At 34.7% G+C, this 72,089-nt stretch overlaps 5 protein-coding genes across 16 annotated transcripts in view; 3 read left to right on the forward strand and 2 right to left on the reverse strand.

Annotated features, from left to right (window-relative positions):
- Positions 1 to 2,036: 2,036 nt before the first annotated feature.
- On the reverse strand, positions 2,037 to 6,205 carry LOC105183682 (venom allergen 5). The gene is made up of 4 exons (XM_025300627.1): positions 6,058 to 6,205; positions 4,488 to 4,620; positions 4,222 to 4,299; positions 2,037 to 2,217 (listed from the first exon to the last, which is right to left on the reverse strand). Exons 1-4 carry the CDS (start codon positions 6,203 to 6,205, stop codon positions 2,037 to 2,039), a joined length of 540 nt encoding a protein of 179 aa, XP_025156412.1.
- Positions 6,206 to 14,050: 7,845 nt separating this feature from the next.
- Positions 14,051 to 14,939, reverse strand: LOC105183683 (uncharacterized). The gene is made up of 2 exons (XM_011141978.1): positions 14,910 to 14,939; positions 14,051 to 14,638 (listed from the first exon to the last, which is right to left on the reverse strand). Exons 1-2 carry the CDS (start codon positions 14,937 to 14,939, stop codon positions 14,051 to 14,053), a joined length of 618 nt encoding a protein of 205 aa, XP_011140280.1.
- A 952-nt stretch (positions 14,940 to 15,891) lies between these two features.
- Positions 15,892 to 16,936, forward strand: LOC105183684 (uncharacterized). The gene is made up of 2 exons (XM_011141979.1): positions 15,892 to 16,239; positions 16,523 to 16,936. The coding sequence occupies exons 1-2, from the start codon at positions 15,892 to 15,894 to the stop codon at positions 16,934 to 16,936; spliced, it is 762 nt and encodes a 253-aa protein (XP_011140281.1).
- Positions 16,937 to 25,997: 9,061 nt separating this feature from the next.
- On the forward strand, positions 25,998 to 35,575 carry LOC105183644 (retinol-binding protein pinta). The gene is made up of 6 exons (XM_011141918.1): positions 25,998 to 26,136; positions 26,464 to 26,623; positions 28,766 to 28,946; positions 30,958 to 31,143; positions 31,231 to 31,336; positions 35,412 to 35,575. The coding sequence occupies exons 1-6, from the start codon at positions 25,998 to 26,000 to the stop codon at positions 35,573 to 35,575; spliced, it is 936 nt and encodes a 311-aa protein (XP_011140220.1).
- A 6,156-nt stretch (positions 35,576 to 41,731) lies between these two features.
- The window catches only part of RhoBTB (Rho-related BTB domain containing), a 57,043-nt gene continuing 26,685 nt past the window's right edge, over positions 41,732 to 72,089 (forward strand). For 3 of the 12 annotated variants that reach the window (XM_025300718.1, XM_019841687.2, XM_019841692.2), the window contains exons 1-12: positions 43,768 to 45,092; positions 59,414 to 59,777; positions 59,996 to 60,099; positions 60,163 to 60,360; positions 61,261 to 61,468; positions 62,303 to 62,545; positions 62,625 to 62,710; positions 63,162 to 63,288; positions 68,035 to 68,169; positions 68,628 to 68,651; positions 71,180 to 71,333; positions 71,729 to 71,859. In XM_025300718.1, the coding sequence (XP_025156503.1) occupies positions 59,598 to 59,777; positions 59,996 to 60,099; positions 60,163 to 60,360; positions 61,261 to 61,468; positions 62,303 to 62,545; positions 62,625 to 62,710; positions 63,162 to 63,288; positions 68,035 to 68,169; positions 68,628 to 68,651; positions 71,180 to 71,333; positions 71,729 to 71,859 (1,590 nt within the window). In that variant the 5' untranslated portion in view covers positions 43,768 to 45,092; positions 59,414 to 59,597. Of the gene's footprint in view, positions 41,881 to 43,766; positions 45,093 to 45,778; positions 46,041 to 59,413; positions 59,778 to 59,970; positions 60,100 to 60,162; positions 60,361 to 61,260; positions 61,469 to 62,302; positions 62,566 to 62,624; positions 62,711 to 63,161; positions 63,289 to 68,034; positions 68,170 to 68,627; positions 68,652 to 71,179; positions 71,334 to 71,728; positions 71,860 to 72,089 lie in introns of those variants that run through there. The other 9 variants (XM_019841688.2, XM_025300715.1, XM_011141919.3 and 6 more) reach the window with 9 other exon arrangements.

Below are 72,089 nucleotides of genomic sequence, written 5' to 3' on the forward strand. Positions count from 1 at the left end.
TCGGTGCTCACGGCAGCCGCTTCGTGCGCAGATATTTCTTTGCTGCTCTTATTTTCGTCTTCACAATTTCTCTCCTTCCTTCTCTTTTCTTCCATTCGCGATCCCTATTGAATTGTTCGCTGTCAAGCGGACCTATTGCAGGCGATATTATTGGGGGGTGACTTTGCTTCTATAACCGGGACTAAACGATTCCCTGAACGCACACGGATTACACTGGCCCACCTTAATCTCGGATTACAACAGTGGCTTCTCATCATTAGATCGAATTTTGACATAAAAGGAAACGCCGACAAAACTGCTCTTTTGAAAAGAACCACTTGTACTCGCCTGCAAGATAAATAAATCATTTTGTCTGAAATTTTCCTTCTCGAATTTTGACTTTCCTGTTATCGCTCATGCGAATCGACTAGTAAGCTATTATCGCAGACCAAACTGTTACTATGTTAACACGTGCGTTCCATTATTGTAAAATAAATAAAGCAAAATGAAACATTTACAGGATTAAAAAATAAACAAACGCTTCTCAGCGTGTGGTTAAGCAAAGAAAGTGGCAAAGATCTCAGATGCATTGTTTGTGAAAAATTTTGATTTGCTCTTATAATCATTGGATGATTCAGGTATCGTATATTTACGAAATTACGTTTCACACAGTTACGTTTTGTATGATGGCCAATTTCGGCTATTGTAAATAACATCTATATCGTCATCCGTAACTTTCTAAACGGTCTAGGCCCTAATGGCTACCGGCTTCGAGTTGCCGAGTTCTCACTGTCAACAAATACAAATTCTTTCGCCTTTGCCGTTCATTCATCTTTGCTCCTCGCGCTTCTCGTTTACGCACGTCCATCCAAACATTACCTGCGCTACCGTGCGGCACACAGCATCGTGCATAGCTATACGTCCCTCGCGTAGCAGTACGCCGCGGGTGGGCCTGTATATTCGGATGTTTGTCCGCGTCATTGTTGCACGTCTAACACTCGTCCGATATACCGTTTCTCTAACGTGCGATTTAAAAAGTGTTTAGAGTCACCCTAATAGGTCGCCCGCCACCTTCCCTCCTGTCCTGATGTGAGTCCTGTGCTCTTTCTTGTCTCTTTCTTCTCTTTTTTCTCTTTGAAGCATCTCTCTCGGCAACTCAGGTGTGTTAGGACGAGTATGTTCTCGCGTTTACCGAGATGCCGCGAGCACACCCGTGGCGCCGCTGACTCTCTCGTGTATGGATCGCCTAAATTCGCAGTTCTCTTTCTCAGACGTGACAACGTTGCGCTGCGTCGCACCGCATGATAAATATTCGTGGGGATATTTATCCATATGTTACGAACATCTAAAAAGTGCGCCGTTGTTCCTGCTCAGGATTTCAGGACGAGCTGGGATGAGGCTTACTCTGCGAGAGCGAATAGTTTGTAGACGAGAAGGAAAATGCGACTAGTGTAACGGTAAAATCGGAGAAGTTTCCGAAGCATAGGTCGTGAACATTAAATCGATCGATAAACATTTGGAATGGTATATCATATGTATGGCCGATACATATATCACATCGCTTTTGAGAAAATCATCGCAATGTAAGACCACGAAGGTTATCGACATTATAAAAAAAAAATGATATTTGGATTAGCAATATTGTACCGTTGTAACAATCGCGATTACTTGTACTTATGATTTTCAATTAACAGACTGCACCACAACTTTGTCTCTCTCTCTCTCTCTCTCTCTCTCTCGCTCTCTTTCTCTCTTCCTCCTCTCTCCTCTCTCTCTCTCTCTCTCTCTCTCTCTCTCTCTCTTGCTCTCTTTCTCTCTTCCTCCTCCTCTCTCTCTCTCTCTCTCTCTCTCTCTCTCTCTCTCTCTCTCTCTTTTTCCCTCTCTCTTTGTTTTATTACAACAAATTGATATATTTATGTAACTGCTCATATTTTTATTTTATTGTAAAATGTCTCAAATTATTTAACATAAGAGAAATATATGTAGTAACATGTTTCTACTCGTCTTACATTTTATTACAGTTTTTAAATTGTTTATGAATCATTTGAGTTGCATGGTTATTCCTTAATCATATATACTGGTGCACCAGAATATTTCCACCTGGGCCATAATTGCAAACCAAATAGTATTTCTCCATAGCTATCGTTTGGCTGTTTGTAGAATATTTGTCCACAACCGATTTTCCGCGTATTACCATATACCATTTGAGTGTAATCACCCACTTTAGTGATATTTTTCCTGTAAATCAATTATTTTATCATAAAATGTTACAAAAACGCTTTGATTTTTATATTATATCTTGTAATATATCTTTTTATTATATATATACAGGGTGTTCTAAAAAGATATGTCAAAAATTTAAGGGGATATTCCTCATACTTGAAGGATGAAAAAATGTTATATGGACGTAGCTGCGGAAATGCTTATTTCAGGAGTTATGTTGAAAATACTGTTAGCTGTATTACTTACACAAGGAAAAATTTAGGATTAATTATTGTAGACGACAATCGTTTAATTAAGCTTATTCACATTTGGTTTTGTGACCTTGAGTTAGTTACAATAAATGTTGAAAATGTTCGCCATTCGCCTGAATACAAGCAGTGACACGTCGACGCATTGATTCACGGACACGTTCAAAAATGCCTGGCGTACAGCGGATTATCTCGCAACCTGCAATGATACGGCCACGAAGATCTTGAATATCACGCACTGTTGTAGCATGTACGATTGCCTTTAAATGTCCTCACAAATAAAAGTTTATCGGATTGAGATCCGGGGAACGTGGAAGCCACAAAGCAGGTCCACCTCTTCCTATTCATCGATCATCGTAAGTTTGATTGAGAAAATCACGACTAATACGGCTGAAATGAGGAGGAACTTCATCATGCATAAAGTACATAACATTAAAAGTCAATATTATTCTGATTGGTATTTATAAATAAGGCACAGTTTACCAGAGATCGGTATTTTTGAACGTGTCCGTGAATCAATGCGTCGACGTGTCACTGCTTGTATTCAGGCGAATAGCGAACATTTTCAATATTTATTGTAACTAACTCAAAGTCACATTAAAACCAAATGTAAATAAGCCTAATTAAACGATTGTCGTTTACAATAATTAATCCTAAATAAGCATTTCCGCACCTATGTCCATATAACATTTTTTCATCCTTCAGGTGTGAGGAATATCTCCTTAAATTTTTGACATATCTTTTTAGAACACCCTGGGATACAGTGTATCCCATTTTAAAAAACGCACCTCGATAATTCTTCAACGAAGCATTTTCGATAAAAATGTTTCGGACAAAAGTTATTTGATTTGAAGGGGGACATAAAAGAACTATACTGTTTTGTTTACAAATGACACTACTTTTGAGATATTCACAGATCATTACTTTTCTTAAATGGAAACTCCAACTTTTTATTACACCGTCTTTTTCTACCAATTAATTTAAACAACTTTTGTCTGAAACATTTTTTATTTGCCTAATATTTTTTTAGATATTTAAGGAAAATTTTGATAACTTTTTCAATATTTAATTCATGATATCTCGCTATTTGTCGGAAGAAAAACTGGTATTAGATTTTTTTACTCTACTTAGTCTCAATAATATATTGTTACAATCAAGGTTAGGAAGTAACTCGTTACTTGTAACGAAGTTACAGTTACAGTTACTTTTTTTGGTAACTATAACTTAACTTCGTTCCATTTTTCCATCTGTAACTGTAACTTAACTTGGTTACATTTATTTGGTAACTTATCGACCTTTGGAAATTTCAAAATTATTAAATTAACAAAAGTTAAGGTACTATTATAGTAATATATTCTTGATAGTAAATAAAATAAAAAAGTCTAATACTATTTTTTCTTTCGACAAATAGTTAGTGAGATATCGTAAGTTAAATGTTGAAAAAGTTACCAAGTTTTCCTTAAATATCTCAAAAAATATTAAGCAAATAGAAAAATGTTTCAGACAAAAGTTGTTCAAATTAATTGGTAGAAAAAGATGATATATTAAAAAAGTGGGTTTCCCTTTAAGAACATTGATTATCAGAAAATATCTCGAAAGTGGCGCCATCTATAAACAAAATGCTATTGCTATCTTATGTCTTCTTTCGAGCCACACAACTATTGTCTGAAACATTTTTTGATTTAACGCAGTGAGATTCTGAGATATTTGAGTGGATCCTTTACAATGGGATACCCTATATATGAGTCATTACCAGTGAACTTGTTAAAAAATAATTGCGCAGTTGGTCATTTTTTGTGCGATCGCATCATCCCATTGCATCTTGTGTACCAGTTCGTCAATCTTCTTACTAATAATTCATAATCTTACGTGATTATTTAAAAAAGAGAAGACTTTTCAACTCATTTCAAGCCATTTTATCCACGGGTATGTAATATTAATCTAGCTAATTATTTATATTATACTATGCTTGCATATTTGTAAGTACGTGTGTACAACATATGCGCAACTGTAAAATTTAATATTTGAAGTACTTACGGCAGATGAGAAACAGATGATTTGTTGAAATAATTTACTCCATCTTCCCACTGTTGAACCAATACTTTTACTGTTGAATAGTTGTTACCTGTACTTCCCGTTAGGGCTATGTTCTGACCAACGTATTCCTCTGCTACAATATTTATTATTTTTAAATAAAGCATAATTTGTGGTACTAGGGTAGTCCCAGAAGTACCTGACCTGACGTATAGATGGCGGTTGTTTGAAAAGAATGAGTATGGTAGAAAGTACCAACCTTATAAAGCTTAAGTTTGAAGTTTGACGACGCTACGTTGTTTAGTATTTGTTTGGCAGCCATCAATAGTGAACGCTCTCAGTGAATTTGTAAACATGGAAAAAATTGGTCATCGTTATGTGACACAATACTTTCATTTGAAAGGCCTCAGTCCAACCAATATCAAAGCGGAGCTAGATTCTACTCTGGAGGAGTCTGCTCCTTCGTTTACAACAGTAAAATATTGGGTGACAGAGTTTAAACGAGGCCGTACGAGCTGCCAAGACGAACATCGCGGTGGTCGACCAAATGAGGTGACCACGCCAGAAATGGTGAAGAAAATCCACAAAATGGTATTGGATGACCGTCGACTGAAAGTGCGCGAGTTAGCAGACATGGTAGACATTTCAAAAAGTGCTGTACATTGCATATTGACCGAAAATTTGGACATGAGAAAGCTGTGCGCAAGATGGGTGCCGCGATTGGAACAAAACAGCGTCATGAGGATGTTTCAATTGAGTGTTTGGCGAAGTTTCGCAGCAATAAAGCTGAGTTTTTGCGTCAATTCATAATCATGGATGAAACATGGGTGCGTCACTTCATACCTGAGACGAAGGAACAGTCAAAACAATGGACTGAAAGGGGAGAATCGGCTCCAAAGAAGGCGAAGACAGTTCCATCTGCAGGCAAGGTCATGGCGTCAGTTTATTGAAATGCGCGTGGGATAATTTTCATTGATTATTTTCAAAAAGGAAAAACAATCAACGGCGAGTATTATGCGAACTTATTGCAGCGTTTGAGTGATGAAATCAAGAAAAAACGGCTGCATTTGGCGAAAAAGAAAGTTTTGTTTCATCAAGACGATGCACCAGTTCACACATCCGTTATCGCGATGGCCAAAATCAATGAATTAAAGTTCGAATTGCTTCCTCACGCACCCTATTCGCCACATTTAGCCCCCTCGTATTATTTTCTGTTTCCAAACTTGAGAAAATGGCTCGGTGATAAAAGATTTGCCAACAATGAAGAGGTAGAGTCTGCGGTTGATGACTATTTTGAGGAGCTCGATGATTCCCAGTATAAACAGGGTATCGAAGCTATTGAACATCGCTGGGAAAAGTGTATTGAGCTAAAAGGAGACTATGTAGAGAAATAAAGATATTTTTTCCCAAATTTTTTGTGTTTTCTTTGTTAGGTCGGGTACTTCTGAAACTACCCTCGTACCTATCATTCCGTAACCGTTTTATAACTCTATAGGGACCTCTATATGTCGGAGCTAATTTTCCTGGGCTGCTTTCAAAATTTCTTAACATAACTAAATCGTGAATTTCATACTGCTGGGCTCGCTTTCGCTTTTTATTAACGTAATTTTCATTATATTCTTGAACTTTCCTAATCCGATCACTTGCGATCGTATTTTCTCTAAATCTCTTGGTTCCGTTTCGTGGTCGTTTTCCATATATTCTTTAAATGTGTCCACCATATACCCGCGTTGTCGAACGCCAAATAATAATCGCTTAGGTATCTCACCTGTAGATCGATTTGACGTATTATTTATGGCAAATTCATCCTTACTTAAAGATTTGTGCCAATCTTTCCCATTGTATAATTTTCCTAATCTGGGTCCTAATATTTAATTTACGTGTTCTACTTGCCCGTTCGCTTGAGGGGACCCGGTGGCTACTTTTATATGAATAATATTCATCTCATTCATAAAATCCGCAAATTCGTTCGAAATAAAACACGTAGCCCGGTCTGAGACTAATGTCTTTGGTCGACTATAAACTTGGAAGTAATCGCGTAGGCACCTAATTGATTCACGTAACGTCGAAGATTTTACCGCATAAAATCGGACATACTTAATAAACGCATCTACGCTTAATAATATATATCTTTTCGAAGCATGAGAACGATCAACTGAACCATAGTGGTCAACGTGTATAGTCATAAACGGTTTTGCAAATTCAAGATGGCCGATTCAAAATAGCGGCCGATATTTAAGAATAATAAAAAAATAAAATTGGATCTCGTTTAAGGAGTTTTTGTAATCGTTTCTGAAATCGAATCCGACGTTGGATTTTACAAATTCAAGATGACCGATCCAAAATGGTGCCCGATATTGAGGAATGACCAACAATCGGAGTGTGACCTCGTACGTAACGTAAAATCTCACTCTTCACATTATGAGGGGGGGTAAAAGTATGTGTTTCCAGCCTAAAAAAATTAATTGACCTTGATATGACTGACACATAACCTTAAGTACAAGGTCAAAGTTGGAAACGTCATATCCGAACATGAAATTTTTCAATCTTGACATTTTTAGGTCAAAAGTATGGATTTTCAGTCCTAAAAAATCCAGTTTGATCTTAATAATAATCTTAACTCATGACCTTGAGAATAAGGATAAGGTCACAGCTGAATGTCCCTCGTTGACCTCTATATTCTTATTCTTATGCGTAACATTGCTCCCTAGCAGGTGCATTTTCGAAGATATTCGCGTTTTCAGCCTAAAACAAGCTTAGACCTTTATGTGACTTTCAGAGGTCAAATTTGGCAGTGTTCAAGGTCATATCCGAACGTAAAATTTTCCGCTCTTTTCATTTCTGGGGTCAAAAATATAGGGTCCCGTTTAAAAAATTGATCTGACCTTGAAATGACCTTCAAGGTTATTGTCAAGGTCAAACCCAAGATCACCGTCAGATAGCCAGGAAAAGATCATAAAATCCCAGTACTTCGCATTTTTTCTAGGACTCATATTTTTCGAGTTATTCTGCTCTTCCCGGATTTTTATAACACCCTGTATATATTGTAATAATATTATATTTGACCGATTACATTTTTAGAAAAATGCATTTGAAACTTCGTATTATATATAATACGAAACTTCGTATTTTATATAATACGTAACTTCGTATTATATACCAGGTCTGTAAATATGAAACCGGAATTTGCCCATAAACGGCCGTAGCTGTCAGTGTAGTTACCGTCAAACCGTGTCATTGGCGCCATTTCCATTTGTTGACATCTGACAAAGATTTTCAACTTACAACAATACAAGTTTCATACAACAGCATAGTTTGTAATAGCGTTGAATATGTCGAATTTTGTGCGTGGAAGCTACGATTTGTGGACAGCATTGATTTTCTGTTACCATTTGAAGAAAACTGCTGCAGAATCGCATCGAATGCTTGTCGAAGCTTACGGTGAGCATGCTCTTGGTAAATCACAGTGCTTTGAGTGGTTTAAAAAATTCAAACGTGGCGATTTGGACGTGAGAAACGAAGAACGTGGAAGACCACCGAAAAAGTTTGAAGACAGCGAATTGCAAGCATTGTTGGATGAGGACGACGCTCAAACGCAACAACAACTCGCGGATCAATTAAATGTGACACGAGAAGCCGTCTCCATACGTTTGAAAGCCATGGGAAAGATCCAGAAGATAGGAAAATGGGTTCCACATGAACTGAATGAAAGACAGCAGGAAAACCGAAAAACCACTTGCGAAATGCTGCTCGCCAGGTACAAAAGAAAGTCATTCCTCCATCGAATTGTGACTGGCGATGAAAAGTGGATATATTTTAAGAATCCTAAGCGTAAAAGATCATAGGTAACTCCAGGCGAACCATCGACATCGACTGCAAGGCCAAATCGCTATGGACGGAAGACAATGCTCTGTGTTTGGTGGGATCAGAAGGGTGTGATTTATTATGAGCTGCTAAAACCTGGCGAAACCGTTCATACTGAACGCTACCGACAACAAATGATCGATTTGAATCAAGCTTTGCGTGAAAAACGACCAGAATATCAAAAAAGGCAACACAAAGTGATTTTGCTTCATGATAATGCACTATCACACACAGCAAAACTGGTCAAGGAAACGACTGAGGCGTTTAGTTGGGAAATACTTTCGCATGCGGCTTACTCACCAGACTTGGCTCCGTCCAATTACTACTTATTTGCATCGATAAGACACGCACTTATTGAGCAGCGCTTCACTTCTTACGAAAATGTACGAAAATGGCTCGATGACTGGTTTGCCTCAAAAGAGCAACAGTTTTTTTGGCGTGGCATTCACAAATTGTCAGACAGGTGGGAAAAATGTATAGCTAGCGATGGGCAATACTTCGAATAAAATATTTTTTATCATTTTCATACAATAAACGTGTATTTTCTATACAAAAATTCCGGTTTCATATTTACATACCTGGTATAATACGAAATTTCAAATGCATTTTTCTAAAAATGTAATCGGTCAAATATAATATTATCATATATGGATGAATTTGTCTTTTTAAGCTCTTTAATTTTTATCTTTACAAAAACTTTGAAATTGGCAAAAATTATAATGGAGGAGGGAGGGGTAAATTAAAAAATTTGATATTTTTCGAAAATCTAAATATACCATTACATAGAGCATAAAATACCATTAAACTTTCATCAAATCATTTTTTCATACATCTCATAGTTTAGAACATATTCCCAAAGATGAAAAAAATCCGTTATTTTCGAGGAGTGTTTTCAACCCCTAAACGTCGAGATATGCAAATAAAGAAAAGTATGATCTGATTATTTTTTGCTGTTCTACAACATATCCAAAGCCCATCCAAATCGGTGAGGGACAGTTCCAACGATTTACTTGTTAGTAATCATAGGTAGAAAAATCGACGCTTTTAAAATTAAGAATATTTTTCGGTTTTAGTTTTATAAATTTAATGAATAAATATCTTACCATACTATTACTTTATTAGAAGACGTGACAGATGAAACACCTTTAACATCAAAATAATAATATGGTAAGATATTTTTTATTAAACTTATTAAAAGCGAAAGATATTTCTAACTTTAAAATAGTTGATTTTTCATATACATTTATTAAGCAAATTTTATTTAGTATAATGGTTATTATCTACTCTATAAAATTTGAACCTTTTTTTTAAATACCTTGTATATATGTTCAACTATAAATATATATCAGGTGTAGTAAAAAGAAATCCATTATTTTTCCAATAGATGGCTTTAGTTATCTGTATCTCGCGTTGTATAAGTCCAATCGGGTTCCACTAGATGGCGTTAGAAAGATGAGATTTCGTACTAAAAAAACTTTTCTGACAGTTTTGTGATTAGTTGACTCAGTTTTGTTTGAGCGCGCGTCAAAGATGGACGCTAGCAAAGAGAAAATACGCTTTAGTTTACAGATTTTCTTCGATAAAGGCGAAAACGCAAGCTAGGCGGCTGAAAATGTGAATAGTGTTTATGGTCCTGATACTGTAACAGCCAATCACGCGCAATTTTGGTTTCGTCGATTCCGTTCCGGTAATTTCGATGTCAAAGATGCACCACGCACTGGAAGGCCAATTGTCGAAAATATCGATAAAATCATGGACATTGTCGAGTCCGACCGTCATGTAAGCACTGTTTCGATTGCCCAAGAGCTAAAGATTGCACAAAAAACCGTTTGGAACCATTTGAATAAGGCTAGATACAAAAAGAAGCTCGATGTATGGGTGCCACACGAGTTAACGCAAAAAAACCTCATGGACCGAATTTCCATCTGCGAATCGCTGCTGAATCGCAACAAAATCGACCCATTTCTGAAGCGGTTGGTCACTGGTGATGAAAAGTGGATCACTTACGACAACGTCAAGCGAAAACGGTCGTGGTCGAATCGCGGTGAGCCGGCGGAAACGGTGGCCAAGCCAGGATTGACGGTCAGGAAGGTTTTGCTGTGTGTTTGGTGGGATTGGCAGGGAATTATCTACTATAAGCTGCTCCCCTACGGCAAAACTCTTAACTCGGAACTGTACTGTCAACAATTGGACCGTCTGAAGGAAGCAATCGCCCAGAAGCGGCCAGCTTTGACCAATAGGAGAGGAATTGTGTTCCATCAGGACAACGCCAGGTCACACACATCGATAGTGACTCGCCAGAAGCTCCGGGAGCTTGGTTGGGAGGTTCTTATGCATCCACCTTATAGTCCGGACCTGGTACCAAGTGATTACCGTCTGTTCCTGTCCATGGCGAACAATTTTGCTGGTGAAAAATTCGCTTCAAGAGAGGCTTGTGAAAATCGACTGTCTCAATTTTTTGCCAATAGGGACGAGGGCTTCTATGAGAGAGGCATAATGAAATTACCTTCAAAATGGCAACAAGTTATCGAACAAAACGGCGCATATTTGATCTAAATTGGATCATTCTAACTATGGTAATTAAAGCCTTCAATTTCATGCAAAAATAATGGATTTCTTTTTACTACACCTGATACTATATTAGTACATATTCCTACTTACTTGGTACTTGCACATTGTATGAGTCAATCCGTGCTCCAAGCATGACTTTAAGTTGCAATAATCTGTCGCGATTGTGTTCACAAACGCACCCGCTATGATTACCATAAGAAACAACAAATAACCGGACATTTTTGTCGTAATATATGTATATATGTAGGATTTGACGAATACCCGACAGGTTGGGAAGTAAGCATAAACCTTTTGAAGCGATAGAATAGTATATTAGGATACAATCAAAGAATGAGGTTACACGTTAGCTTCTTGTATGTCTGAACTCGAGGGACGACTTCCTCTGCCTCTTACTCTAACCTTTAGCCAATAAGCCAATGCCCCCACGCGCTAGCTTCCGCGGGGCCCTCTCTCGGCGATCGACTACATTTCTCAGCGCGAGTCGAGGAGAAGCGCGAATCCTACATATATATATATATTTTTTTTAGTACCTTTTATTCTTTAAACTATATTATTGGTAACTTCTTGCTAATTTCTAGAATAGTTCTCATTTATATACCATGTATCCGACGTCATTATCATTTTTATTGGCTTTTCCGTATTGCTTTTTTTATTACTTGCATGTGTTCTTTACCGTATTGCCTTTTTCTGACTTGTATATGTTTTTTTTCATTTATTATCTTCTTAACTGCCGTCGGAAACATAAATGAGCACATGAAATTAATTTGACCTTCGTATGTAAACGTTTCTTAGGTACTAAAAATATAAGTAAAATTACGTCAATAATAAAAATTATGCAATTAATAGCAGAAAAGACCTCGCAGAATCCATATAGGAAATGACTTTCAGCTAAATTTTTTCAAGACCTGCTATATAATAGTGTATGACCTGTAGATTAAAAGTGTCAATGAGCTTAGTTTTGTAATGAACAATTCCGAGCTAAAGCGGCTCAAAATTAGGGTTTTATATAGTATAGAGGTATACATAGAGTTTCTTTTTCTTCTTATTTCTCTGTGTTCTTTATCCATCTATCATTATTATAAGAATAATTATAATACAAATTATTCATATTATTATTATAAATTGAGAAATAATGCATATAACCAAATATTTCGAAAACGATACGGAATAAATGTAAATTTATGATTTTGTATTCACTAACTATTCTGATATATATTCTTTCTTCAAATATGAGAAGATTTATATTTTACGTTAAACATTGCCGATTTAATAAGAGATGTATAGAATAGTGATTATAGAATGATTTGAAAAAGTAAAACAGATTATTAAAATTTAGCCATATTCATTTTGAAATTTATCATTACAACAAAGAAATGAATACGTTTAGATAAATATTTTATATTTGAATTTTAATCGTTAATTGGAGAAGTATTAAGACATCCTTCTTGTTATTTGCGGATAGTTCGTTTTGCTTTGAGTAAGCTTTTTATTTAAATTCAAGTGTTAATAAATCTGAAAGTCGAGAAAAATTTAATTAAAGAACTATTGCGTCGATTGAAAAATCACAATACCTCGGCTAGAATCTTCGGCTTATCATTATACGCGTCAACAGAACAGAAAGCCTGAAGAAAAAACGGTTTGATGTTGGGTTGCGCACTTTACTTAAGAATCATCGTTTTTTTTCCACCCTCTTTCCCATTTTTCCAAGACTATTGGATGTCAAAAAATGGGGCCTTTGGTGGGCGGGTGGTTATCCGGATCACTAAGGAAGATATGAATGGAAGACAGAAGTCCATTCACGAACACACCTGACTCCGTGCATCGAATCGTGAGAATCGATCCTTCGAGATTCTTCCAGATCACTTTTTCTTGTGTGTTCAACTCCGTGGATGCTCTACTTGAATATCTTTGGGAATAAAAAGGAGTGCGTGATATACAGCAATTTTCTCTACGACGCGCGCGACGTTTCTTGGGACACTTAACGCTTTCGATTACGCTTATATCACGATGTAAGATTTTATATGTTGCGTGTGGATCTATGCGAATTATTAACGGATAACACTGAAAAATTAGGTCCTGTTGATACAATGTATTCAATATATTTTGTGCTTAGCAAATTATACATTAAATTCGGCTACAAAATTATAAAAATATTGTGCGAGTACCCGAAACTAAAAATAGTTGTTTGATAGAAAATATAATATTTTGCTATACCAAGAAAAGTATGGTGTAGTCGTGTAATAATAATATTTGAATTTTAGAAACATGCTAAGAGAATAGAACGCCGTAAACTCAATATGTAATATAATTAAAAATAACCTATGAATGAAAGGAATTTATGATTGAGAAAGGGAAAGGGAGGATCGTCCTAAAAACTGTAGAACAAGATTTGCTACCTGTTGTGCTGTGTTTTGTACGAACTTTTATATTCTTCTATTCTGAAGGATGTATACCTGACTCAAAATAAATTAGCCGTATACGTCGAAGGATTCAGAATAGAATAAGATGCTGACTACCGGATTTTCGGCTCCTCATTTTCGTATGTCCGGAAATCCAGTTTGATATGCGTTAATAATCATCCTTTCATTTCATTGATCAAAGCCAGAAAGATTGATTTCGTGAGAATCTTGCGGATCTCATTATATTCCTTCTTGTTATGTATGTAGAAATTAATTACATAACTATTGTCTGTTTTTGCGTCTCTAACAGAATAAAGACTGGAGAAAATTTAGCGTTTGTTTGAGGCTTTGGGCGCGAGTGTTCATCAATTTCAAATACGAGATAAATGTAAATATTGAATTATATGTGTATTTATTAATGTGAAATGACTAAAAGAAAGTTTTCGGTATATTGTTTGAATTTATACTATCAAGTGCAAATAATGGCATAGGAGAAAATTACCCAGACAATATAAGCGTCTAAAATAAGTCTAAAAGACATCTAAAACAAGTAGTTTCTTAGACATCTCTAAGATATTTTCTATATTCGTGCATTGTTTAGATAATTTATCTCAATATAAATATATATTTAAACTTTCTCGTGTATCATGATAAAGAATTCGCACAATTTTTCGTTTATAACACTATAATCTTCATGGTTTCCTTCGTTGGAACTTATTTTACAGTGTTAATTTAATTTTTCTGTGATTGCCAAGGCCGCGGTGCTCGGAATTCAAAATCGACTTTGTGTTTCTTATCGCCACTATCGCACCACTTCTTAATTCTTAGTATGAATATATTTGGATTGTCATTACGTTCAGTAGAATTTTCCACTTTCGCTTTTATATCTTTATCCGCTTCAGGATATAACTTGATTGTGCGACAACTCATTTCCTTTTCAGAGAGGCTCTTGTCCGCCGAAGACGCGTCTTCCTGAGGGATGCGACAGAGTTCCAAATCTCCATTGTTCATTTCGAATGAGACACCGTCGTCGCATTTCTTCAAACTTGACATTGATATTTTCGTAGTTGCGGTTTGGCCGACACATTCACACGGGGGATTATACTCCTCTTGGTTAGGTTCCTTGTGCATCCTGATGATGACATGGTTATCATTAAAGGTAGCTTCAATTTCTTTATAAGGTTGACTCTTTCTAACGATTTCAGATACGATTCTGTTGGATGAAGTTTTCTTCGATTCAAATTTCTTCGATTTCAAACTGCTACTAATATATTGTTCACTAAAATTCGTTTGGGACGAGCAAGTTATTGCAGCTTGTATCTGTCCGGGTAAAGAAATTGAAGACTTGAAAACATCTATTTTTACATTAAACGCATTTACAATATTTAGAATATCGAAAAGTAATTTACGGTAGAGACCAGACACAACAGAAAATCATGACGACGTCAAAATGACGTCAAAATGATGAGGAAAACTCATTTTTTTATCATGATTCAATGATAATTATTTTCTCGTTATTTTGATGTCATTATAATTTTATGTTCTACCTAGGAGGAAGTACACTAAGCTTTAATAAAATTGTAATATTTACTGTGTTAAAATTCATTAATCTTTCTAACATTTCTTATTATATTTGGATATAAAATGCGATATAATGTATAATATATTATATATTAAATTGTCAAAATGACAGATCGGCCGAATAATCAACAATCATGATATGTATGCATATCCAAACATGATTGCGAACAATTAAAAAAACTAATGAGTTTTGGCCTAAAATTTTATCAAAGCTTATATATGATTTTGACAATTTATGTAATAAGATACTTTGTCTCTGGGTACGATTGGACAGATAAATTTCGACTTGTCGATCACGGGCTGCTCGAGTGAATAAAAGCAACAAGGCGAACAAGGTAATATTGACTCGGGCCATTCAGCAATCAATAAAGATTTTCTTGGAATCGGACAGCCGCAATTGTAAGTTGCTGCAATCATTTTTATTGGTTTATTATTTACTTATGGGTCTGAGTAGAGAAATTTATTGAGTAACATGATTTAAGAAAAATGTTGAAAAAAAATTAAAAACTGTAAATTTTGACTGAGTTAACCAAATAGTGACATCTTGATGATTTGTAAGGGACAGTACAACGGAGACAAGAGATAGTTTGCAACGTGAATATACCTTTTAATGCGCAAAGTTATTTAACAATCGATTTATTACTTAAATTGCTCAGATCATAACCACATTTTAAAATAAATTTTAAATAAATATGGAATATTAAATAAATAATAGCTTTATTTTCGAAAACATATTTTTTTAATTTTAAATTGCCGATGAAAATGCAATCCTTTCCCAACGAAGGTAAGACTGAGACTTTGGTGTTCTATTCTTTCAAAGAAAATATTCTTCTCTCTACTATAATATTACATATTTGATAATTACATATTTGATTATTGAGTAAGAATTAACCAAAATTAACCAAAACGAAATATATAAAAATAAATGCTTCGATTCAGATATTAAATTTTTTTCAATAACACATGGTATTCAAAATATTTTATAAATCAAAATGCATGCCTTTTATTTTTCTATAATTCAAGTGCCATGTTCACCGTCATGTCTGCCATTTTTGCCCGTTGGGAACGATTACTCGAAATATTACCAAGAGATAGGAGCGGAAATGATCGGCAATCAATTGCTCATCAGATTGGAGAAAGACAAGAACAGACTAAGAAAGAAACGACATGAATGGAATCCACCTTGCGATTGTGTCGAGATTCAAAGACCGACGAGCAAGAGAGGCCCCAAGATAATCAATGCGAATTACGACGATCGTGTTGTATTCCGCGTTCACTCTTCTTCTCAGTTTGACACACAAGAGGAATTGGCTTATAAATCACAAACTGTCGCCTACATAGTTCGTCCCGTGTTGCTTAAAGTCTTAAGGAACAGACAGTTCTTGATCTGTATATCTTTTAACATCATAAAGTTATATTAAATCCAATTAAATAGTTTGAAGCAAAGTATGGATGAGAACTGTCTATTTTCGATTTTATCAACGACTTCTCAGCCCTTTCGGTAGCTTCTATCAAGTGAAAAACATTATTATTAATAAAAAATAACGAAAGGACGAGAGAATTTTCAATTATGATTTTCATTTCTGCAAGAATAATATATGCAAAAGATTCAAATTTCCATAGATTGAATCGTGCAGAGATGAACAGAATAGCCACCGATGCAAGACCATCACAATATATCCTCAAAAGAGTATTCCAGGATCCCAAGAAGTATATACTAATCACATTACAGAGGAAAATCAAGATATATTTTTATTGCGAATAAAAAAGAAAATGGAATTTCCTGACCAGAAAAATAGAAATGTCGAGCTTGAACTCAGAACACCAAAACAACCAAAACTACTAAAACTTCCAACACCGTCATTTACACAACCTGTAGTTGTACCACTGCAACCAGAAAATATTGCTGATTTGGTTGTGGAAGACATAAAAGAACCGGAAAATTCGAGTAAATTTAAGAATAAATCTAAGAAAAAACCAAAAAAAGCAGCGAAGAAAAGAAAGTACGCAGATGTAACTCAGAAAATAAGAGTATAGGAATAACAAATGACATAATAATAAGAGAATCAAATGTATTTATGTTAAATCGCATACAAAATCGATTAAATAACATAACTAATAATGATCCTGAAATGTTTTCTTATATTTTTTATCTTATATGTTAAATAGAATCTGAAATTATGCATATTTGTAATTATATATTTTTGCATAATTTTCGTATATTCCAGTTTGCCTCATTTTTTGTGAAAAATACGCTGTTACTATGATTATATATTCATCATCAATAGTTACAGTTTTAAGAAAAGGTATTCTTGCGTGGTAAGAGTGAATAGAGTGATTTTCTAATGAACTTAAATAATAACTCAAGATACTCAAAGAATACCATTGTATAAGTGTTTATGTCGGACGGTTCTTGGTAGTCAACGACGATTCAGAGAATATTTAAGGAACTCCGAGCTACACATATTTGCCGCCTTAGCATTGTTACTAATTCACTCAAGGTCGATGGATCACAAATCCTGCGTACATTGTTTTGCTAAACATATGAAAAATATCTATCCCGACATACAACTCAGTAAGCAAATTGACCGCAAATCGCATCTAAATTTGCAGTAAATTCGATCAAAAACTCATATCAAAGATACCATAACCATCTGTGTCTGCATTCAGTTCATGTTTTGGCGTCAAAGCCTGCTGCCGGGTAACTTACAGCAAAAACCGCGCAAACCTTGTTGCGCATAATTTAGCGCTAAATATTATAAGCAGCTAGGTTTGCATGATTTTTGCTGCAAGTGTCCGACAGAAAGGTCTGTTGCATATTTGGCGGCTATTTGGCAATAGAATTTGATAATACAAATCTTGCATCAAATTTGTTATTTATCTGCCATCAAAATTTGATAGCAAACTTTGCTTGAAATTTGCTCGCGCAGGTTTGGCAATCTGGGTAAATTCAAATTCAAAATTTGAATTTTCTCAAAAAATTTAAATTCAAATTTAAATTCAAAACTTAAATTCAAAATTTAAATTTAAAATTCAAATTTAAAATTTAAATTCAAAATTAGAATTCAAAATTTAAATTCAAAATTCAAATTCAAAATTCAAATTCAAAATTAAAATTTAAAATTCAAATTCAAATTATGAAGGAAAGTAGATATTGCGATTATCAATATATACGAAGGAACAAGACTCTGCTTAAGCAGAAAAGGAAAAAGAAAGAAGAAAGGAAAAACGGGGACGCGAGTGTAAGGAAATATGTGGGCGGTTATGTAATCGTGAATGCTATGGGGGATCATAAAGGTGTCGTTCGCATTCTGTGTGGTCGCGTTTAAAGACTGGCAACAATGGCGCTAGCCAATAAATTAGGACGTCACGAGGAAAAGACGTGTACTTATTGAACATGAGAAGACAGCGTGACGAGCACGATTGCGATGGCGAATGAAAAGCTACTCGTTTTTCCCCTGACTCGGAGACTAAAAAAGAGGAGATACCTGCGATCGTTGATGAATGAAATGACAAGTGACTGCGATATTATACGATGCGATAGGACGACTCTCTAGACGAGCAAAGAAAGGAATCTTGACACGTAGGTTCGAAACGTCTTTTAGAATGAAAGAGCTACGATAATTTGTGGACCACTTGAGAAATGTATAAAATCCAGATGTTTTCGCACAATTTAGTATAAACAGAGATTGAATACATATAAAAGAGTTTATAATATTTCGATTAACGAGATTTCTTGTGCAGTAGTCGATTGACGTTATGTTTTTTTTATTTCCAGGAATGTTTATAATCTATTCCTATCTATTTCCATGTAATAAATAAATGTTATAAATAATATTAAATATATTTGATATTAGCATAATATTTAATATATGGAGTAATATCTATTGATTGCTATTCTTATATTAGGTTCTTTAAACATACAATAGTCATGTATTTAGATCGTTATATATGATGAGTCAAGAATAATCGGAAAGTGAGCTAAATCCTATATTAAAATTACTGACGTCATGTGAACAAGACGTTTCTTATGGGAATGATTGTGATTATTGAGTTGAATTGAGTTGAGTTGATTATTGAGTTGAGATTGTAATATGTGATTATCTTGCAATAATTTTAATTCAGCTCGTCGAATCGGTTTGACAAATCTAGATTTGCATTTGATCTTTTTAAGAATGAATTTATTAAAATGAGTTATTAAAATAAAAAAATTATTTAATTTTGACGTAAATATGACATTTATTAATCATATGACAGAATTTTTCTTTTTTTTGTAGAATTTTGTGGCGATTAATCTTTGTAATGTTTGTTATATTTTCTTGTATTACAATTAAATTAATTATAATCAAAAAAGAAAAATTGACGTATTTAAGCTTATACATATGTGTCAATATTCCTGAAGAAGTTAAAATATGAAAAATACATGCCGTAATATTGCGATCACAATCCAAGATCTTTAAGTGAAATAGTTATTGTATTTTTTAACTTGATAGAAATTGCTGATTTTCAAGTCGCGGACTCATTCGCGCTTGTTTTCTGTTTTAATAGGCGCTAATTGTTTTCGATAATGGCCAGGATAAATAAATCAGTGAACACATTCGCCGCAGGTAGTAACGTGCACACGACTGCGTCAGAGGTGGTCCATCGATCTTATGCATTGTGACATCGGAAACCGCGACTGTAGCTATCCCGACTTGTGAACAGTGAACGAAGGGAGAGCGGAGGCCGTAATGTCATCATTATATTATATCACACAGATGCGCGCCGATCGGGAAATCTCGAGGTTTTCGTTGTTATATTGCGGTTACGGCATCACGGTGTCCACAAAAGATCTCAGCTGGATTCCCGCTGAGAGAAGGTATACAATATCGCAAGATTGCTGATTGGCCGGCTTCCCTGTCGACAGTTATGGTAATAATGTGTATGTATTTTCTGTGCGTACTTTCTTTTTCCGCTTCAACTCCATGGCATATCATCACCTGCCAACTCGTGAATACGCCATGAATTCAAGTCAATCTGAGGAATATTGTATAATTGGCTATAATAATATTAATGCTCGTTTAACATATCAACCAAGGGAAAGTCAGTCAGAGGAAAAGTTGCTCCTTATTAAAAAACGCGTTGATTGAGTCTATTTTTATCGAATTCTAAGGCGGAGCCCCTAAACTGGATAATTACCAAAAGAAGAAATAAGGACAAGAAAGTGATAAGGCTATAACTAGTGAATAAATAAAACCGTGAAGAATGATTATGTACATATGCCGATGCAACTGTATTTACTTCGTACTCGTATAATCATACTACTTTGCGACAGGTTTGAAAATATATAAGAAACGTAAATGTATTAAACCTTGAATATTTCGACGAATTTCTCAGATTTCGTAAGGAATGGAAGGTCATTTAATGTACATTTAGTGTACATATTAAGCGTACTCTCAAATAGTATTCATTTTATGCATTTTGACGAGTGTTGCATAATCAATGTGCATCGATGCGCATTGCTTGCTGTAACAAATTTTATGATTGTACGAGCAACGCATAATTTACGACTCTTAAAATATTCTTACATAGACTCGTAATTTTGTAGTCATTTTCACAACCAGGTATTATTGATTACTCTTTAACCGCAAGATGTATATATTTTTAGATACTTGATGAAACTGACAACTGGTAATTTGTATACTGCTTGTGCCAATTACTTTTTTTTATTAATTAGAAAACCTTGACGTGTAAGAATCAGACAACTTTATTTTTATAACAGAATATATAGAATTGCGAATTGCAAAAACTAAATATGCAAACTTCTAGTTCTGATTAAGAACAAATCGATACAAAAGCCTCGTTATTCTCATTACTATATACAGGGTGTCCCATTTTAAAGGACTCACTTTAATATCTCAAAAACACTGCGTTAAATCGAAAAATGTTTCAGACAAAAGTTGTTTGGCTTAAAGAGGGACATAAGACAGCGATAGCATTTCGTCTATAGATGGCTCCACTTTCGAGATATTCACTGATCATCAATTTTCAAAAATAGAAATCCCAATTTTTTATTATATCATCTTTTTTTACCAACTAATTTGAACAACTTTTGTCTGAAATATTTTTTCATCTGCCTAATATTTTTTTAGATATTTAAAGAAAACTTGGTAACTTTTTCAACATTTAACTTACGATATCTTGCTAACTATTCGTCGAAAGGAAAAATGACATTCGTCGAAAGAAATAATGATTACTTTTTTACTTTATTTACTATCAAGAACATGTTACTATAATAGTGCCCTAACTTTTGTTAACTTATCGACCTTTGGAAATTTCAAAATTATTAAATTAACAAAAGTTAAGGTACTTATAATTATAGTAATATATAGTTATAATTATAGTAATTATAGTAATATATTCTTGATAGTAAATAAAATAAAAAAGTCTAATACTATTTTTTCTTTCGACGAATAGTTAGTGAGATATCGTAAGTTAAATGTTGAAAAAGTTATCAAGTTTTCCTTAAATATCTCAAAAAATATTAAGCAAATAGAAAAATGTTTCAGACAAAAGTTGTTAAAATTAATTGGTAGAATTGGTGGAAAAAGATGATATAATAAAAGATTGGGATTTCTATTTAAGAAAGTGAATGATCAGTGAATATCTCGAAAATGGCGCCATCTATAAACAAAATGCTATCGTTGTCTTATGTTCCCCTTCAAGCCAAATAACTTTTGTCTGAAACATTTTTCGGTTTAACGCAGTGTTTCTGAGATATTTGAGTGGGTCCTTTAAAATGGAACACCCTGTATATCCTTCTATATATATTCTTTCTTTTTTTTATATCTGAGAGATATCTTACAAAGTGATAAATAATAAAAAAATAGTGTAATAGAATCAGATTAACTAAAGAATAGCATATAAACTGATAAATTTTTAAAATAGTACAGTGTCACAAAGAGAAGAATAACAAACAAAACAAAGCGGGTACAATTAATTTTTTGACCTTTTCTTTATTATTATATTTTCTTTATTATTATAAATTTATTATAAATACTTTCGAACAAGACCAACGATCGATATCAATCTTTGTCGTAATTCAGTTACGTCGGATAAATTTTGTTACGAAAACGTTATAGACAATAGTCGGTACTTTCTATTTAAGTTCATGCACGTCGGGATATCACGTGCGCGTACATATCATATACCTCTTACGTTATTATATACGGGGATACATGATGCGCCTTTGGTGGGGCACTTGGTTTACTATTAGTTCGAGTAAAAAAAGAATCGTTCTGTTTCAAACAGATAGAGTCCCGTGAACGTGAGAAGAACTGCAGAAGGTGTCTTTACTCGAGCTGTGCTGCACGGGCTACGTGTAATTCTTACAAATATCGCGATATTACTGCGTGATTCTTTCCGTTTAATTTGTCCTATAAGTAACGAGTAAGTATCGTGAAGTGTCTAACAAAGTGGGCCATCAAATAAAATCTTCGTGAAATTCGAAAGTATCCATTTTACAAAATATTCTTGAGTAGCCTGAAGTAAATGTATGAAGTGACCAAAAAATCATGCGTTTCTTGCTATTTATAAATTTACTTCTACAAAATTAGAGTTTATTTCTTTCAAGGAAAGCTTTATTTATTAAGCTAAATGTAGTGATGAAGTTGCTTGATAAATTGTTTGTTTTCCTCTTTTTTTATTTTTTTAGTTCTTATCAAGTTTTTAACAAGACCAGAACTGTGTTACATCATTATTCTTATAGAGAAGAGGACTGGTTTCCTATGAATGATGATGTAACAACTGTATACCTTAGGTTATTAGAGGAGCGATTAAAACAATTCTTGCAGAGAAATAAATATTAATCAACTCTAATGAATTTTTACGCGTAATCCCTGTTCATGCAATACTTTATTTTATCGTTCGTGTTTTATTTCGTCACTTTTCAAATATACACTGCTCAAAAGAATTATGGTACAGATAATTTGTTGCCGAAAATTGGCCAACTTTGACTGGCGATTACTTCGTGAAAAATTATTGTAGACTAATGATTTTTTTTTTCAAAATAAAGCTTGAAATCTCTACTTTAAGAATGTATCTCCATTTTTTACATGCGATACACCTCTACCCCTATAACCCTTGACATCTGAGGGCATGTTTGGTATACTGAAAATTGCAAAGTTTGACGGAATGCACGGACGTGGACAATTTTTTTGTGGGGACGCCGTTTACATCGTCGTAAAGTTCAAATCTTCTCCTTCAATTTGAAAAAAATGGAGTCGCTACAATTTTTGTTCGCAAAGTTACAGCCCTTCAAAAATATCGTTGTTTTTGACCTTCGAGCCAAGTACCAGCCGACAGATTAAATGACTGGAAATCATAGTGGAGCAACGACAAAAGTGTTTGTTAACATACGCACGCAAGCATGCGCGCATGTTTTTCAGCTCCTGGCTCGTATTTTGACCACAGCCAACATTCCTAACATCGGCAAAAAAAACTCTCTCCGTATTCTCCACGGCTCAATATGATTTCTGAAGAGCTGTAACTTTGCGAAAAAAATTGTAGCGACTCCATGTTTTTTTTAATGGAGGAGGAAGATTTTAACTTTATGACGGTGTAAACGGCGTACCCGAAAAACAATTGTCCACGTCCGTGCATTCCGTCAAACTTTGCAATTTTCAGTATATCAAACATGTCCTCAGATGTCAAGGGTTACAGAGTAGGGGTGCATCGCACGCAAAAAATAGAAATACATTCTTAAAATAGAGACTATTTAATAGACTATTTAATAGGCTATTTAAAAAGTGAAGAAGGTGCGCTTTGAAGAAATTCTAGTGTAATTCATAAAAATAACTTATACTGATTTTAATACCGCAGAATTTGATTAACTCATATGCTGCCAAAAATGACCAAAGTAACACTTTTTGAGACTTTAGCTGTTGATTACACAGGCACACAAAAAAAAGTTGTTCGATAAACTATACTACCATACTTATATGTTTTCGGGGTCGTGGAATCCGAATCCGTTATCCATTTTACCCCATTACGTCAAGTTTCGTCCCTAACCCCAAAAAATATCTCAGAATCGTTAAAATAGCGTTTTTGAACGACGTTGAAGTTTGGAGCGTTCTTCGAGCGAAAATTGAAAATATCCTTTATTTAAAAAAAAAACCACTTAATATAAATGTAAATACATATAAAACATAAATTTGTGTTAAATATGACATGACATTATAAGAAAGTTGTTCCCCCGAAAATTACGCACATATAATCATTCATATAGATGATAATTTCCACAGGACGTCCAAACACTTTGTGCCAAAAACTGAAAGTGCATTTTCACTCTCCGGTATGTGGTAAAATAGAAAAAAAATAGTTTAATAGCAATCGCGTCCCGGAACACTTTTGTTCTCCCCGAAAATTGTGCACATACCACCACACTCAGACAGATTATAATTGCTTCCGGCAGTCACAGCGCTTTGTGCCAAAAACTGACAATGCATTTTCACTCTCTGGCAAGTGGGAAAATAGAAAAAAAACAGTTTAATAGCAATCGCGTCCCGGAACACTTTCGTGAACCTGACGTGTGGTGGGGTAAAACGGACAACGGTTTCGGATTCAGCGACCCCGAAAACATATAGGTATGGTGGTGTAGTCTAGCAAACAAGCAACTCCTTTTCTTTGGTGTGCCTGTGTTATTAAAAAAATCTGACATAATAGGACAACTTGAACTATCAAATTGTATTCAGCATAAAAATTTATCAAAATCATTTACATTGATCTCTATATCTAAAATTATTATACATCCTGGTCAGGATGGTTTAACTAGAGTAGTAACCATTAGGACAACAACTTCCACTCTCAAACGCCCCATAGCTAAGCTATGCATTTTACCATTAGAAGAAAACATAATAGAACATTCGGGATTTTCGTTCCCGAAGACGGGCGGAATGTTGAAAAATAATTCTTTAAAAATGTTATAAATTCGCTAAATAAAAATTTTAAGGTCACCCAAGTGTATAAAAAATAATAAAATTGAATTCCGTAATTTCATAACGCTTTTCTTAGCAGAACACTGTCGTTGCAGGGATATGAGTAAACAACTCTAAAGGGATTCTGATTGTTCTAAATATGCTACCTCTTTCAAATATTCTCTAACTCTCGAAGAGTACGCATCGTTTCTGTGGTTGTACAGTGCCTATCTAAGTGTTAAATATTAAGATTATTATTAAGATTATTATTATGCTGATCTAAATTTGAAAATAATCAGGAAAAAAGTTGCAAGGGGACGATCGAATTCACTCTACCTTCCCGTTGTTTTTTCTTTTAACGTTTTTTTTATTTGCCTTTTGTATCTTACTTCCGGTGTTTGACTCATCTCTATTCCGCGACAAATATTTTGTGATAATAAGTTATGTAAAGATGAGTGCAGAAAAAATCATTTTCGCATCTTGTTCTGGCAATAAAAAAACTATGGCATGCAATATGAACGATGAGTGTGTTCTTGCTCACTTATAGCGTAGATCTCTGGTCTAAATGAAATATAAAGTATTATATCTAATAAATAGTCGTATCTAAACAAATAAGAAAAAAGACTTACTGCCACAATGAATATTTTGATATAACTTTTTTAGATAGACTTTTACATAATAAATTTTTTCTTTTTTTATCTTAACTTGGGTTATCCGTCGAAATTTTTAAATTTTTCTAAAATTTTTGTTTAAAGCTTAAGTCATTCATTGAATAAATTCGTATTTGCAAACTCGAGGCTAAATATGTGTTCGTTAAAAATTAAGAAAAATACGGGGACTTAAACTTTATAGACGAATGATTTTAAACATTCTCTTTATCTGTTCCGGAGGGAAAGTGCAAAAATAAATAAAAGCAAATTTAGTATCGCTTAGTAAACATACTGAATCGACGAGAGTTGATTCGATTCTTAATGCAGTTATTCCAAGATAAAAGTTATAGTGCTACGACAATGAATGTGTTGTTTCCATTTGGCAATTCTGTATAATGGAATTACTTTTCTTTTACATCCGAATCCCGTGAGTCATGCATCCTTGTATAACTGAACAACAACATAATATTGATTTGCTTGTTATTTCAGCAAATCATGACGTTATTACCGCCAACGTTGGCACAACAAAAACATATAGATAAACAACTGCCATCTAACCCGGAAATGAGAAAGCAAGATATTAGAGCTATACAAGAATGGCTGTCCAAGCAGCCGCATTTACCGGATCATATGGGTTTGTCTTTGTAAACTATTTCGTATAACATGAGATACAAAAAGTTCAAGTATCATAAACCTGCATATACATACGTTTATCTATCGGAAGCAAATTTTACGATAAAAATTACATTTTGCGTTTTTTTCTTAGCAGCTTCTCTCTCTCTCTCTCTCTCTCTCACTCTTTCTCTCTCCCTCTCCACTTAAGTTTTAATATCTAATATCATACATATTTGTAATTAGGTTACGAATTGTAATTTCATTGACGTAATGCCCGCTTATTAAATTAAACAACTATATCTTATGCAAAAAAATTTAAATTATATACGGCCATTATTCATTGTAGACAATAGCAGACTGGAAAGATTTCTCTACGGCTGCAAGAACAGTGTTGAGAAGTGTAAATTAATCTTGGAAAGATATTATAGTGTCCGTACATCTTTATCAGAGTTCTTTACCGTTCGTGATCCGTTGTCTCGAGATATTCAAGATTGCTGCGATGCAATGTAATTATACACATCTCGTTCCTTCTTCCACTCTAAATAATTCAACGAGGAAATTATTAACTACATCTTGTTCCTTTTGCGACCAGAAGAAAATATTAAGTTGATTTATTATTGTATCTGCTTTTTAAATATACATGATTAAATATACAGGATGTCTTAAAAGTAACGGACCACCCTAATAACTCTTCAGTATTGAAGTTTCAAGGAAAATGATCTGAATAAAAGTTGTAGGGATTTAAATGAGCTACCTTATGATGACCTTGACTTTGATCTTGACCTCTATTTTCAAGGTCATTTGGAGGTCAACTTCCGTTTTTTAAATGGGAACCTTTATCTTTTATTATATTGTTTTTTTCTAGTAGTTAATTTGAACAACTTTTGTCTAAAACATTTTTTTATTTGTCTAGTATTTTTTGAAATACTTGAGGAAAACTTGATAACTTTTTCAATATTTAACTTACGATATCTCGTTAACTATTTGTCGGAAGAAAAAGTGGTACAAGACTTTCTTTATTTATTTCTTTATTTAGTCTTAAGAATATATTGTTACAATAGCGCTCTGATTTTTGTTAATTTGATGATTTTGAAATTTCCAAAAGTCAGTAAGTTGACAAAAGTCAAGGCGCTATTGTAACAATATATTTTTGAGACTAAATAAAGCAAGAAAGTCTAGTACCATTTTTTCTTCTGACAAATAGTTAGCGAGACATCGTAAGTTAAATATTGAAAAAGTTATCAAGTTTTCCTCAAATATTTAAAAAAAAATATTAGACGAATAGAAAAATGTTTTAGACAAAAGTTGTTCAAATTAACTAGTAGAAAAAAAAGTGTAATAAAAATAAGGATTCCCGTTTAGAAAACGCAAGTTGACCTTCAAATGATTTTGAAAATAGAGGTCAAGGTCAAAGTGAAGGTCATCACAAGGTAGCTCACTTAAATCTCTACAACTTTTATTGGAATCATTTTCCTTGAAACTTCAATACTGAAGAGTTATTAGGGTGGTCCGTGACTTTTGGGACACCCTGTATATACCGAGTGTATCTGACCACCTCGATTATTTTGTAAACGCGACATTTTAGAATAAAATGTATCAGAGAAAAATTGTATGGTTTTAAGGGGAACATAAAACGACTATATAATTTTGTTTACAGCTGGCGCCACTTTCGAGATATTCACTGATCATTACTTTCTTTAAATGGAAATGGAAACTCGAATTTTTTATTATATCAATTTTTTCTATCAATTAATTTTAACAACTCTTGTCTGAAACATTTTTCTATTTGCTTAAAATGTTTTGAAATATTTAGGGAAAAGTTGGTAACTTTTTCAACACTTAACTTACGATATCTCGTTAACTGTTTGTTAGAAGAAAAATGGTATTAAATACTTTTACTCTATTTAGTCTCAAGAATATATTGCTACAATAATGCTCTAACTTTTGTTAACTTATCGATTTCTGGAAATTTTAAAATTATCAAATTAGTCAAAAATCAGGGCTCTATTGTAACAATATATTCTTGAGATCAAATAGAGTAAAAAAGTTTAATACCATTTTTCTTTCAATAAACAGTTAACAAGGTATCGTAAGTTAAATGTTGAAAAAGTTACTAAATTTTCTTTAAGTATCTCAAAAAATATTAAGCAAATAAAAAAATGTTTCAGACAAAAATTGTCCAAATTAATTGGTAGGAAAAGGTGATGTAATAAAAAGTTGGGATTTCCATTTAAGAAAAGTAATGATCAGTGAATATCTCGAAAGTGGCACCATCTGTAAACAAACTGATATAGTTGTTTTATGTTTCTCTTGAAACCAAATAATTTTTCTCTGAAATATTTTTTTTTAAATATCGCATTTAAAAAAAATCGAGGTGGACGGGTGGTCAGATACACCCGGTATATTAAATATCCATTAAATTTATTATATTTAATGGATATTTAATATATTATATTAAAAATATTAAATATATTATATATATATTAAATATATATTAAATATCTATTGAATATATTAAATATATAAATATAGTATGCATACACACACACACACACACACATACACACACACACACACACACACATATATATATATATAGTATCTATTATTAATTATATATTATATTAATTATATCTTTTATTTATTAGAGACTACTTCGTTTTACCGTCATTGACCGACGAAGGATATCGCGTCACCGTGTTACGAATGCGTGATACTGATCCAGAAAAGTTTTCTATTCAAGCGATTGCCAGGCGTATTTTGATGGTGCTTGACATTCGTTTAAAGGAGGAAGCTTGCCTGTCGAATATCATGATCATAGACCTGCAGGTATTTTATATTATTTATTATTCTTTACATTCCAATATAATTGCCGTTTCCTCATCGTAGCCAATAAATTATGATGTGAAAGCGATAAAACATGCGAGTTTTCTTTTCACATCGTACTACAAGATAAGTTAATGTCTTTTATGCTATCTGTCATATTCAATAATACAGATTGATAAAGTATACCAGAAACTTCCCTTCGTATTATTTCGCGTTAATAAATAAATAAATTCTACAATATTCTCACATTTTTAACAAGAACGGATCGATAGTCTTAGATAAGCTTATAGCAGATTTTAAATTTCGACTCAGGTATGATGTGATTTCTGACGTCACCGTGTTCCAGGAATCATGGGAACGCGTTCGTTAGGTATGAGCATATGAACGTATAACGAATAATATAAAATTAATTTGCTTTATTAAAAAAATATTTAAAGTACGCGGAGTCCACAAGACATAACATAAGACCAAAATTAATTCAATCTTCTAATGTGTATAAGAGGTTGCATCAACATGTAGAACAGTATAACGAGTTGCGCAGTAAACTTTGCAGGGCACATGTGATCAAGTGCGGCTCAGTAAGCGTATATCACATATATAATTAAGTGGGTCGCATATCTTTTCTCGATAAAATTTGCACTCGATTACGCATAATCATATAAAGTTTGTCAGCAATTCGTCATACTACTGTGATCAAAAAGTATCCGAACTTTATTTTTTTAAAATCGCGGATAAACTGTAAATCAAATCCGTTTGCTTTCTTAAGTTGGTACACATGTCCTTCACATTTGGTGAAAAAATCATGGTGTTCCTTCAAGCCGTTTGAAAGTGGCAGTTGTTTATGTCAGTGAAGATTGTTGAGCACGGCAATTTTTACGATGCCGAAAAATACGGAGCAAAGAATTTGTTTGAAACTTTATGTTGTGAATGAAATTTCGTTTCACAAACGCATTCAAAATGTTGCAAAAAGCTTATGGCGATAATTGTTTATCGAAAACAAGTACGTTTGAGTGGTTTAAGAAGTTTCAAGAAGGACGAGAATCCGTTGAAGACGACCCACGCTCTGGAAGCCCATCAACGTCAATGGATGACGCTCACATTGAAAAAGTGAAAGAATTGGTGCACCAAAATCGTCGATTGACTGTACGAGAGATAGCAGATGAAGTTGGAATATCATTTAGATCGTGCCAGCACACAATCCGTAAGAAACGACCGGAATTGTGGGAAAACAACTCGTGGATTTTGCATCACGACAACGCACTATCGCATACCTCGACACTTGTGCGTGAATTCTTGACAAGAAACTCAACGACTGTCGCTCCGCAAGCACCGTATTCACCAGACATGGCCCCCTGCGACTTTTTCTTGTTCCCTCTACTGAAAAAACCACTTCGCGGACAGCATTTCGAATCGATTGACATCAAAGAAAAATCGCTTCATGAATTGAAGGCCATATCGTCTGCCGCATATGAGCGATGTTTCCAGGACTGGATCAAACGCTAGCATACGTGCGTTGCAAGCAATGGGGACTACTTTGAAGGAGACTATAAAAATTTTGATGATTGAATTGTAATTTTGATTTTTAAAAATAAAGTTCAGATACTTTTTGATCACAGTAGTACTGTTTTATATATAGTGTAATTTTGTATAGAGGACTGAGTCTAGAACTTTAAGTTGAAACGCAAAGCGAAAGTTGTATTTAAGCATTGAAAATATCGAGAGTTCATTTTCATTAAGTTTTACAAATTGATTGCTTTGAAAATAAATAAAATTATGTATTGCTTTGAAAATAAATAAAATTATGTATTGCTTTGAAAATAAATAAAATTATGCAAAGTGCATGTTAAAAAAGATTAATGAATAGATATAGGCGTTGAGAAACAACACATATGATTATGAGAAAATATCTTTTATATTTTGAAAGATGTAATTATTTTGCATCTGTTTGCTCATAATTCATCGACATTAATATGAGTCGCAGTAATAATTTATTTAAAAAGTCTTGTCCTTACAGGGGTTTCGTACGATGCATTTTATAAAATGTGTTCCGACGCAATCTAACATAAAGCGAGCGATGTTAGCGGTGCAAGACAGTATGCCGTTCCGACTATTTAGCCTTCATTTTCTCCATGCACCGTCGTCTATCACTAGTATACTTAATATATTTTATCCGTTGTTGAAAGAAAAATTGATTCACAAAGTAAGTCAAAGATTTATAATAATCACTAAATAAAATGTAGAAAGGAAGTTGGAAACGTGAAGTTATATATATCTCTTATATTTGCAGTTTCACATCCACAATGGTGGTGGCGAAGAATTGTATATTTATATGAACAAGAATATACTTCCCAATGAGTGGGGTGGTAGAGCGGGCACTTTACGAGAATTAAATGGTAATTGAAGTTTTTTCTTCTATAAAATTATTGTATGTTAATATTCTAATATTTATGAGGAAATTAGAAAGTATTAAGTATGGGAAAGTAAAATTCTAGCAAGCTCATTTTCCTATATAGTACACACACATATGTACAGGATATCCCATTTTAACTTAAACAGTTAATTTCTGCAAATCACGAAGTTAAAAAATAACGTTTCTTACAACAGTTTTATGACTTCGAGGGGGACGAAGTCGCCATTAGTTTAACCGTGGTTTGAAGATTATGTGAAAATCATCTTATATTTCTTAAATAGAAATCCCCATTTTTCATTGCATATTATTATAGTTCATTTAGAGACTTTTAGAACACTATAACAAAATATTTTTCCAGTAACCCCTTGATTGTGGAGGCAGAAATGGAGTCGTGCCATTTTTGTGTTGGAAAAGAATGTTGTCGAATTTTTTTTTATGACATTATTATAAAAGTTTTTGGGGCCGCTGAATCCAAATTTGACATCAAAATTTCAAAATTCAAAATAATGGATAAAGTTTTAAATATGAATTGCGTTTTTTAACATGTGTTCTTTTACAATAAAAGGTTTTAAATGCGGCTCAAAATATAATTTAAAAACATTAGTAGAACTATTATAAAAATATTGTAGAAACTATTATAGAAATATTATAAAAATAAAAAAATTATAAATTATAAAAGCAAAAAATAAATTATAAAAACAAAAGAATTATAAATTATAAAAACAAAAAAATTAAAAATTATCAAAGCCGCCGAAAATTAAAAACTAAAAACAAAAAAAATATATAAATGGAATGAAAAATCTATAGATACCTACTTTTATGAAAAATTCGATTATTTTCAAAATTTTTATACTCCATATTAAATCCGTCATTTTGAATTATGAAATTTTGATATCAAATTCGAATTCAAAGACCCCAAAATCGTATAGATACCCACTTGTATGCAAAAAACAATAACTTTACTAATTTTTTCCTCGATACACGTATACGCGTCACCCACACTAGTTTGGCACGACTTTTCCATGTACGTACACGTCATCCACAATTAAGGGATTAAATACTTTTTGAGTTATAAAATTTGAAAGAAGACTTGAAAGATGGTACTGCCGACCTTTAGCATTATTAAAAGTGTATCGCGTAGAGATTAAATCAGACATTATACAGAATCGAAATTTATTTCAGTAATACTATTACCATGGTACTCATTGATGAAAACATGTTGCACCGAAATTTTTATAATCTGGTCGTTCCGGTTGAAAAAGAATTGTAACACGTAGTTACAAGCTCAATTGTCTTCACATAATATTCAAACAACTGTCTAAGGTTAAACCAATGGCATCATCTCATGTTTCTCTCAAAGTCATAAGACTTTTATAAGAAACATATTTTTAAACCTCATGATTTCCAGAAATTATTTAAATTAAAATGGGATATATATAAGGAGTGATCAAAAAGTCTGGAAACGGTCAATTATCTCTGAAATAATTGGTTTTATAGAAAAATGTTTCAGACAAGATATATAATGTTTAGAAAATTTTAATGACTTTAAAAGACTTAAATAGACATTTTCACTTTTAATTACAGATTATTATAACTGACGTTGAAATCTTTCGAAAATTAGTTCAGGAACTAGAAGAATTTAATGTTGACCTACTACTATTAGGCCCAGTTCCACAAAATCAAGTTTAAACCGTGATTATCTGAACTGACGTTACATTTAACGGCATGGTTAAACTTATATCGCGTTCCACATCGTGCTTTTAACTGTAGTTTACTTAAACCTATAGTCTGTATGAAGAAACTGTCAAAGACTTCTCTTTCTTTTCAAAGGTAGAGTATGATTGATTGTTGCTAAAAGTGAAAAGAGGGAAAATTGAAATAAGCTGGATGCTATGGCATCTAGTAGAGAACAATATATCTGTTTCGTATCAAGTAAATACTAACCAACATTAACATTTGCTGTATTTGTATATAAGTATTAATTTATTAAAAGGTGGAAGTCCAGTGTTAATAATAATCAATTAGTTTATATTATTGATTGGATTGAATTTATCATATAATAATTGACTTTTATATATAGTTATTACTCTGTTTTAGAATATAATCTGTCGAAGCGAAAAATTCAATATTTTAAATTAAATTTATATACTTACTGTTCTATTTTATGAGAAATTTCATGCTCGATTTCTAGTAGAACTGCAATAACAGATTCTTTTGATAATCTAAATCGTGCATGAAAATCGACATTATCAAATTCTTCCAAATATGATAGTCGTCTTATTCTTGTATTTCTTGTCCGTCGATAAATTAAGTTTTCAAAATCTTCATCTTTAGATGAAGATAATATGTATTCTAAAGCCATATCTCTTTGGCGCTCAAATGTTCAAAATATTTGTCAACTGAACTCCAAAATCGGGATAGTCATAAATTTGTTTCTCAAATTGATGATGCTACAGTGTTAAACTTCGTTTAAATTCATTAAACGCCCAAAGTTTTGAATTTAACTTTAACTATGAGAAATCAACGTTAACCATGGTTTAAGGCAGTTGTGGAACGCAATTTTTCGTCTAAACTAGGGTTAACGAGTTAAACTTCGTTTACAGTAAGTTGTGGAACCGGGCCTTAATGTTATTCAACGCAGGGAAATTGCTTGTTCGTACTTTGCCATCAGTTGTTCTTAATAAAGGTCGTGCGTGTGCGTGTGGTGTGCGTGTGCGTGTGCGTGTGCGTGTGTGTGTGTGTGTGTGTGTGTGTGTGTGTGTGTGTGTGTGTGTGTGTGTCGTTGCAGTTTTTTAGATCTTTTAAAGAAATAAGAAATATGAAAGATCTCTTTCTTTCTCTTTCTTTCCCAATATTAGAAAGATCAAAAGAGATAATAAATGAGGATAACAAACGTTTAGACGTTTCACTGTCAGTACTTAAAAATCTGCACTCACTATTATTAAGATTAGGATAAGCAAATAACATAAGCAAACTTTGAAATTTTAAATGGAAACCCCCATTTTTTATTGCAGATACGGATTCTACGCCACAAAATACGTAAATTTTGTCCGAAACTTTTTTTTTTATTCGTGATAGATGGCGCTGTAATCGCAAAAAATTATATTTTCCGCAATTCTCCAGAAATGATCATTGGATTGAGAAATAAAAAATACCTGTTCAATATTTTTAAATCAACAAGTGCCAACAACTCGTGAAAATATGGTAGAACGCATAGGAAACGCTTGCGCTGAAACTCGCAGATATGCTTCTATCCTGTACAGTCATTTGAAAAAAGGATCAATAAGTGTATTGAAGTTGAAGGTAAAAATTTCGAACACTTACTCTAATTAATTGAACAGTGAGAGGCAAGGGGACTCACATTAAAAAAGCACCTCGATCTGTGAGAGGCAAGGGGACTCAATTAAAAAAGCACCCGAAGGGAACATAAAACTACTACATCCTCGTCGTTGTTCCTGTGTAACGCTAAAAGTAGTTTCTCGGAAAAATTCAACGCTATCTATCACGAATGAAAAAAATTGTTTCAATAAAAATTTCACGTACAATCTAATTCTGCAATGAAAAATGTGGGTCCCCATTTGAGATTTGAATGTTATCACCCACCCTACCCCGAGAGGATGGGGGGGGAATAACTTTTATTATGTTCTTTAAAAATATTGAATAGGTATTTTTTATTTCTCAATCCAATGATCATTTCTGGAGAATTGCGGAAAATATAATTTTTTGCGATTACAGCGCCATCTATCACGAATCAAAAAAAAAGTTTCGGACAAAATTTACGTATTTTGTGGCGTAGAATCCGTATCTGCAATAAAAAATGGGGGTTTCCATTTAAGATTTCAAAGTTGCCCCCAACCACCATCCCCAGGGGGTGAGGTGGGAGGTCGAGTTTGACATCATTGGATGTCCCCCTTCGAGACTAACAACTTTTATTAACCACTTTTTTTTATCCAATGCATAGTTCTCGAGATATTTCAATGTCTTCAGATAAATCGTGCACCCTGTATACTATTATATTAATGCTCGACTAAATAAATTTTGATTTATAATTTTTTCAGCTGCATGGCGAGAAAAAATTGAGAAAAATAGAGATTGGTTTTTAAGGGAAGAGAAACTCAGTCGTACAAACGGAAAAGCTCGTTTACCAGATTCAAAACCGGCCAGTCTTTTAATGGAACTCGAAGAAATTCATGGTACATTCCGAAAATTAAATATAGATTAACATAATGTTTGTTAAACAATGTTTGTTAAACATGGATAAAACATATATTCTAGCATTAAAGAATTAAATTTTTATCGATGTGCGATGTTCAAAGTTATCTCTTTTTATCTGATTAAATTATGGATCGAAATTACAATATAATATTTAGTAAATATATATGTACTGTTTCCTATATTTAAAGTAAATGAAAACTGCTTGTCTACTTCAAATATACTTCAATGTACAATTATGAAACTTTAAAATAAAATATCTCAGAAACTATAAGCGACCCCCATATAATTGTATTAGGAAAAGTCACTCAGGATTTTATCCTTTATAACATATTTCAAAATGAAAAAATCGGTGAGGTGTACCCTTTTCTATATATTTACCTTGCTTTTTTCCTTTTTCCATTATTATCTTTATTCTCTCATTTTTAGTTTCTTATTTGTTACATATTTTTTCTCACATATCTAAAATTATTTCTTGCACTGCATTGCAAATAAAAATATAAAGACCATGTTGACTTCAGAAGATAGTTTTTATAACAAGTGCATGTATAAAGATTGTCAGAATGGAAAATCGACTGGAAAACGATTATTCAAATTCCTAATGCAGAAGGATGCAAGATCTAATACATGGATACTTAATACAGGTAGGTCCTTCTGCAATAATTATTTTCTATATAGGAGAGATGCGGATAATAGTATGCATTTTTTACATTTTAATTAATTATACTATAACGAGACGATATACTTACTTCAAACTAACTTCAAACTTACTTCAAACTAACACTGAATATGAAGTGTTCTATCTGCTGTGTAGTGATACTACTACTATATTATACTAATATACTAAAAATACTAAAAATTGAAATTGATATAGTTGAATTAATAGTACTTCAAATAATTAACAATGTGAAATGCTGCAAATGCGTACTCTTGGACAACCTATGAGATAAGAGTACGCACACGAAATACAAGAGTACACATTTTTTATTCTATTAATTAAATTAATGAAATTGATTAAATATCATCCTGACTTACTGCGGTTATAAATCCTCGCCGTTTTATATTTTTGCGCTTGTATTTTGATATCTAAAACTAAAGGGAGCCGCCGAACTTCTTAGATCTAATGATGATATCGATATCACGCGACGCGTAAGCGATACGCAAGGATAATCGGCTGGTCAACGACATATACGCTGCGGTGGCTACTCAGACAGATCAAAGACGCTCATTATATCTTTTTTTTCTACCAATTAATTTTAACAACTTTTGTCTGAATTACTTTTTTATTTCCTTAATATTTTTAGAGGTATCTAAGGACAACTTGGCAACTTTTTCAACATTTAATTTACGATATCTCAGTAACAATTCGTTGAAAGAAAAAATAGTATTAGACTTTTTTTATTATCAAAAATATATTACTATAATAGTGCCCTAACTTTTGTTAACTTATCGACCTTTGGAAATTTCAAAATTATTAAATTAACAAAAGTTAGGGTACTATTATAGTAATATATTCTTAATAGTAAATAAAGTCTAATACTATTTTTTCTTTCGACGAATAGTTAATGAGATATCGTAAGTTAAATGTTGAAAAAGTTACCAAGTTTTCCTTAAATATCTCAAAAAATATTAAGCAAATAGAAAAATGTTTCAGACAAAAATTGTTAAAATTAATTGGTAGAAAAAGATGATATAATAAAAGATTGGGATTTCTATTTAAGAAAGTTAATGATCATATATATATACATATTTGTAATAATATAATAAAAGAGAATATAATATATTTTAATTTATTTTTATTTCCTCCAATTTTATATATTTATCATTCTTAATCTTTGCTCATCATGTTCGTTAACTAAAGGTTCAAAAAATAATATATAATTGTTTAATATATGAACGATAAAATAAAAAAATGAAAAAAAGTATTAATGTATTTTGTAATTTTATCCTATTAAGACTGATACACTAAACAATCCAATCAACATAACATTTCTCTTATAATTATTTTCAAACATTCTAAATATAATAATAACTTTATTTTAGATCAATGCGGATATTGACTTTTGGCCACATTTAGAAATATTTTGGCCCACTGCGCATGGCCGCGGAGCCGCTACTAGATTGAAATTTGCTATCACTAATATTACATCCTGCGGACTCCGGGCAATTAAAAAAATGTCTTTTTCTCTCGCAAACTTCTATTCTCCTAATATAACAATGGACATAGAAAACAGACACATCTAGCGAACAGCCGTCGCACTAAATGAAAGGTGATTCAGGAAAATTTCATAACAGAAAACAGTGTCCTGTTATAAGAATCTACACGTCTCTGTTCAAAGTTTATATCTGGATAATGTTCACCAAATGTGTCCATCGATTTAGTTATAAAATTCGAAACCCTGCGTTAACAAACTTTCAACAAAACAAAGCAACTCGAAGCATTCCTGCTCTAAAAATTTGAAACCTACATCTTTCCAATCTGAAACCATATGTTAAGAAAAACTTGGTAACTTTTTCAATATTTAACTTACGATATCTCGCTAACTATTTGTCGGAAGAAAAAGTGGTACTAGACTTTCTTGCTGTATTTAGTTTCAAGAATATATTGTTACAATAGTGCCCTGACTTTTGTTAACTTACTGACATTTGGAAATTTAAAAATCATCAAATATCATCAAATATCGTAAGTTAAATATTGAAAAAGTTATCAAGCTGCTGAAATTTCTCACAACTAATTTCGCCGCTTGTGCATAAATATGACTAATGCGAGCGGCGTGCTATCGATGTGTCAATTTTAAATCGAAGGCCACGCTGTGTGTACCTTCGCGTGCCAATGAAAACTAACAGACCTTCAAAATAACGTTGAACAATATTTTTCGTTATCATTGTATGCTAATGCGACGCACTGCCGATAACGAATCGCAATCGCTGGTGACACGGCGACAGAATAATTCATGTAGCTTCTACCTTCGACGGACAGAATACAGTATGTGTGACCATATACAGGGTGCCCCTTTTAATCCGGGCGCCTGAATAAAATTCGAGGATATTTTCCAGAAAAAAATGTCAGACAAATGTTGCTCAGTTCTAAGGGGGACATTCGATGCCATCAACAATTTTGACCTCGGGTGAAGGGTTCAAGGTCATTCAAGGTCAACTTTTTTTTCTTAAATGGGAACCCCTATTTTTCACATCGGCAATCGATTCTACGTAAAAAAAATAAAACTTTTGTCTGAAGCATTTTTTTTTTATAATGCAAACTAATTTCACTTATTCAGCCTCCAAAATTGAAATTTTCAAACTTTCTGAATTTTTTACTCGAGAATGGTGGGGTTTGGGGGGAAATTGCAGAAGACAAAAAGTTCTTGAAATGCTGCAAGGAATTCACTCGAATTTTCGCATAGTTGATCGTGCACTTTTTCCGCCAATGTTCTACCTGTCAGGAGATACCTCGAAAAAAGTGCACGATCAAATATGCGAAAATTCGAGTGAATTTCTTGCAGCATTCCAAGAACTTTTTGTCTTCTGCAATTTCCCCCCAAACCCCACCATTCTCGAGTAAAAAATTCAGAATGTTTGAAAATTTCAATTTTGGAGGCTGAATAAGTGAAATTAGTTTGCGTTATAAAAAAAAATGCTTCAGACAAAAGTTTCATTTATTTTACGTAGAATCGATTGCCGATGTGAAAAATAGGGGTTCCCATTTAAGAAAAAAAAGTTGACCTTGAATGACCTTGAGCCCTTCACCCGAGGTCAAAATTGTTGATGGCATCGAATGTCCCCCTTAGAACTGAGCAACATTTGTCTGACATTTTTTTCTGGAAAATATCATCCTCGAATTTTATTCAGCCGGCCGGATTAAAATGGGACACCCTGTATATATATATATCATTTTCATTATTGTCTGTTCCAGTAGCTCGGACATTAACCAGACACAAACTCGTATCTCAAATCACAGACACAAACCTCGTATCGTTACTCAACCTCGTATCGTAAACTCAAATCACAGACACAAACCTCGTATCGTTACCGAGACATCGAGTTAGTTGATGTCTATCTTCTCAGGGGGCGGATCAGGACAGACATATGCTTTCGCCCGGTGGCTGTTCTCAAGTTTCTCTCTGGATATATTATTGGTCTGTTCTTTTTAACTGCACTGCGGAACTAGTGCAATAAGTTAGAATGAGGCAACTATATTTTTTCTCACTTTAACTTATTGCACCAGTTCAGTAGTGCAGCTAAAAAGAACAGACCATATGTCTATGAGCACGCACGAGTCTCCCCACTTTGCCCAAAGCTGCGCGGAGCGTAGTCGTTTTCTCCGTGAGAATAGGTATTTTTAACATATTCGCGACTGGTAATGTAGTTCTATGACATTTTAAAGCCTTTAGCCTTTAGAACCGGTAACGTAGTCCTACGTCATTTCAAAATCTATGTTCATTTATTTAATAAACATATAGAAACTTTCGATACATTAATGGACAACAATATTGCCGTTATCTGAACAATAATATTGCAGAAAAAGGATAATATTTGTTTGGTAAGAAATTGGTCATTCATCATTTGTTTTACTATAACAAAATTATTTCAATTTCTTTCAATTTGATTATTTCAATTTGAAATTTTTTTGTTAAATTAGATATATATATATATATATATTAAGTTTCATATATTTTTTATATATATTAAGTTTTATATTATAGTAAAATTATTATATTTGTTTGCAAAAAAACATGTTTAATAAATTTAAACAATTCTTCCAATTTTTATATTTCCAATCACTTTTTATCATTTTTTACTCACGTTCGTATTTTTTTATTTTAATTTTTATTTTAAATTTTATTTAAATGATTATTAGTGTAATATAATGAAGTAATATTTTATATATTTATACACATTAAATAGCACAACTGTGCGGCCTTCAGCTATAGACATTTGAAAATTGTACGCAACGTTCAGGTAACGGTCTTGTCCTAATCGTCTTGTCCTAAAATCGTCGACTGCGAATGTGTATGTGTTAAGATATTAATTTTGCGAAAGTCATCTTCGCTTTATAAATCTTTATAAGTCTAATACTTTATTATCAAAGTCACAGATAACTGATAGCAAATATTTATAATGACGCAAATCATGGGTACGATATAAATAGAAATCATCGCAATTACATATTTGATTTCTACAGAAATTAATATGAAGAATTATGAAGGAATATCACGATATTCAATTTATGTATTCTGTATACTTGAAACAATTTCAAGTAGCTCTCTGCTTAAATTATCTCGCGTTGTAATAAATGTTGCAATATAAATAAAACGCACACACATATACACAAGCAAGCATTTATTCCACGCGAAAGCTGCTCTTGCGGCGCGCAAGATATATGATGTATATACAAAGTATCGCATTTCAGTTTTCAGTATAAGTGCATTCGTTATGACAAACAAGAAGTAAACATGTTGATTTTCTAAATCTAGATAACGACGACATAACGCATATGCCGCATGATTTTTTACTATTAATTATATGCATTATCAGCGAATGGACATGCATACGTATGGCTATCGAATATTAATAAGATACACTGACTATTTGTGAGACGTCGTTCTTTGGCTTGGAATATTCCTTATATATCTGCATATATTCAGACACACGAAAGAGAGAAGGGAGAGAGAGAGAGAGGGAGATAGAGTGTGTATGTGTGTTTTATTCATATACAAAACGTTTTTATAGCGGGTTTGCGATAATTATCGCTGGCAAGAGATGAAGGGATAGCTCAGTTCGTCGATACAATAATGTGCGAAGGATTCAATCAAAATTATGCAACAAAATTAAATACGTGAGCGTGTGCGGCGTATTATATTACACAAAAATATTTATATTAAAAATATTGATATATTACCGTGGGGTCAATTTTATTAACGAGTAATTAACGAATAATTTACTTGCGCGCATACACGTGTCTTATCCTCGCGCGGAATGAAAAGTATTCATTTTTACTCCTGCTCTCTCCTCTCCGAATTGCGTCTTTACAAATGGTACTACATTGGCGGATATATACGGATGTTATCGTCAGCTATCGTAATGTACATAACACATACAACGAACATTACATGGTCGCGGATTACTTATCAATGAGCCGCGTGTTTGTTTTCCGTAGCTAAAGTCAACGCATTAATATGCTGCATATAAGGCGGTCGCGATTCCAGTTGCAGTTCTGATAGTCGGTCAACCGAGGAAATTTTCATGTGTGCTCTGTCGACTTGGCGACTAACTGTGAAAGAGGACCAAGCACGGAGCCGACTACATGGGAGGGCGGTGAGTGTACATTATATTTGATCGTTATGAAGCGTGTTTGTTACTATTAATTAGTACGTATATAAGTAAAAGAACAGGCGATCATTATTATATACGCATTCGTGCAGTTTCACGTTCACATTAGGCTTCCAGGCACGACGAGGCTTGCGCAAATATTATGTCGCATTTATGAGTTGCACGTGCGTGTATGCGTGTGTGCGCATGAATGTGTGTGTGTGCGCGCACGCGCGTAAGTGTTCGCGTACGGACGTCGTGGCAATTAATTAATCGGTTAAATACTGTCGCTTGAATGCATCACGCGATGTCGCATGTTCTCGCGGCACATATTGCGAAATCATCGATTTCGCAATAACATTAATCGTCTCTTACAGTTATTACAGTTCGAGGAACTTGAGGAAAATTTTTCTCGATAAGTTTATTTTATCTCTTCAAAGAAAAGACTGAAATCTGCGAAATTTCCGTTGAATAAAATTTGGAAAATTCTTAAAGGATAGATTTATGACTTGAAATTGAGAGAGAAAGAGAGAGAGAGAGAGAGAGAGAGAGAGAGAGAGAGAGAGAGAGAGAGAGAGAGAGAGAGAGAGAGCATATACACAAACTATTTTCTTTCTAAGGATTAATAAATTGACGACGCAATGGTTAACTCGTATTAATTGACAACTTGACGATCGGTTAGCGCGATTCTATTAAAATTTTTATTTGCGTCATAGGCAACTGAATATATCTCAAGGATAACACATGCGATTGCAGCTACAGTTGATCTCTCATTTCGCGGCAATAAAATAAGTTTCCTCGCGAGCAATCGAACAATTTACGCGTTAAGTGAACTTTAACACAAGACACTTACATATCTTCGTTAAAACGCCGAGAAGTTCTATAAAATAGTTCCTCGTAATGTCGATGTCACATTCGTGAACGTGACTGTTGTGCCAATTAACAGCAACGATGATGAGTAATGGTACAATGTGTTGCACACACACACACACACATACACTCTCTTTCTCTTTCTCTCTCTCTCTCTCAACAAACAAATATATAGCTTAAGCCCTGTCACACGGTATAGTGCGGCGGCAGGGTGGATTGATTTTTCGCTTCTTGACGTCATAACGAATCTAGCATGCGCGTGATAGTTAAACACGGTGTCGATATCGATACCGGTGCATATTCTCACATCCTTGTACCGAATAAAAAAAAATTTAATTAAGGTTCAATTATGGTTTCTTGCTTCTCGCGCCATATTATTTCATGAAAGTGCCAAATCTGACAAAACTAAATCATCTGACCAAATCATTCATTGAGAATTGCTTCTACCGAGCAACTCGTACGTATTGTTGCGTAATGTAATGATCCACCGTTATTGCGCTGATATCGTAACGCTTTTTGCTAACTACTGTTCATCTGTAGTTGACAGACAGAGTTTATTCATATGCCGACACAATCGTTAACAACTTTTTAATTCTGACAAAGTTGATTCTAATTTGCTCAGTTGCAATTAACTCATGAAAAGAGCAGCATTCAAACAGAAGTTACTTCTTTCGGATTGTCATACAGAAATCATCTGTATAAAGATTGCACGAGAAACTTCAATTATGCCGCATACATACCACCGCGAAGCAATTTGAAATCACAATCTTCTTTGGAACAATTTGCATGATATATTTAATAAAAATTGACATCCTTATGAGAGCGAGATCGATACGTAACGTGGCTACGAATGAAAAGCAAACCAGAAGGGATGCAGAGAGTGAGGGTAGAACGCGTTTATAAAATGTTATAAAATAATAACAAAATCACACACACACACATACATACACAGAGAGAGAGAGAGAGAGAGAGAGAGAGAGAGAGAGAGAGGAGGAGGAGGAGAGGGAGAGAGAGAAGATAGAGGTGATAAGAGGAAGATGAAGAGGGAGAGGGAGAGAGAAGGAGAGAACAAAAGAAACAATAGCAAACACACGGGTCTTGTAGTGAAGTCAGCGAGAGAAAAGAGAGAAACGCGGAGGAAAACGTTGGGGTCACGGCGAGTTCATTCAGTGGCGACAAGTTCGCTGATTGCTGTCGAACTCGTTTCGTTTTGTCAATCACGGCCGCAACCTTCTCTTTCTCTCCTTCGTATGTTTCTTCTCTACCATACTAGAGGCCTGATAGAATCTTTTTCTTTTTCTTTCCGTACCTATCCTGACTATACGTTTCCACTGTGCGCTGTTTCGAGGCAGCACCGCGCAGACGTCCGTCGAGAGATCAACGGCGACGATATCGGCAAAGGTTTCGATCAACTTTTCCCTTCCCTTCCTTTCGCTTCCTTTCTCACTCAACCCCTTCCTTCCTTCTACCTCGTTCGAAGACGAGCTCTGCTGCAAGAGTCGTCAACGTGCGCCCGCGACTATTCGCTGTGTAATCGACGTGTGTCGCATACTTGCGAGAGAGACACGTGCATCGACATGACACAGGCTGCGCGACGCCCAGTTGTCTTCGTCGTCTATCTGGCTCAGCCTCGGCGACAGCGCGCGGCAATGGTGGCGGCAGCGTCAGCATCAGCGTCAGCGGTGGCGGCAGCGGTGGTGGCTTCGATCGGCCGGCGGCCCTCGTAAGCGGAGGTGGGTCAACTTGAACTGGCGCTTGAACGACCAGTCGTTGACAGGTGGTGCGCAATTCTGGTCGGTATACACGAGCGCACTATTCGACACGCAAATCCCTGTGTTCTCGCGACTCTCCCTTGAATTTGTACGACCCTCGCTGTGGATAAAAATTTCTTACCGTGCACGCATCAGTTCACGCATATTAATTAGTTTTTTCGTGCATTGTGTCCGTTAGTGAGCACAAGTTGCAGCGTAGATCACAGAAACGAAAATTATAAAGAAGAGGAAGAGGTCGAAGGATCGACAGAGGGGTGGCTATACTGTGAGACGCTCGCAATATCGAAAGGAATATAAGACGGAGAAATTTCTGATCCGCGAATCGCCTACGAAGAGACGTGATCCTCATCATCTGGGGACCCTTGGCGATTCATCATCGCGATCGCATGGAGCACGCAGCTGGAGGACGTGCGATCGTCCTGCGAAACGCATCGCGCGAAAGAAACGACCCGTAATCGGTAGGATCGAAGACCGACAGGCAAGAGCGGGAGACTGTCGAGTGAGAGCTGAAGGCTGGAGGGTTTGCTCACAACCATCAAAGTGTGATCCAGTGCAGCAGCGTTGACCCGAGCATAGGTTAGAAATCCGACTCGAGACGCGCTTTCGGTGCAAAGTTCACCCGCTTCTTTTCTTCTTCGACCCAGTGTTAATGCCTTTTCTCACTTGGTTACCCTGCCAGGACGTCAGTTGGAAATTGCGTGGAACGTTCTGCTTGTGCAACGATATGTTGCAGTTGCAGCTCTTTTTCTGCCTTTTTTTTCTTCTAACTCATCGTCACGCTCTGAGAAACGAAATTAAACAGGAAAAATAAAGCTGCGATCGTTTCCGTGTCTCATCCGCGATTATACTCGGTGCAACTGCCCGCACATTCCTTTTCGTTCTGTGCATTCCTATATCTGTTCATTCTCTGTTGTTCGCATAAGGGAAACGTCCGCTTCAATAAGCTATTCGTTAACAGGCAAAAGAGCACAACATGCAGAAATATTTCATGCATCAACTGAACCCTGTCTCCTCTTTTTCATTTCTCTCTCTCTCTCTCTCTCTCTCGCTCTCTTTCTCTCTTCCTCCTCCTCCTCTCTCTCTCTCTCTCTCTCTCTCTCTCTGTCCGTCTCTCTCCGTCTCTCTCTCTTTTCCTCTCGTTGGCTACGCGTAGTTGATTATATACATATATATATTTGCAATGCCTATATACCGCACTTCATTCGCGCGAGAGCGTGCCGCCTCGCCAACTCGTCGCGCCTCCACACTGTCGCGTGTATTCGAGCAGCATGCGTCAGCTGGAGTGAGCGAACCGGCGTGCAGCTGTCACAGAGAAAGAGTGCGGATTGCTAGGAGTGTATCTCGGTCGTGCGATTTTTGCGGATTCGCTCGCGGTGCCGCCTACGTCTCAGTGGAGAATCGTCGCAGGTACACCTCGTCGTTATCGTCGTCAACATCGTCGTCGTTGTTGTTGCCATCGTCGTCGCTGTCGCAGGAGAGAAACCGGCAACAGTCAAAGAGACGTATAATACGAATCGATCACGAGTAAGTCACTCTTCCGTGAATAACAGTCGTGGTCGACATCGATGTCGACTTAGTCATCGTTGTTCTATGCTCGTCGTCGTCGTTCCAACATTTGTGCGACACTCGGGCGCCGTTGGCCGCGCATGTCGGAGTCGAACGTTTTTCCGGAGTTCTTCTCGCAAAATGTACCGTGACTGCATTTACTTTTACTTACGCCTCTTTTTTCGCCTCGTTTCTTCAGGGGAACACTCTGGACACAAACGGAAAGAAATTCGAACGCGAAGTATGACTCTGATCGACAGTCACTGCTAGGTGTCGATACAACTTTATCATCGCGTGGCCGCTGACTATTATTCCACCTATTTATCTAGATCTACCCGTCTCTCTCTCTCTCTCTCTCTCTCTCTCTCTCTCTCTCTCTCTCTCTCTCTCTCTCTCTCTCTCTCTCTCTCTCTCTCTCTCTCTTTCTCTCTCTTTCTCTCTCTGTTTTACTCGCTCTCTTCGTTTGTCTGTCCGTCTCACTTTCAACTTATATAAGAGAGCACTGTCTACATCGAGTACGAGTGTCCCCGCCGCGCTGCAGAGGCGAGCCTCGAACTTACAGCACCCTGGCCTTGCAAATGTGAATGTAGTTGCTCGCTTCGCGGCTAGCGTTAACATTAGCGCATATGCATTATGTGTATGTCGCGTACGCGTTCGCACCGTCCGCAGTCGTATACACAACAGGCGTACATCGCTATCGTACATATTATTTGCATGATTCAATCGAATGAGTTACTGTTAGTTTCTATACGAGCAATTGATAGATTTCGTTGCCGTTGCGATAACCTTGTTATTACTCTATCTTATCATATACCCTATACTTTAGCCTTTAATATTTTCGCACGTTAAAAGATAATAACAGCCTTTGTCATCCACGATCGGGAAATCTCTACTTGTGGCTGATCTTATTTGCGCGAGGATTCGTACAAATTGAAAGGATAATTAATTGGGAGCAAGAAATAATTAACGTCACTTACATAGATAGAGAGAATAAAAAATCTTGTTCGGCGACATCAGACCGTCGACTTACAGCCACAGCATAGTTAAATATTGATTTATGTTATCAACGTACTTCCAACGTACATGTAGACATGGCAATTCGTTTTTGACGTTGCGGTGCGTTGTGTGTGTGTGTGTGTGTAGGATCATTTGGCTCAACGACCGTGTCGATTGTGTATGTCACGATTTAAGCGGCGCGTACCGATGCCACTTGATTTTATTGTTGCATCCAGATAAGGTAAAACCAGACAAAAAAACAATAGCGTTGAATAAGGTGTAACTGTGTGTAGGATAAGGAGAAACGCGTGACGAGAGAGGAACGATAAAGAGAAGATGCACTGAAATTGACAAGTATATGCAACGAGATTCCGAACGAAAATAAAACTCCGATTTCCGATTCTTATGCATCTCTCGTGCGAGGCAAATGAGAGAAACACACTATAATAACTACGTACTATAATAACAATGATTGTACACGACGCGCACATTGTTCCGCAAGATTAAACGCTGAAAGAGGTCGGCAATGAGAACACCGATTACTTAATTAATGCGGCTAACGGACGGTCGGCCGTCGTGCGGCTCGTTGACCCCGCGTGCAATTCTTAGACTCGTACCGTCCTTCAGCAGAATTGATTTACCGCTCAACGACAACGACGACGACGACGATGACGACAAAAAAGACACGAAGAAAAGACAAAAGTAGTTGCCGAGTTCGCGAATATCCCATTCGGCTTTTTTCCATTGGCTACATTAAAAGTCGCTGAGGGACTATCTATATTCTTTTACATGTTCTCGACTGACCTCCTCGTGACCTATTCTGCAATGCGCCAGCACGGTATCTACGCGGCGCAATCCGCATCTGCTTCTACCACTTGCCGTAGCGTGTATCTACAGTCCGTTTCTACACACGTCCTACTCCGGCCTACATCTCTCTCTCTCTCTCTCTCTCTCTCTCTCTCTCTCCCCCCCCTCTCTCTCTCTCTCTCTCTCCCTCTCTCTCTCTCTCCCTCTCTCTCTCTCTCTCTCTCTCTCTCTCTTGTTCACTGTCGCTTTCTCTCGATCTCTCCCATTTTTTCGCTTTTTTTCGCATTTCTTCACCTTTTTCGCTTTTTTCACTTTCTTTCGCTCTCTTTTACTCTCTTTCTTTCTCTCTCTTCTACCCTTCTGCTTTTTTCTTCCCTCTCTCCGTTCCACACTCTCGTTCTCTCACTATCTCTTTTTCCTCCCTTCCCGCCCCACCGTTGCTACTCTTCCTTCTACTTCTCTCCCTCCTATTCTCTTCACCTTTTCATCATCTCTCTAAATTTTCTCTCCCTCTCCTTCTCCCTTTCCCTTTACTGCTTCCTCCCTTCTCTAGCCGCCTCATTCTTTCTACTACTCTCACTTGTCTTTCTCTGTTACTTTTTCCCTTCTTACTTTCAATCTTGCTTTTGTTTCCATCTCTTGTTTCTCTCTCTTTCTCCCTTTACTCCCTCTTTATCCCCTCTCTTTTCTTTGGTTCGCTATTCTCTATCGTCCCTGTTTCTGCCTCTTCCAGTCGTTTTATTTTTCAAATCTTCTCTCTCTCGTATCTTCTTTTCCCCTCTTTCAACCTCTTTCCTCTCCTGCCTCACTTTTTCTCTCTCACTCATCTACCTCTCCCCTCTCTCTTTATATATGTATATACAGGGTGTCCGGGATCTTTTGGAAACGAAAAATTGTGAAGATTAATCAGATCAAACTGAGAAAAGTCAAGTACAATTTTGCAAAAATTGCAATAGTCATTAAGTTATCAATGATTGAAAGTGACCATATCTAGAAACTTTCTAAATTAATAAATTGATAATTTGCGTACTTGCAAAATGATAAGAGCTTTTTCTATTCAGAATTACCTAATCTCCAATTATATGATAGGCTATTGCCTAGCGACAGGTTCAAGATTCAGAGTTCAAAGTTCAATTTACTCATATATCGTTATACAGGTGTCCCATTTTAATATCCGACCCCAAATAACTCTTCAATATTGAAGTTTCAAGGAAAATGATCTGAATAAAAGTTGTAGGGATTTAAGTGAGATACCTTATGATGACCTTGACTTTGATCTTGACCTCTATTTTCAAGGTTATTTGAAGGTCAACTTGCGTTTTTTAAATGGGAACCCTTATTTTTTATTACACTGTTTTTTTTACTAGTTAATTTGAAAAACTTTTGTCTAAAACATTTTTTATTTGTCTAATTTTTTTGAGATATTTGAGGAAAACTTGATAACTTTTTCAATATTTAACTTCCGATATCTCGTTAACTATTCGTCGAAAGAAAAAATAGTATTAGGCTTTTTTACTTTAGACTATTTACTATCAAGAATATATTACTATAATAGTGCCCTAACTTTTGTTAATTTAATAATTTTGAAATTTCCAAAGGGCAATAAGTTAACAAAAGTAACGGCATTATTATAATAATATATTCTAATATATTCTTGATAGTAAATAAAGTAAAAAAGTCTAATACTATTTTTTCTTTCGACGAATAGTTAGCGAGATATCATAAATTAAATGTTGAAAAAGTTTTCCTTAAATATTTAAAAAAATATTAGGCAAATAAAAAAATGTTTCACACAAAAGTTGTTAAAATTAATTGCTAGAAAAAGAAGATATAATAAAAAAATGAGCTTTCCATTTAAAAAAATTAAGTTGTCCTTCAACTAACCTTGAAAATGCCATCCATATAAAAAACTGATAATGCCATTCTCTTTCCTCTTCGATTATCATGGAACACGTGTTTTAGTTTTTTTAATATCTTTCATAATTTTCGAGATTTTTTACCTGTTACGTTTGAAATTTAGCACCCTGTATATATATATTCCTCTCGTGGCAAAAAGTGCGGCCTCGCCGAAATTGAGAAGTTGCACACATTTTAGATGTCGCTGTTCCTCGCAAATCACGGGAATATTCGTTAATTAATCTTTGAGAAAGACTAAATTTATAAACTTTGATTATTTATGGCGGTCTATTTGCCTATGTACATTGATAACGTTAAGATCATATTTCTTTAGCTGAATACGCTTTTATTAAAGCATGTAGTACTATATTGAGACATTGAATTGGGATTTAGTATCAATGCAAAGGATTTGGATATAGCTCTCTTTTGCGTATATTGCATGATCGTAGTTGTTCGAAAATATCTAGTTTATAGCGCATTAAATGTTAGTTACACTTTAGCACATGTTGGATCGATTGTGACGTATTAATGTTCTTGGGTAAAAAGATAACAGCGAATTGAATATTTGAGAAATGATAAGGAAATATATTCCAAATTTCTTGTCATATAGCATGATTCTATGTACTATTTGTGTGAGTGTTTTCATAGACTTTTCCTAGACTCTCACGCTTTTGAAGTGTTTGCTGCGTGTTCATTCTGATATGATATAATCTCCATGATCTTCATTTATATGTTGTGTTACATAGTAGTAGATTTAAAAACAATTTGATGTCAAACGAGAAAAAGATTGATAGAGTTTGTTGAAATTCGATGGCGACTCTTATTATTGGTTCAAACTAATGTATAAACTATTCATTGCATTATCTTGTTTTATGCACATATATGCAAAAAATCATATGCAAATAGATTCATTGTATATTCGATTTATTGTGCACAGTACTTCATTGTTTGCATAGTTTTCGCTGTATTTACGCTATATATACGAACACTTTAGAAAACTGTAAGATACTAGTCATAAGAAATTGGAAAACTATATGTTACACAAGATGCTCACAAAGAAAAGTAAGTGCACAACAATTTTTAATGATTCTGAATTATTAAGGATTGATTTCAATTTAATTGCGATCGTAATTATGCTATATTCATTACGTAATATATCTAAATTATCAGCAACTTAGCCTAAAATACAACACATATTGGTTAATTACATATTTCTTACATCATACATAGCGGTGGTTATTTAATATTACTCCAAATATAGAAAAGATACAGAATCATTCAGAAAAATTATGGATAACTTCTGCATAAGATTCTCCATGGAACATATTTTTGTACATCTCTGTCTTGTAGATCTCTGATATATTTCCTTTTTTAATACTTTAATTAATATGTTTAGGAATATTTATACTACAATACATCACGTAAAACACGTGTTGTGATCGTACAATGCGTGTTATAATGAAAGCATATATAATTAGCGTAAACAGGTTCTACATGAGATGTTAAAGAAAATGATCGTTTGTTTCATGTTTCTAAATTGAATTTTACGGAGATATGACTAATATGAGATATGTGTGGAACGTTCGAAGTTTTTGTAGACACTAGTGACGGCACATGCATAGCACATTGTAGTATGTTTACACGTCGTCGACTTGATACCTTTTTCTTTGAGAGCTCTGGACATTAAGAGGCCTGGTTTAAAAAGAGCGACGCGTAAATTTTGTCGTCGAATCTCAGTCCCTATTAATAGATTCCTTTCCGGTTGTTAACTACGTGTAAAAAAATCTTAATAACGTGTAAAAAAGTTTTAATGACGTGGCATAAATTGCATTTGAAAATTGACACTATCTTGCTTCCAACAAAAGGATGATTGTTTCTCTATAGTCATTGATTAATTTAGCTGATAAATTAATATAGCACGTCGATATTCTTTCTCTTGAGATGATAAAAATAAACATACGATTGAAAGTGCGATCTCGCTTTCAATTTAAGCGATAATTCTGCTGTAATGTGCGGTTATTTTACATTGTTGGTTACGAGAGATTGTGCATTTATTTGTCTATACAATTTGTCCGTGTAACTATTATGTACCTATGTGTACATAATGTGTACAAGCGTTCGATAAGATTCGATAAGAGAAACTATTATATTTGTGGATCGCATGATATTTAAAAATACGAGGTCAGATTGACACGCGAAAAGCCCGTTCGTACACTAATTATCCAGCCTACTGTCGATCGATAGGTTTGCATGTAAAGCCCTCAACGATACGCGATTCCTCGAAGCAAGGAGGACACGCGCGTGTAGATAAGATATATTCCATTTCCGATCCATTTTTAATTGAGATGCTCAACGTAACTGATTTACTAAATGAATATATACAATTCGAGGACTCTCTATTAATTCTATTTTACGAAAGTGGGTCTTATCCTAAGATATTTTTCGAAAAGCGTCATCGAAACAAGCAGACTATTGACGAGACTTTCGATTTTTGCATCATAGTTAAGTGAATCATGCTTGCATACTTAGACTAGCTGCATATTTTGACTGGTTGACATCTAACATTATCGTTTCTTGTAAACATATAGCGTTATCGTAACAAATGGATATTATAATATTATTCTTACCGTATCTAAACACATTGCCTATATTATTTTGGCTTACGTTTTGGCTTACGTTAAAAATCGCGAACATCCCAATTTGATCATTTGCGTGATTTTGTTTCTTTCTATTCTTCTATCAATATATATATTTTTTTCCTTTTCAATTATTAAAATTGAATCTGCGTCTATCAAAAGAATAACGAACTATCGAACGTTCGAATCGAGAAATATCGAACGAATAATATAAATTTCAAATGGTATTCATATAATTGTTTGTCTCAGAGGAACCTTCAACATCGTTTGTAACTTTAGAAGGTTGCATCGTAGCTAAAAAAACTTTTAATCACACGGTTCCAAGTTATTATTTTTATTCAAAGAAGAGCATTGGTTATTTTTAGTTATTTTATTAAATATTAGTTTTAGATATTGTATAAATGTTAGTTACATTTTTATATTCATATTCATTTATATTTGAGATCAAGAAATACATAGTGTAGTTTTAGGTTTTAGGTTTTAGTTTAGGACAGATTATGAACGGAAAATTTTTATTATTTAGTTTTTAATATACATTACTAACTATTAAGTCTAGTAGTTAATTCTTTTCGATGGAATTTACATAGTTTAGAGCAAAATTTGAAATTGAAATATTCCCTCGTTCTTTTGCAATTTTAAAATGTTAACATTTAACTTTCTAAAATGTCGTCTAATTTAGCGTTTGATGCACATAATCTCAAATAATCAGTAGTGTTCGCGACGACTATTAACAAAGAGCATATTCGATACGTGATGCATTTCGCATCTCATTAAAAAAAAAACGCTTCTGAAACTGCCAAAATAATTTGTACTGCTTATGGTGAATATGCTGTGATTATTCATACGTACCTAAACTGGTTTGAACATTTTCGAAGTGGTGATTTTGATTTTCATGATCAGCCATGCCCCGGTTAGCCACAAAAATTTGTAGACGAGGAGTTGCAAAATCTGCTACATGAAAATACGGTACAAACACAACAAGAACTTGCGGAAAAGTTGGGAGTAAGCTAGAAAGCTATTTGCGATCGTTTACATCATATGGGAAAGATACAGAAAGAAGAGAAGTGAGTTTCACACGAGCTAATTATTGACAACAAAAATCAATTGATTACATGCATTACCTTGCTCGCCAGGCAACAACAAAAAATTTTTTGCACAAAATCGTAATTGATGATGAAAAATGGATTATGTATGAAAATCTTAAACGCAAAAAATCATAAGTAGACCTTGGTCAATCGACAACGTTAACAGCTAAACCCAAATGTTTCAGAAAAAAGTTCTTCTCTGTATATGATGGGTATATGGTGAGACCAGAAGGTGTGCTATATTATAAATTCTTGGAACTAGGTAAAACCATTAAAGCAGAGATTTACTAGATTTAAGTGCAATGAGCGACACAATTGAGAAAAAGGCCATTTACTGGACAAGGCAGCCGTAAAGTCATCCTGCTGCACGACAATGTTAAATCGTATACAGTAGAAGCCACAAAGGAAACCATTTTATATTTGGGCTGGGAAGTTCTCCCATACGCGGCGTATTCTCCAGACTTGGCTTCATCAGATTTTCATTTGTTTCGGTTGATGAAACACATACTGTCTGATACACATTCTTCGACAGTTGACGACATATAAAATTTCATCGATGATTTTATAACCTCAAAGTCACCAAGTTCCTATCGTGATGAGATCCGGCAACTGCCCAATAAAATGGCATAAAATGATGGATAATAACAGGGAATATTTCATTAATTAATCTTGTTCTTTGATTTTTAAATAAAGATTAAAACTTGTTGAAAATCGGAAAGAATTAACTATTGAACCTAATATATACCAATTTGTGCGGTCCACCATAGTATACTGGAATTCTGGAATTGAAATAGCATTTAACTCCTTTACCACAGTATTTTGAATCACTCTAATGTCGTCAAAACAGTCATTCTTCAGTTTTAATTTTAATTTTGGAAGCAGAAAATAATCTGTTGGAGCCAAACCTGACGAGTATGATAAGTAATGCAGCATATTAACGTTTTTGAAGGCGAGGAATTGCCGCGTGATTATCTTGTGAGAACAACCATGTTGTTATGAAAAATAAACTAATCGCCATTTTGGTATAATTATCAATCGGGCTATTTCTTTATCGATGTCGAGTTGTTTCACTATTATTCTAATTGTCATTCGTGCAATTAGAGTTTTGATGATAGCTTTAGTTCGGTTAGTTGACAGCCGAACGGCCATTCCTTTCATCATCACGTCATCATTCATCACGTTCTTGTTACGAAATCGCAAAAACCGATGAAAAACATTTGCATAGCTTAGAGAAGTATCGCTGATTATTTTTCTAATTAGTTTGTATATTTCGGGTGAACTTTTTTCAAGTTCAAAGCAAATTTTTATCGCCTATCGTTGTTCTAATGATTTTTCTATGCATATAACAATGATAAAAATGTCGTAACGTGCATATGTTACAATGATAAAAAAGTCATAACATAAATAATGATCTACTTCCTAAAGTATAATACGCAAATGATGTAATTTGGTACGTTTGTAAAACGCTCTGAATAATAGATAGTTTGAATATTATACAGATGGTGCTGCATATTTCTTAAAAAAAATTTATCTTAAAAGTTTATAGCCACACTATGTATAGCTTAACTGAGAATTTTATAAATTTACATTTACAGATAAAGAGTAGTCTTTGTCTTTACAAACACAATTGTCTCTATACCGTCAATGAAATGTATATATTATATAGTACTAAAGAAATCGAACAACATCTAATATTAAATCCTACAGCTTAATCGAACGTATATGAATATCCTAGTGATATACGTGCATATAACTTTGTCCGCAAAGTAGTTCCTAAGAATTGTTAGTTACGCTTGAATGTGTTTTGATATATCACGTGTAAACATCTCTCAACGAGTGCAACGACAAAAATTAATTTCTTCCGTACGGGAAATTAATATCACAATGAGAGGAGCCAACAAGAGGTTAAATAGGGATTGGTACGAAGAAAGGATAGCACGCACAGCCGCATAGCTGTTTATCGTATAGACATTTATAATATTTTGAATAACGAGAGAGAGGGAGAGGGAAGGAGAGAGAGAAAAAGAGAAAAGGAAGGAGAGGGAGAGAGGGGGCGGGAGTAGGAGGAAGAAGGGAGAGAGAGAAGGAGAATGAGAGAAAGTGGGGTTAAAGAAAAGGAAGGAGAGAGATTGTGAAGGAAGAATGGAAGAGAAGGTTCTGAAAAAAAGCAAAGAAAGATACAAATAAGAATAGAACTATGATGCATTTTGTACTTGAGAGAAACCCTGGAGGAGTGTTTGACTCCAGCATGCGCGACAAACGCCGCTCAATGTCGCACGAATGTTGGAACGAGGATGACGACGATGACGAGCGTAAAATAACAATGGCGACGTTGACGATAATGTCGATCATCGTTCTCGGCAAAGTAGTGATTTACTTATGATCAATTTATATGCATCTCTCAAATCGGTTGCCGGTTTCTTTGCCGCAACGACGATGGCGACTATGTCGAATTGTTTATTCAGTATTAAAGTGATGTAGGGATTGAATTGAAGTTGCAAAGGTTCATTTCTAAATATAACGAATGTTTTAGTCGTGTCAAATCAATAAGCACGTTCCTTCCATATATACACCCAAATTACTTAAACTCATTTCGAATTTTTCTTGGTTTAAAATATACTCATGTCTATTTATACGCGTGTTTTTAGCACACAGTGATGTTCTTCTTGGGGATAGATCCATCATGCGATTTTCGCTCTTCACTCAGTTCTCGTTCCTTCCCGATGATAAATGATGGCTGCAATTGTAGATTATTTTCGGCACAGATATCTTTGCTCTTCGCCTTCTTTATCTTCGATCGTTCCATAATCGAACATACTAGTGATCAAAAAGTATCCGAACTTTATTTTTTTAAAATTGCGAGTAAACTGTAAATCAAATACGTTTGCTTTCTTAAGTTGGTACACATGTTCTTCACATTTAGTGAAAAAATCATGGTGTTCCTTCAAGCCGTTTGAAAGTGATAATTGTTTATGTCAGTGAAGATTGTTATGCACGGCAATTTTTACGATGTCGAAAAATATAGAGCAAAGAATTTGTTTGAAATTTTGTGTTGCGAACGAAATTTCGTTCACAAACGCATTCAAAATGTTGCAAAAAGCTTATGGCGGTGATTGTTTATCGAAAACAAGTACGTTTGAGTGGTTTAAGAAGTTTCAAGAAGGACAAGAATCTGTTGAAGACGACCCACGCTCTGGAAGACCATCAACGTCAACGAATGACGCTCACATTGAGAAAGTGAAAGAATTGGTGCACCAAAATCGTCGATTGACTGTGCGAGAGATAGCAGATGAAGTTGGAATATCATTTGGATCGTGCCAGCATATTTTGTACAATATACTGGACATGAAACGGGTCGCATCGCGCTTGATTCCGAAATATCTGAATTTTCTCCAAAAAAATAATCGAGTGTTGGTGTCGTCTGAGATGATTTCTACGGTATCTAGAGACATCACATACATGAAATGGATCATAAATGGTGATAAAACATGAATTTACCAATACGACATCGAAACAAAGCAACAATCATTGGAATAGCGTTTGAAAAATGAAGCAAGACCGAAGAGAGCTCGCCGTTTGCAGTCAAAAGTCAAGCTCACGTTTTTCTTTGATCATTGTGGTGCTGTGCACCAGGAATTCCTTCCAACTGGTCAAAAAGTCAATGCAAAATACTACTTGTCCGTCATGAGGCGTTTGCGTAAAGCAATCCGTAAGAAACGACCGGAATTGTGGGAAAACAACTCGTAGATTTTGCATCACGCACCATCGCATACCTCGACACTTGTGCGTGAATTTCTGACAAGAAACTCAACGAATGTCGCTCCGCAAGCACTGTATTCACCAGACATGGCCCCCCGCGACGTTTTCTTGTTCTTCCTACTGAAAAAACCACTTCACGGACAGCATTTCGAATCGATTGAGAATATCAAAGAAAAATCGTGAATTGAAGGCCATACCGTCTGCCGCATATGAGCGATGTTTCCAGGACTGGATCAAACGCTAGCATATATGCGTTGCAAGCAATGGGGGCTATTTTGAAGGAGACTATAAAAATTTTGATGATTGAATTGTAATTTTGATTTTTAAAAATAAAGTTCGGATACTTTTTGATCACAGTAGTATCAAGCTAAAGACAGTGGCTCCTTCATTAGGAGTTACATGCTACAGGATTATTCCAATATTGATATTCGCATTATGCGCTTGTTTTAAGCAATTGATCTAATTCAAACCCTATACTCAGGTAGCAATTGCAATTTATTATATATTGGAGAGCAAGTCCCCCGATTTACTCTCATATAATTTTCATGTTTGTTTCTAAAAAAAAAAATGGTTCCACTTTGTACCTAGTATCTATTAATTGCTATATGATTTATATAATAAACGCTACATAGAGCGGTATTTAGAGGTACTTAAAGATGTATAACAAATAGTTACTCATGTAGTACGAGCGATGTAACTATTGGATCTATGCATAATTCCGTAGCAAAATTCCGACAGATCGGTCGTTCGCAGTTGTTTTTCCGCTCGCACATGTGTCAAATATATGAAGTGTCGTACATTAAGTGAAAGCTGAAATTTGTGCCGATATTTTAAAAAAGTATTCATCGAGATCTCTGACGTATACGAAGTTTAATTATATTTTGAATATGGAAGGAAAAAATGTGTATTTTCGGTGCATTTCGCTTTTTTATTTCCGAAAAGGCAAAAACGCATCGCAACGTCACAAAAAGATATGCGCCGTGTACGGAGAAAATGCCGTAAGCGAGTGTGTCGGAAGTGGTTTGCGAAATTTCGTTTCGGAGATTTTGATCTCCAAGATGCTTCTCGCTCTGGTCGGCCAATCACTACTGATGTCGATCAAATCAAGGCTTTAATCAACTCCGACTGGTATTTGACGACTACAGAGATCGGACATAACCTCAACATTGACCAATCAACTGTTTCGAGACATTTACGGAAGCTTAGGATGGGTAAACAAGCTTGACGGTTGGGTGCCGCATGAACTGAGCGAAAAGAATTTAATAGACCGAATTTCAGCTTGCAATTTGCTGCTCACACGCCATCAAAACGAACCATTTTTAAAGCGGGTGATCACTGGCGATGAAAAGTGGATTGTCTATGACAATGTCAGTTGAAAAAGATCATGGTCGTAACGCGGGGAGGTTGCTCAGACGATCGCAAAGGCTGGATTACACCCGAAGAAGGTCATGCTCTGTATCTGGTGAGATTGGAAAGGAATCGTCTATTATGAGCTGCTACCATCCAACAAAACGATTAATTCGACTAAGTACTGCTCACAACTGGCCAAATTAAAGCGAGCAATCGATCAGAAGCGGCCTGAATTGGCAAACAAAAAGGGCGTTGTGTTCCACCAGGATAACGGTAGACCACACGTTTCTTTGATGACCCAGCAAAAGTTATTGTGACTTGGATGGGATGTTATGGTGCACCCACCGTATAGTCCGGACCTTGCACCTTCAGACTATCACTTGTTCCGGACGCTACAGAACAATTTGAATAATAAAACCTTCAGTTCCCTGGACTTCCTCAAAAACCACTTGGATGATTTCTTTGCCCAAAGATGTCAGAACTTCTATGAAAGAGGAATAATGAAGCTAGTGGAGAGATGGCAGAAAGTCATTGAACAGAATGAAACATATTTAGTTGATTAAAATCGCTTTTTTTGCTAAATATTTTGCGTTGAAATTTATTCAATTTTCGCTACGGAATTATGCATAGACCCAATAATTCCATATGTATTTCCGTTGTTTTTGCGAGGTATCCGGTTTAAGATATTATTCTCGTAGTCATTGTTTATTCTTGGAACGAATAGCACGATTCTTAACGTCTACGTTAGATATGTTATAGTGCGACATTGGTAGGACTCATTAGCTGTAGATGGAAAAGACTGACGTAATTCTATTGATTTTAGCGCATATTCTATCGACGTCGGCAAGCTCGTGGACGTCGCGTTCAGTTCAAAGTCGAATGTGGTGCACGCACTTGGCGATTACGGACACGACAGCGGCAGCATCTACGGAGCCGGGGTTAGCGATTTACTTGAGCGATCTGGCAGGTGAGAGAGTATATTGCATGAAAAGAAGAGACTGCCGGTGATGGACAATGAGCAACCACACCAGGAACTGGTCAAGTGTGTGGTCGTGGGCGACACGGCAGTCGGAAAGACCAGACTGATTTGTGCCAGAGCTTGCAACAAGCACGTGTCACTGTCGCAGCTTCTAACCACTCACGTGCCCACAGTCTGGGCTATCGACCAGTATCGAATCTACAAGGATGTAAGTTGGTTCATAACTGATCATAGATCATAGATCATAGATTGTAGCACAAAACAAAATGAATTATATTAATGAAAATGTGTACGTTTCATAATGATAATAAAGAAAAAATTAGTCAGCGAATTTTGAATAAATTAAGATTAAAGTTGAAGATATTCCAGGAAATTGATATGCTGATTTTGTCATTTTAAAGATTCATATATCACGCTGTATGTTAGGTCTTGGAGCGATCTTGGGAGGTAGTGGACAACGTGAACGTATCACTACGTCTTTGGGATACGTTTGGTGATCACGAGAAGGATCGACGTTTCGCGTACGGCAGGTAAGAGCGTCAATAACGGATTTCCATGCGGTAATTGGATATTAAACGGATGGACTTTTTCAGGTCTGACGTCGTTTTATTATGTTTCTCCATAACCAATCCCGTTTCTTTGCGGAACTGCAAGGCGATGTGGTATCCCGAGATAAGGAGATTCTGCCCGCAAACACCGGTTTTATTAGTCGGATGCAAAAACGATCTGCGATATATGTATCGAGACGAGACTTATCTCAGCTATTTTCGAGACCGCAGTCCCTTTGTGAGGTAAGTGATTTGCCCGTGATAGAGAAATTGAGATGAAAAGGATTCTTAATGAATACTTTGGTTCGTTAAATATTATAATACATATCAAAAGTGTAGCACCAATTTTAATATTTTTGTTGAGATTAAATTTCTAGCATTTTCTTCCAGTAATCAATAATCGTAAATTACAAATCTTAATCCTTTAACAAAAACGTGGACTATATGGACTATATGTGTCTATTTTCTATTCGCTTAACTAATTTTCGAATTACTAGTCATTTATTTCTCTTGTATTTGTAATCTTCCACTTATTTTTTTTAAATTTGCATCGTTATAGTAGCATTGAATAATAACCGAGCCTCTGTACTCGAGTAATGAGCGAAATTCGTGTATAATTCTAAAACATATTTTTTAAATTTTGTATAAAATCTACTTAATTGTATCAATGTTTTTCCAACGATGGCGAATTTATTGAAGTGGGCAGAAATATTGATTTTATGGGAGTCTTTTTATAAGCTTCTCCGAACTTACTGGAATTCTTTCAACGGCAAAAAATATTCATTATACGTTTATTGGATATCACAGCATATTAAATTTATGATGTGGTTCTGTAATCAATTGTAAAGCTAAAATGTCCTATGAAGGGATAATCAGGTTGAATCAAAATTAACCTTGACATATGACAAGTTTATTGTTTTCATGGCAGAGCCTGAAGGTTCCTTATAATTTTCAGAAAGTTCTTCTTTCATACACTCGGTTTCAATTTTATTGACATTTCAGTTGTAGTTTTATTTTCATATGTTTCAATTATTTTACTTATTGATGATATTTATGCTATATACGACACTACGAACTGCACATTATATCTAACAATGATAATGACATATAATCAATTATTTGTTCTATTATGATTGTTCGTAGAGCTACGCGGAAGAGCGATTTAGTGATGCCGGATCAGGCGCGAGCGGTGGCGCGAGAACTTGGTGTGTGCTATTATGAGACAAGTGTCTTCACTTATTATGGTGTAAATGAGGTATTCGAGAATTCGATACGAGCCGCTTTAATCGCACGTCGTCAACAACGGTTTTGGATGACGAACTTGAAGAGGGTACAGAAACCCCTTTTACAGGTAACGAATAACACAAATAAACAATTTCGTGATAAAATCTTATTTTTCAAACGAAGAATTCACTTATTCTCGCGATTACTTTTCTGTACAAAAGACAGATGTAAAATTCAGATTTGGTTTCGCATTACATAATTTTGTTACTGTTAAAAGCTATTTTTTTCTGTGATAAGTTAGTAAAGGCATTATTTTTTTGTCAGTATTGCTAATGTGATTATATTTTTTGTGTAAATGAATATAATGAATCGTTATTTTGCATATATAGAATAATCTACATAGGATTTCTGATAGAAAAACTTAAAAAGGGGTCTTTAAACTTGAAAAAAGAAATGGAAATTGAAAAGATCCGTTTTTCCAATGTGATTAGCGATAACAAATTATTTTTCAAAGTAAGCAACAATAACAATAACAGTAATAAATTATTTTTTCCAAACAAATAACGCGAAAACGAGCTATTTTTAAAACAAGTAATTCATTTTACCTTGATGAGATATGCAATCAATTAAGAAGGTTGAATTCTCTCTCTCTCTCTCTCTCTCTCTCTCTCACACCTCTTCCCTATCTTCTCTATCTCTTCTCTATCTCTCACCTTTTCCCATCTCCTCTTTCTTCCTCCTCCATTCACCCTTTCTTTCCATCATTTTCCTCTTCCCCCGATCTTGAACTCTTCCTTCTTTCCACCCACCGCTCTTATTTACACCCTCTTATTTTTCTTTTCTTTTTATCTTACCTCATTTCTCTTTCTTTTTCGATGAATCAGGATGACTGCGGAAAAAAACATATGCAATGTCTTCACTAATTACTTCGACATCAATACGCCAATTTTGTTTGATATAGGCACCGTTCTGCCCACCGAAACCAGTACCACCGGAGGTATGTCTAGCTGCGAGCACTTACGAGGAGAACATGAAAACTCTTTGGACGAAGCCTGTCCACATGGACGTCACTTTAATTGCCAATAATTGTACATTTTCGGCTCACCGGTGTCTGCTCGCCGCGGCGTCACCAGCGTTTCATCGGTTATTCTCGACGGAACTCGCCCACGAGTTGACACCTCGTAGTTCTAGCGAGTCCAGCATGGTATATCCCAGCTCTATCAGGTTCGGAGGTAGTAACAGGATAACACAATAACATATGTTTCCCTTATTCTCTCGTCAAGGTGAGCACTTTCGGCGAGGCCACCGTCGGTGACTTCAACGACGATACAGAGTGCCTAATTCGTATCGATCAAAGCAAACCCGCAAAGTGAGTTTATTCTGTCTCGTATGTTTTGCATTTGCGTCAGTTAACTCTTTATTCGGCGAGCCAAACGTACGGCGGGATAATTGCATAATCTGCTACATGATCGTAACCAAAGTTTCAGAACTAACGCGGGAACAATGTTGAAAGAAGTGTGATTTTTGCTTAATCATTAACATTGCTAACATACACGCAATCGCATACACGCAATTAAAACTGCTCTCGCTCACCATGTGATAAAGCCTGCTATAGTCATTGCTGTTGCTTGCGCGACGGTGCCAAATAAAGAGTTAAAACGCAGTGCCCTTTAGCCTTTTTTCTCTTGCACGGTTTTGTTCATTCTTGGCACAATCTACTTACATAAGGACGGAATTAAGTTTGCGATACATCACGAGGCATTTATATGTACCATAGATCGTGATTAGCGCCCGGCATAAACAAATCATGTACGTTGCAGAGTTTGGGAGCAACTTAAGCGACGATCGAGTTTTCAAGTGCTGCCAACGATGGATAATCAGAGAAAAACTAACGGCGCAACGAGGGAACTGAATCATCCTGCTTTTCAAAATATTCGTATATGCTTGGTGAGTAGGTTTCTAAATCGCGTGACGTCACGGGTAATAGATATTAATAATAATATTAAAGGATAGTAAGCAAAATGGGTCGATTTAACCATGTGATCTAAAATGTGTAACGTAAGTTATATATGTAATTTAATATTTTTCGGATTGCTGAATACAATGGTAATAGTTTTATCCGTCTAATCTTATGGAAAAGTAGACAAAAACCGCGTTAAGGAAGATTGAAATAAGTCACTTTTAATTCGGATAGTGACGATTTTGTTCCAATTATTTAACTATTTGTATTAAAATTTAGTTTTATAACGTTTTTTTTATTGAAAATTAAGGAAACATTTCAGAAATGCTTTTAATATAGCGAAATCAATATGATAAAACAATTAAAAAAGAAAGAGATAATTAATTTTTTATTCAAAGAATTTTAAGTCTTGTTAGACGCATATATTAATATTAAGGATCACTATCCTTGAACTTCCATACCATTATAAAAGTTTCATCTATATAGAGGCGTGTTAGGTTTTCTAAAATAGACTTTAGCTTGGAGCTCTATTATATTATTTTTCGTATTATACTATATCGTGTTTTGTAAATTCATTCGTTGTCATTAGAATCTGAAGAGACTTAAAATCAAATATATTATATAAATATTTACAAAGAACAAGTATCGAGTCCACACACAAATATCATGCATAAGTAGAAAACCAAAGGATCATTGCTACATGTGAACTTTTTTGAACAACTATCTCTCTCTCTCTTTCTTTTAATTTTTTTATCATATTGATTTCATTATATTGAAAGCACTTTTGAATTGTTTTATTTTGAAATGTCTCCCTAGTTTTCAATAAAAAAAATTAAATTGTTACTATAATAAAACTAAATTGTTACTATATATGAACAACAATCTACATGAGTACCAATTCCACAATTACATGAATGAACTGCTATAGCTGAAAGACTTGAACCATTTTTTATCTATTGATACATAAACAAAATATTTAATTGATTTTGAATGACGAGAGCATAATCATGTTTTTTAATACAAAAGCATTAATAGAATTTAAATTGATGGGATATTTTCTTAAATCAAAAGAAACTGTTTCTCGATTAACTTCAAATTCAGAATCCCTCTTTAGCTTTATATGATCAGCATAATAGCTAATAGAATTTTTAATTGATAAGTATTATATATGTAAAGATAGAGTTAATTGATATCTAAAATTGAAAAATTATTTATTTCTACAAGTTTCATTTGTTTAGAAATGGTTATCACAACACTTACGTAGATTTTTTTTATTAATTCTACTAAATATAATAGTTTAATCTGTTTACATACATAAGCATTCGATCAACAATAGCACTAATATTTTAGATTGTGAATTTAGAGGAGATTTGTCTCATCAGAAATTCTTTAACAGGACTTTCACAATTAGCCATTTTAACATCTTTAAAACTGCACAATACATACAAATCTGATGAGACTTAAAATTCTTTGAATAAGAAATTGACTTTTTCCAATTCTTATATTATTGAATTCGATACTATTAAATTTAGCATTTTCAAAATATTTCTTTGATTTTTAATGAAAAAAGATATAAAATTAAATTGTGATACAATAATTGGAATAAAATTGTCACTAATCGAATTACTATTAAAAGTGTTTTATTTCAGTTCTCTTGAAGATGGATTTTAAATACTTTCTAACGGGATTAGACGAATAAAATTGCTTTGCATTATATTCAACGACTCTATGAAAATTATATGTATACCTTACGTTATATGTTTTAAGTCAAAATCGGCTTGTTTTATCTATAGTCTTTTCTTCAAATGACCATTGTTTTGACCATTTACTCGAAGAGCAAAATAACGGTCGCAGAATCACTTGAATTCGAATGACATTTCACTCACATATAAAACGAATTTAAATTTAATTAAATGAATTGAATGTAAAATTAAAAACTTCATTGTAATTCATCGAGTGAATAATCTTAACTGAAGCATATATTAGGAGGTTGAATTAATTCTGGTCTTATTTTGTGAACTTTTTATCTTTATTTTAAAGAAAAGGTAAATTTATATCAATCAAAATATTTTCCGTCGTTAGCTACTAGGTGCGTAACTAAGTTTCCGGGTTTTTTTGATCAATGAAAAATGGAAAATTTCAAGAGAAATACAAAAAATGGTTTATTCAAAGTATCGTCCCTCGCTAGCTACATATTTTTGTCATCTCTCTGGCAATACATGAATACCGCGACGACAAAACGACACGTCTTTGGACCGAAACCATTCGTCCAACCAATTTTGCACTTCTTCGAAATTGGCCAAGTGTTGCCCAGCCAAGCCATGCGCCATCGACCGGAACATAATAATAATAATAATAATAATAATAATAATAATAATAATAATAATCGGAAGGGGCCAGGTCTGGCGAATACAGCGGATGCGGTAGCAAATCCTATTTCAGCGTTTTGATGGTGTCCTGGACGATGGAAGTACGATGGCACGGAGCGTTGTCGTGCTGCAATATCACTCGTTCGTGTCTCGTATTCCATTCTGGCCGTTTTTCGAGCAATGCATGGTTCAAATTGATCAGTTGTTGTCGGTAGCGATGCCCATTGGCAGTTTCGCCCGGTTTCAGCAACTCATAGTACACGATTCCTTTCTGATCCCACCAAACGCAGAGCATTATCTTTTTTACGAAGCGATTTGGCCGTGCCGTCGATGTTGATGCTTCGCCAGGTGAAAGCCACGATTTTTTGCGTTTGGGATTCTCGAAGTATATCCACTTCTCATCGCCAGTAACAATTCGATGCAGGAAACTCTTTCTTTCATGCCGCAAAAGCAAAATTTCGGAAGTGACTCTTCGATTTTCCATCTGTCTCTCAGTCAACTCATGCGACACCCATTTTCCTTCCTTTTGAATTTTTCCCATGGCATGTAAACGTTTGGAAATACCTTGGCGAGTCATGTTTAATGCCTCCGCAAGTTGATCTTGTGTTTGCATATCATCTTCATCCAATAACGCTTGCAGATCGGCGTCCTCAATTGTTTTGGTCTTCCAGAGCGCTCCTTGTCCTCAGTGTCGAAATCTCCACTTCTGAAGCGTTTAAACTAATCTTCACAGGTAGTTTTCGATGGTACATGCTCGCCGTAGGCCTCCTCAAGCAAACGACGTACTTCAGCTGCACTTTTTTTCAAGTTAAAGTAGGAAAGCAAAGCTTCCCGCAAATGCTGTTTATTTTGCACAAAACTCGACATGTTCGTTGTTAGAAAAAATATTTTTGCGTTGCGATATGTGTTGGTATTACGACTGGTTATTGTTAACAGATGTCCAAGCTATAAAAAAAACACAACTTCAGACATGTATGTCGACTACATGTGTCGTTAGCGCCATTTATGTGTGAAACCCGGAAACTTAATTGCGCATCTAGTATAACTTTTTCCCATCTTTCTGGCAACATAGCGATTTCGCGACGATATAATGATCTGTCTTTCAAAGCAATCCGATCAGACATCCATTTTTGCATATCCTTGTAATTATTGAAATGTGTATCTGCCAAAGCATGTTGCATTGATCGGAATAGACGGTAATCAGATGGTGCTAGACGTGGAAAGTACGCTGGGTGCGGAAGAATTTCCCATTCGAACTCTAATAATGTTTGTTTAACGATTGAAGCAACATGTAGACGAGCATTATCGTACAAAAAAATCACTTTGCATCTATTGCTGACCTTTTTTGCATCAATTCATCATTCAATTTGTTCAATTGTTGCTAGTATCGCTCCCCCGTAACTGTTTCATTCGGTTTTAGAAGCTCATATTATCATACCTTTCATGTCCCACCAAATACAGAACATTGCTTTGTGACTGTGAATGTTACGTTCTAATGTCAATGTGGATGGTTATCCTGGATCAACCTATGATATTTTTGCTTTGCATTATCAAAATAAATTCACTTTTCATTTCCAGTTACAGTTTGCCAAAAAACTTTTTTTCTATCTGGCAAGCAAAGACATAGTGATATTCAAAAAATTTGCAATGGCACTTTCACTCAATTTATGTAGAACTCATTTGCCTTCCTTTTGAATTTTTCCCATAACGTGTATTTAGAAATTGTTGATTTATCAATGTTGAATTGTTCAGTATCAATGTCAATTATTTTTCCGTTTGAACGGTATTTTCATTCAATAGTGCTTATAATTCAATATTTTTGAATTTTTTTGGTTGACCAATATTTTTGAATTATTGAAATCAAAATTTACAGTTGGAATATGATGGAGCTTGATTACCATAAGTTGTAACAAGCATTTCATGAGTTTTAGTTGCCGATTTTTTCAAATCAAACAAAAAAGTAATGAATGTCGAAAACGCAATTTTGTACGATCCATTTTAGACATGTATAAACAATGAAACTATCTGTAACAATAGCGCGCAAACTATCAAATGTCATAAAGAAATATCAAATTTTTCAGTGTTACCAGATTTCAACATTCGTATTAACCATTAACTTGTTACTAAAGCCATTTATTGCTAGGGGCCAGAACTAATTTAATCTTGTAATATTAAAAATCCATTGTAAGCTTTAATCAAATATTTACTCCTGTAATTTCGAGCGGCACGCTTTTATTATTGCTTTGAGTGAATATTTACTTGTTTTGTATGCTTACTTATTTGATTGGAGTGAGTTTTCACTCCAAGAAACTTTAAGAGTATCGTTCCGTATCGCCTTACCCATCGAAATGAAATGCTTTGCAGACCGAGAATGTGAATGGAATGCAGCAGCCCACAACGGTAGTTACGCTGTCCAAGTTGATTACTCCGCAGGCGATGCAGCAGTGTTTGCAATTTATTTATACGGGAAGTTTGGATAAACGGTATCATGATCTACAAGTACGTTGGATCGATAAAAATTATCGTAACATAAGATATGTATTCGGAAAATATAAGGGGACCTACCCCCCTTCTTTTTTATGTATGGTTAAACAACAGAAGACATGCAACTGTAAAAATGAGAATAAGCGAGATAATGTCTCGAATGTCGAGCAATGAAGAGTGATCTAGTAAGCTTATGATCTTGTACGCTTGCGGTACGTGTGAAATTTAATCGAATAAGTTGTTTTCTTATGAATTAAATTATCTATGTGCGCTCTTATTGTCATTGCATCAGCATGTTGATTAATAACATGTACATAAAATTTCTTGATTTCGAAATGATAATTATCAAGCGTTGAAATAATGATCGCGCGATTGAATTATCGAGGTCTCTAAGAATATATTGCGTCTGCGACAAGTTAAAATCGTAAGTGTTGTAAAAGTACATAGTAACTAACGCGGATCTATTCTTTCAGACAGCTCCTATTGGGCTTCTACTGGTTAGTACAAAAGCGAAATGCGTTTTGAAAACTTAGCAGTCGCATCAATACATACGTTAACATGCGCACGCACGCACGTACATAGTAGCCTCATTCAGCTCTGATCTTTTTCCGATTTGAAAGATTCAATTGCGAGATCATATCATCATATACGAGCATGCGCCTTCTCAAATATAACTCGCGTATCGATTTTTCATAATAAGCAAATCTGACGCATTACCGAGCATTGATCTGCTTTCTCGTTCGGGCAACGAAATGTATTAAAGTAAACCGAACAAATGTCGAGAAGATAATTGAGGGATAAATACAATTTGTTAAGATAAGTCTGATAAAAGCGTGTTCTGTAAAACTTTTACATCGTTAAATGGAAATCGTTAAACGGGAAATTCCAATGAGAGTTAGTAGAAGGAAATCTTCTAAGACGCTTTGTGGAGAAAGCTTCAGTTGTCGTTCAACTTTTATAATAGAAATACATATTTCGCTATGAATGCTGTATATGCATCGCAATTTAAAGTCGTGTTTCTCTGTATACACTCGAAAGGTTATGCCAAGCTGCTACTAAATACATGAGAAGATCTAAGGATATATAGATAAGTAATTGAATCTATAATACTTAGAAGTGAAAAACGTCGAAAAAAGATGCATATTTGGAACTTCTTCGCAAAGCAAGGATTTGACATTTTGCATATCTTCACAAGCAATTTGAACACTGTTAAAATGGTTAAAATGTATGAGAAGACTTTATTATCATTTGCCCGAAAATGGTTTAAAAGGAAAAATGAAAAATGATTGTTACAAGATTGTTGCAATAATTCAAAACATCGGAATCGATCGGAATTTCCTACCGCATGGAAACAAGAAAATAACGTTGACGTGCTGGATTAGCCATCATAGATATCGGATATAAATTCCATCGAAAACGTTTGGGCATTAATGAAGCTTAAGCTTCGTGGAAAGAAAATTTCGAAGGTCAAAAAATTAGTTCGACAAATTTGATTGATTTTGGAGATTTTTTCCTCAAGAATATGCCATAAAATTAGTAGAAAGATGCCATGCAATTATTGATAATGGAGGCGTCTGAACATATTATTAATAATGAAGTATCATAGTTCTGATCAAGTAGTATGTATATATTCTTATTTTCCAAGTTATTGAAATAAATTGTTCTTGAGTTATGCCGGACACGCTCTTATCAAATAAAATGCATATATAAGTTATTACTGCGTTATCAACGTCCCATTTTAAAAAACGCACCTCAATAATTCATGAATGAAGCATTTTCAGCAAAAATATTTCAGACAAAAGTTCAGACAAAAGTTGATGATTTCAAGAAGGAAATAAAATAACTATACTATTTTGTTTACAAATGACATCACTTTCGAGATATTCACTAATCATTACTTTTCTTAAATGGAAACCCCAATTTTTTATTACACTGTCTTTTTTATCAATTAATTTGAATAACTTTTGTCTGAAACATTTTTTTATTTGCCTAATATTTTTTGAGATATTTAAGGAAAACTTGATAACTTTTTCAATATTTAACTCACGATATCTCGTTAACTATTTATCGGAAGAAAAAGTGGTACTAGACTTTTTTGCTCTACTTGGTCTTAAGAATATATTGTTACATAGCACCCTGACTTTTATTAATTTGATGATTTTGAAATTTCCAAAAGTCAGTAAGTTAACAAAAGTCAGGGCGCTATTGTAACAATATATTCTTGAGACCAAGTAGAACAAAAAATCTAGTATCACTTTTTCTTTCGACAAATAGTTAGCGTGATATCGTGAGTTAAATATTGAAAAAATTATCAAGTTTTCCTTAAATATCTCAAAAAATATTAGGCAAATAAACAAGTCTTTCAGACAAAAGTTTAAATTAATTAGTAGAAAGAAACGGTGTAATAAAACATTAGGGTTTCCATTTAAGAAAAGTAATGATCAGTAAATATCTCGAAAGTGATGCCATTTGTAAACAAAATAGTATAGTTGTTTTATGTCCTCTTTGAAATCATACAACTTTGGTCCAAAACATTTTTGCTGAAAATGCTTCGTTGAAGAATTATCGAGGTGCGTTTTTAAAAATGGAACACCCTGTATATAACGTAAAAATGAAAGAGACCAGTAAAATCTACTAAAATGGTTAACGCAATTTGAAGTCGCATTTTTGGGGGAAAGTTCTTTTCAATAAGAACGATTCGCACATCGAAGTTTAGTTTGCCATACTCTTTAAACTTATATAGTTCGTGAATAATTGCTACTATAGCATTGTCTTTGTCATTATCGAATAGCGGAATTTCTTGAAGAGTGACTTGATGGATCGGCCTTCAGTTAATCGATCGTGGATTTGCATGAATAACGCTTCCAATTGTTCTCACCGACATTTTAGAATCATCGCCTAGCGAGATAGGATCTCTAGTGAAAGTAATTAGATCTCGTATCGTTTTCTTTTTATCGATCATGTCTACGTTGACGATGGTCAACGATAGCACATAATGTAATTTTATGATCGCTCTTGCCCGCAGGAGATTAGACAAGCGGCCGAATTCCTCGAGCTACCGCAATTACTTATGGTGCTTGGTAGCATACAAACGCGGGAGCAGTTTGTCAATAGCGATCTCAATAATCGATACAAGCAAGTGGTTAGACAACGATTAGAGGATATTTGTCTGGAGCAAGGTGAGTAAAGCAAGGAGAGTAGAGCAAGGAGAGTAAATCATTGTTAAGCTGCTGGTTCCAAATCGCAGCTTTGTTAAATACACTGACAGAAAAAATTGTTGATTTCGCTACAAATTAGTAATTCTTGGCCAACTAAGTTACTAAATTAACTTTCTGTTGTTCTAACAAAAAAGTACTAATAGCAATATATATATTAATAATATATATATTAGTTATCTCAATGGAATGATATAGATATATTTTAGATATATAAAGCAAAGAAAAATAACTCGTGAATTTTTATTTTTAATTTAATAATTCGATATGACTGCGATATTGGAAGCAGAAGTATTAACAAGGAATGATGAAACGAGACTACTACAGCAAACTCTTAATCGTAAATGTATTATGCTTAGGTCTCTTCGCCGATGTGATGTTCGAGTTGGACGACGGCAGCGTACCAGCCCATAAAGCGATTCTCACTGCCCGATGCGACGTGATGAAAGCCATGTTCTCTGGCGATTTTCGCGAAAGCAGCGCAAAAGTTGTGAGTATATTTTATGTACACTATAAAAACAATTTAATTGAAACACTTCGAATTGAACGGATTAAATTTCCGTGATATATATGTCAAACTAAATGCCCTAATTTCTTCAACAAAATTTTCATGTTCTAATCTCTTGTTTGTATTATATAAACAAACTCATAATTTGGTGCAATAATATAAGACTATGAAGCCAACTCAACACATTATCGATCATATTTATCATCTGATTT

This window comes from Harpegnathos saltator, unplaced genomic scaffold, assembly GCF_003227715.2.
Source record: "Harpegnathos saltator strain DR-91 unplaced genomic scaffold, Hsal_v8.6 scaffold38, whole genome shotgun sequence".
Lineage (NCBI taxonomy): Eukaryota > Metazoa > Arthropoda > Insecta > Hymenoptera > Formicidae > Harpegnathos > Harpegnathos saltator.

Coding starts and splice junctions, on each gene's coding strand:
- LOC105183644 (XM_011141918.1), top strand. CDS start 25,998: ATGACGTTATTACCGCCAACGTTGGCACAACAAAAACATATAGATAAA. Junction 26,624..28,765: donor CAAGATTGCTGCGATGCAAT/GTAATTATACAC, acceptor TTTATTTATTAG/AGACTACTTCGTTTTACCGT. Junction 31,144..31,230: donor AAGAAAAATTGATTCACAAA/GTAAGTCAAAGA, acceptor TTATATTTGCAG/TTTCACATCCACAATGGTGG.
- LOC105183684 (XM_011141979.1), top strand. CDS start 15,892: ATGCATGCCTTTTATTTTTCTATAATTCAAGTGCCATGTTCACCGTCA. Junction 16,240..16,522: donor CACAAACTGTCGCCTACATA/GTTCGTCCCGTG, acceptor AAATTTCCATAG/ATTGAATCGTGCAGAGATGA.
- LOC105183683 (XM_011141978.1), bottom strand. CDS start 14,939: ATGTTAGAAAGATTAATGAATTTTAACACA. Junction 14,639..14,909: donor GATTAATGAATTTTAACACA/GTAAATATTACA, acceptor TTACCCGGACAG/ATACAAGCTGCAATAACTTG.
- LOC105183682 (XM_025300627.1), bottom strand. CDS start 6,205: ATGGTGGACACATTTAAAGAATATATGGAAAACGACCACGAAACGGAA. Junction 4,300..4,487: donor TCATCTGTTTCTCATCTGCC/GTAAGTACTTCA, acceptor ATGAATTATTAG/TAAGAAGATTGACGAACTGG. Junction 2,218..4,221: donor ATGACCAACTGCGCAATTAT/TTTTTAACAAGT, acceptor ATTGATTTACAG/GAAAAATATCACTAAAGTGG.